At 40.3% G+C, this 72,089-nt stretch overlaps 1 protein-coding gene across 1 annotated transcript; it reads right to left on the bottom strand.

Moving 5' to 3' along the window:
* Nucleotides 1-60,213: 60,213 nt before the first annotated feature.
* Nucleotides 60,214-71,824, bottom strand: Uchl1 (ubiquitin C-terminal hydrolase L1). Its single transcript, XM_004849812.4, has 9 exons — nucleotides 71,639-71,824; nucleotides 71,533-71,544; nucleotides 70,988-71,116; nucleotides 68,255-68,405; nucleotides 65,462-65,547; nucleotides 65,341-65,388; nucleotides 64,564-64,630; nucleotides 63,678-63,736; nucleotides 60,214-60,613 (listed from the first exon to the last, which is right to left on the bottom strand). Exons 1-9 carry the CDS (start codon nucleotides 71,669-71,671, stop codon nucleotides 60,527-60,529), a joined length of 672 nt encoding a protein of 223 aa, XP_004849869.1. The 5' UTR covers nucleotides 71,672-71,824; the 3' UTR covers nucleotides 60,214-60,526.
* Between the last annotated feature and the right edge of the window lie 265 nt (nucleotides 71,825-72,089).

Genomic DNA, 72,089 nt, shown 5'->3' with positions numbered 1-72,089 from the left:
ATCATCATCCAACACAAGGGAAATTGTGATAGAGACTCTAAATCAGAAGAGAGAGTAGTTAAAATATCTTTTACACGTTTTACAAAAATATATGGCCATGTGAACATTCTGAATGGTCCTCCCAGGGACTTAGAAAAGGTCAATCTGCGTAAGGGACAGGAAGTTTAAATTTCCTTCTTAATCTGCCTCAGACAAAAGAAAGGCATGGTAAGATTAACTTTCTTCTATAATTTTGTTTGGATGGTGAGGATGGAACTCGGGGCCTTGCACATGTTAGGCAGACAGCTCTACCCCTGAGCTACACCCCTAGCTGTCTTCTAGCATTAATTTAGAAGGCAGAAGTACTCTTGGGAATGGCTTATTCCTCACATGTTAATGAGTGCCTGGAAGTTCAGACAAAATACAAACTCATAGTATGTTTTATTCCAAAAAGACAACTATATTGACAGAATAAAATCAAATTTATTTAAACATCTATTTTTATAGCAAGCGAAAACTAAAACAATTTTCTGCATGTTCTTGCTTACCTAGGAAAAAATACAGTTTTTGTGATGAAAACTGCTAAAGCTCATTAATGATTTTCAGGCTGCAGAAATTAGAAATGCTTACAGTTTCTCCTATCTGATACATACATAGAGACACTTGAACTTATGTAAGCATGTAACAAAGCATCATCATTTTTTCTTTTATCAACTAAAGTTAAAGCCCTTTAGGAAGGAAAAACTAAATACATATGGGAAAAAGGCTGGAATAATGCAGCCATTTCTAAAATTGTGCAGACTGAGAGCCTGTTTCCTATTCAGTTCAAGTGCCAGGCAGTATGGCTGCTTCCTCTGTTCCCATGGAAACCTCAGCCTTGCTGAAGTTCAAGTTAATTTCTTACTGCCGAGGCAGGCACTGGAAAAAAATTTCTTACTGCCATCTGCCTGTTGAGCTAGGGGCCTTTCTCCAGCTAAATCATTCAGAGGCCTGTGAGGAGAAAGAAGTTAACTTAGAAACTCCCTGTACTGTTTCCTCAAGAGGCCAAGATTGGAAACAGATCCAGCTGCATCTCAATAGGAATTAGTTGTCGGATGAAAGGAGTTAAAATATACTGTGTGAGCTCTTTCAAAAATGAACTATTTAATGCAAATGGACTACAGAAGATATTAAAAGTAGTTTGCCTACATGGCTCAAAATTTGCATAATGCTTTGTCATCCTTTAAACCCTGAAAATGTCCAAACTTTTACGTGCTTCTTGAAAATGTTAATGATATCTCTAATCAAAGGTTATCAACTAGTGACCCACATGATTCAACTCTAGGCTGCAAACATGGGTGTTTGGCCTGCACAGTATTTTAAAACAATGCTTGAATTAGTTGCCAACTTCTAGAAATTAGGAAACTTCATGGAAAGAAACAAAAGACAGCTTGATTTCCACCTTCTCTAGAAAACTTAGAAGAGGAGGCTGGCTCTGCCTACCTGTGTTGTAAAAGCCAGAGCCCAGTAGCAGCTGCTCCCTGGGAAAGAGGTGTATGTCTTTCCCATTTGCCACAATCCCTGCCACCTCTTATATTTACATATATTTCCTGCTCCATTCATTGATGGTAGTTACTTGGTTCCTGCAAGTCATTTGCATTCATAATTCCTGCCTTAAATTCATGTCATACACACTTCCTAAGAAGGAATGCATAAAATCTAAAACTAAATTGTGCGGTATCTCAAAGAACATAGTCTTCTCTCAATTTGGTGGGTGAGGTACCTCCAGATACCTGAGGTGCCCCTCATGTAAAATGACACAACACTTGCATGTAACACACAGATATCTGCCCATATACTATACTGTAAAGCATCTCTACATTGCTCCTACCTAATACAATGTAGTGCTAAAATAGTTGTTGTATTATTTAGAGAACAAGGAAAAAAAGAAAAAAGTCTGTACATGTTTTGTATGGATGCATTTTTATTCAAATATTTCCCATTTGAGATTTGTTGAGATTTGTTGTTGCAGAACCTACAGACATGGAAGGCTGACTGTACAGTGTTTTTACCAGCCTAATACAGAGTAGCAGAGCAAATGTTAATCTCATTTGTTTTTTCTTAGCATCAATTACTTGATTTAAGTAATTTGTAATGCTTTGCATTAAGGATAAGTAAAGTAGGAGAATATGGGCGTGCTAGCATTTCTACTCTCCACCTCATAATATTAATAATAGTCACCTGTACTTGTTTGCTTCCCATGTAGAGAGCACTGTACTTTACAGAAACTATCAAGTGACTATGATGCTCCTCAGTTATAGGTCAGAAAACTGAGCCTTAGGAAGATCAGTAAACAACTCAAAGTCATCTGGCTAGTACATAACAAACTCCATCTTCGCTCAGTTCTGTCTGACTCAAAATCCTGTGCATTGAACTATCTGCATCTTTATAAATGTATTTACCAAGAGCTTGAAATGTCTATTCTTATATTTTAAACTATATCTTAGAATACTTTTAGAATGGAAAAAAAGTCTATAGCATAGAACTTTCAAGGTGTAAAAAATTCTAATGAGGCTGAGTTTGGTGGCACAGGCCTATAATCCAAACACTTTAGGAGGCTGAGACAGGAGGATAAAAAAAATTCAAGCCCAGCCTGGGCAACGTAGTAAAATCCTACCTCAAAATAATAAATAAAGAGGGCTGGTGATGTAACTCGCTGTCAAGTCCCTGGGTTCAAACCTCAGGACTGAATTAATTAATTAATAATCTAAAAATAAGAAGAACAATTATTTCAGCGATTATTTTCACCTGTGTTGACCATGAACCAATAAATATGCATGAAATTACAATATAACACAATACATATTAACATGTAAGGGAATAGAATTGTGCTAATACATAGAATTGGACTGGAGTTAATCAGAAGAAAAAGTTAAAAAAAAACCAAAAGAGCTGGGGTTGTAGTTCAGTGGTAGGTGTCTTCAGTATGTCAGACCCCGGGGGATCAAGCCCACAGAAGAAGGAGCAAGAAAAGAGAGCGCAAAGACTTCTTTTTGAGTCAAGGTCTTATTATGTAGTCCAGGCTGGCCTTGAACTCCAGTGTTCCTGCCTCAGCCTGCAGAATGCTGGGATTCCAGGTGCGCACCACAATGCCCAGCAACACAAAGTCAGTTAAAAGTACAAGTAAGTACAGTGCTTTAGGACAATATAAGTCAGTGTGAACAAAGAACAGGAACAGACATTTCATGAGAGGATTAATACAACTGACCCAAAATGTGGTGGGCTAATACTCTGACTACCAGCAGATGTTTCTGTTTCTCATTATCTGAAGAGTTCCACACTGACTACTTTAAGGAAGAGGTGCTGTGCCTGGTCAAGTGGAACAGTTGACAGAGTAAACCTACTAAATGATTTTGAGGCCACTCTGGCATCAATTTTTTAAAAAAGATCAATGGATGTGCTTTGAAGATTAATATGTGGGGCTGAGGATGTAGTTCAGTGGTAGAGTGCTTACCTAGCATGCCCAAGTCCTAGGCTCGATCCCCAGCACTGAAAAACAAAAAGGTCAATGGGTAATAAGCACTCACTTCAGTATTGCTTATAATAATGAATAGTTTCAGTAACATATGTGTCCAACAATAAGGGATTTATTAAATAAATTGTAGCACGTTATTAAAATTGTATGTTATTAAAATATATAGTCATTAAAGATGTTCTATGTTACTGGGCACAGTGGCGTATGTTTGCAATCCCATACTCTGGGAGGCAGAGGTGGAGGATCATGAGTAGGAACCACAACTGAGCAACTTAGCAACTTACCAAGATCCAGTCTCAAAACATAAAATTAAAAGATGTCTGGGGATATATCTCAGTGTGAAGGCTCTGGGTTCAATCCTCAGTACCCCCAAAATGAATGTTCCATGTTTATTAATTTTCCAGTGATTATAATATATAATCAAATAGGAAGAAAGCTATACTGGCATAGAAAAATTCAGTGAGGATTTACACCAATGTGTTAACAGTGACAATCTTTGATTAACATGACTATGAGTAATAAAATTCTGTTTCCATTTGACTTCTTTGTGTCTTCTAATAATTTTACAATGGACATAAATTACTTGTGTTATTATTTTTTCTCCATTTTATTAAGAAAACAGAGTGAAAAAATGTTAAATAAAAACCAGGATGGCTGAAACCTATGACGACAATGGATAAATAACAAAGGACTGGAAGTGGAGACGCACAGAGCTAAGATTATAAACTCAAAGACTGACATTTATCTTGTCTAAATCACTTCAGCATTTTTCCAACATTCCAGGAAATAATATAACTGTAAAAATGACTGAGCCATTTTTCTCAGCAGGCATCAAGGGATCTTGAAAATTGATATGAGAGCCAATATCTTAATATATTCTCATGTAAATGGCTTCAGTAGAGAATTTGTTTTCCCTTGCCTGTGTTGCCTAGGCAACAAAATGCAGAGTAACATTTCTTTAGGGTGATTATTATCTGCTCTGTATCGAATATGCTACAATTATTATCTATACCCCTTTTATTCAGTCAGCCCAGTTGAGGGCCCCGTGTACACCCAAAAACAAAGTAGTGGTTTTCAAAGCACAGCACACTTCCATTTCTGGTGCCTGCTACAAGGAAAGGATAGTTGTGATGCTTGAAACCTCCTCCACATGGTTCCTTCCCATTCTGATCCATAGTGTTCCACTGCCAAATGCACACACACACACACACACACACACAGTACCTTCTCACACCCGTTTTAGTAGTTTAACATCCTATTTGTTTCCTAAATTTACTATAACAAATTACTACTGAGGACTTAAAATTTTTTTCTATCAAAATCGAGGTGTCAGGAGAGCTACACTTCTCTGATGGGCTAGGGGAGAACCCTCCCTTGTCTCTTTCAGCCTCTAAGTGCTCCCAGCCTTCCTTGGCCTCTGGATCATCAGTCCAGTCTGTGCCTCCATCTTCACATGGCCATTTCTGTATCTCTCCCCTTGCTATTACTGGGACACCTGTCATTGGCTTAGGGTCCAACTCAAAGTGCAAAATGACCTCATCATAGAACTTGGACATACATTTTTTGCAGATACAATAAAATCCACTACAATGTTACACTTACATATGATTTTTTAGGTAAGTTAATTATAATCGTAGTGAATATTATTGGTAACTTGTTCAGGGAATGTGTTAAGCATTTTATAATTATTGTCTCAATGAAGATATAAAATATCTTTCCTCTACCCCATTTATTTCTACCTCCCCTCAAGTACCCAAATATCCAGTTTCCACTATTTGAGAAAAAGAGTAGCATTTCAAAATTTCTGCCAATGAATAAAGCAATAGCTTCCACAAGTGAGGAAGAATTGCAGCTCATAGATAATCTCTAGTATGACCTGTTTGGCCACTTTTTGAAACTGTACACCTAGACTTAACAGTTAGTTGTAATACCAATGTGGTCTCAAAACTCAATACCTGATACCAGACTCTTTTAAAGAAATCCAATCTCTGCTTCTCAACTTATATCAAAGGCCTGGGTGAAACTAGACTATTGTAATCCATACTGACACTTTCCAACTTTTTACTATGAAAAATTTCAAACACACAGCAGAATTGAAAGAATTTAACAAGACCTATGTACCAGCTGTCTAAATTCTACTTTAATATTCTACTATTCTAGCTTTATTCTATAATGGTGCATCCATCTGTCCTATCTATCCATGAATCCATCATATATGTGTTCTCTCTCTCTCTAAGTACATCAGCATACACATCATCAAAGCAGACTAGAACACAGGTCAATGTCTGAAGACAAGAAAGAGGCAGGAGATTAGCTGAGCATACCTACTTCCTTCTTTGACTTAACAGTCAAATTTGGCTCCCAGTCTACCATAGGAGGAAGTAAGAAGTTGTGAGAGCCTAGAACTGTGGCAAGAGAGATCCATCTCCACAAGGAAACAAAAAGAGTAGAAGATGAGTTGCTTTACAAAGGACATCCTGAATGATGTAATGGAGGAACATGTTCAGCAGCATCCAGTAATAGATACACTTTCCTGCCATAGTTTCCCCTACAGCCAAGCAACAATTAGACTTGAGTAACTCTAGTGCCTTTTCTTTATTCTGAGAGGGGATCTTGCTATGTTGTCCTCAACTCTAAGTGATCCCCCTGCTTCAGCCTCTCAAGAACCTGTGACTATAAGCCAATGTCACTGAACTTAGCTATTGTCTTCACTTTTCATGGTTCTCCTAAGACTATCCATTTGTTTCTCTTTGCTTTTCTTTTGTTGGTTGCCTCATTCTCTCACATTCCAAAAGGACAGTCAACATGGTTTCTGATGCTGGGCCTGGATTCCAATAGCTTTCTGATAAAAAAAAAAAAGAAGAAGAATCATTTCCAGTCTATGGCTTAAAAATTCCAGGAAAGGACTAAAATTGGTTGATCTTGCATAATATCTATTTAGGACCAATCACTGAAACCTAAGGAACCAACATAGGTCATGTGTCGATCACTGTTCTCAAAGATAAAAGCTACTCTTAGGTTTAAATATGAAATGTTTCCACAGTGACTCATGTAAAAAGGGTGCTAATCAACAGTGTATTAATCCATTGAAGAGTTCATAGCGAAATGGGCTATTAGGAGTAGGAATTATGACACTAGGAATATGCCTTTGAAGAGTATATCCTGTCCCCTGTCCCTACATCTTTCCCTCTGGCTCTTCCTTGCTTTCTCTGCTTTCTTGCTGCCCTGAGGTGAGCTGCTTATCTCTGCTATGTTTGTCTGGGAGCCAGCCAACCATGGACTGAAACTTCTGAAACTGTGAGCCAAAATAAATCTTTTCTCCTTTAAATTGTGTATGTAAGGTAGGTGTTTGATCACAGCAATAGAAAGCTGACTGGCATGGCTATCATAGTGAGAAGTTAGAGGAGCTAAGTGTCACTAGGACCATAAAGTAAATGTAGAGTTCTAACTTATTTTTATATATGTGCCTTTTCATTCAAGGCGCACTCCACCCATAAGCTTTGATAAAAGGTGAAACTCCTATTGATGTCATTATAAGAAAAATATCTCTAGCAAACGGTTTTTATATTGTGACACTTTAGGGGCAATGATTTTTATTTAGGAATTTGTTTAGATTGATTAGTAAAAGACTAATATGCTCTTGTATTGAGGAATGATAATAGACTACTAACAGTTTTTACTAGGGTTGATCATGAATTTTTTGTTTTTAAATTTTTGTTGAGTAAAATAAAAAATTGCAAGAGTGAATTGTAAGCACTGAAGGAACTTGGTATGAAGAGGAGAGTGAACTCTTTAACCTCTGCCTGACCTTCTGTAGAGTGTTTATTTAAACATTCCTCCGATGTTGATATGATTCACCCAAGAATGTAACCCAGGTTATGTACAATTAGATACAATTTATTTACAGATCTGCAGAACTTTGGCTGCTTCTATAACAAATGTTAAGAAAATAAACTAAATGTGCAAGGCTTTAATCAAACAGTGTCAACGTATAAAATTAAAAGCAAAATTGAGACAATTCCAACACTTAACAACACCTTGGTTTTTCCAACTCGTAGTCAGATAAAGAGATATTATCACAGATAACCCAGAGAACACAAATCTAGCATCTCCTATATCAAAGTCTCACCCCTTTCTCCAACTTTAACATCATGAATCAATCCATCCCATCAAAATCAAAATCATACTCACCAAAAACCCATTTTCTTTGCAAAAAAAATATGATCTTATTTTGTAATTGTGTTAGCAGAACTAAAATTCTAGGATTCATTATCTTTCACAGCACAAGGGTTTTAAAATCTCAAATACCCTGACTTTTTAAAAATGCCAGGACTCAATCTTATGAGCAATTGAAACTTGGGTTAAAAAGTACTTTATAATGTACTGAAAAGAGAAAATGAACTGTCAAACAGCTCCCTGTATGATCTATTCAGATAGTCAGTTTAGCTTATTTCAGACATACCAGTTAAATTGTGCTGCCAGGGTCCTTCATAGCACTGTGATTTGACCCTCCCCTTGGGCCCTTCCAAGGCACACTTTGCTTCTGCTTTGCACACAGACTTTCTACCATGGGAAATCTTGCTTACCCATCCTAAAAGTCTGGGTGGGGTTTCCCCACAACCAAGTTATGTTAGTTGGATCCCCTGGGAGAGAAGATAGTGGAGCTGGACAGTTGAAACATAACAGGAAAGCAGTTCCTCTAGGTTCCTGTACCAGGAAATAGGTCCTAGTGCCAAGCATATAACTCCGGTGCCAAGACCCCAATCATATGGAGTTTGACATTCTGTGTTTAATTCCACAGCTACTGAAGGAATAATGCTTTGCAAAACAAAAACAAAACAAAACAAAAAACGAAAAAGAAACCATGATGTCTAAAATGCATCCTGTTCGGCATAGAGCCTTGAGCAAACACAGAAGCCTTTGTCCCTGCTCATATCATATGGTGGACAAAGACTTCCAGTCATAATTTTCATCTCAATTTAGACACACACACACACACACACAAAAACCCTGAAAAAATAGAAAAATAAATGCAAGCCTAATGTCTAATGAATGTTGGAATCACTGAGCCAGAACGGAAGGCCAGCTATTCAGCCCACTATTCGGATTTTGAGAGGAGACACTATTGGCTGTTGTAGGGAAGAATGTGGTTGCCTTTCAGGATGTGAAGCGCAAATGGTAGAAATGGGACCCAGCTATCTTTGATTGGCCTTCATGATGGCCTGTAGGCCCTCCTAACCCTGTGTCCTATACCAATTCCACCTTAACCCAGCCAGCTGAGGAGTTAATTCCTAAATTTCCTACCTCTCTTACTTCCTGCTCAGTTCTCCCTAGATACACATACTTCAACACGTGTATTTCAGCCTAGCTTCACCATTTTAATGCACCGATGACGGGCCCTTCTAGATCCTAACCCAAATGTTTCCTTTCTTGGTTTGTTAACACATTTGTCCCTCTGTCAGTTCTTTGTCATAAATAGGATTTTGGGGGCCATGTACAGTGATACCTCGGTTGTCCAACTCAGTTCATTCCAAATTTGTGTTTGAACCCAGAAAGGTTTGAAAACTGAACATATTTTTTTCATAAGAATGAATGTAAAACCAAATAATTGGTTCTGAGGCCCCCAAATTACACTTACAAATTCATTTTTCCAGGACTTTAAAAAATTTTGCAACGATTTCTTTCTTTAACTCTATTGTGGTTCTCAGTTTTCCTCTCACCTTTACTGCTGGTTTCACTAACTTTCTTTGGAGCCATGATTATGATATTTTATGCACATAAAACACAATGAAAGCACAGTGGTGAATGCTTTAATGCACTAACACAAGCACTAAAGGTTGTCTAGGTGAGCGTGGTCCTTAGACTAAGTGTCCCCTCTTTGTGTTAGCAGGAGATTCAATGACCAGTGACTCACTCTTGGCCCCTACAGGGTTTTTTAAAGTCAGGTTTTCCATTGACTATTGAGCAAAGTTACAAACACCAAGCAGATTTTTCTCGAACTTCACTGTTCAAGTAGTGGAAAGTTCAAGCTGGGAACCATCCGACAACTGAGGAGGGACTGTGCTATATTTGTATCAGGTTTAACCAGACAGCCACTCAGGGGAATGGCTTAACCTTCCAGACATATTCTCTGATAAGTAAAATAGTCCTTATATTATTAACATCCCCCACATTTCTAATGTATCACTTTCCTTATATTTCAGTTGACTGCTTGGTTTAAGCCTATAAGCCTGTAGTTTTAACGTTGGCTGCACATTGAAATGAGATGGGAAGTTTCAAAGACCGAGACATATCTATGTCTGCATCTCAGCCCAGAGTCTGGTTTACTAATGCTTGGGACCCTTATGGGATTGGTTTCAGGATCCCCTCCCCTGAGGATACCAAAATCTGTGGATACCCAAGTCCCTTATACAAAATGACATGGTGTTGGGGCTGGGGATTTAGCTCAGTGGTTCGGCCGCTGGCCTCGCAAGCACAAGGACCCAAGTTTGATCCCCGGTACCAAAAAAAAAAAGAGAAAACAAAATGACATGGTATTTACATGGAACCTATACACATCCGTATACTTTCAATTATCTCTGAATTCCTTATATTGCCTAGTAAAATGTACAGTATATGCCAAACAAACAGTTGTTGTACTGCATTGTTGGGAATAATAACAAGCAAAACCTTTACACATGTTTAGTACAGACTGAATTTTTAGGCAAATATTTTTAACCTCTTGGTTTTTTAACACAGATGTGGAGTCCATGGATATGAAGGGTCAACTGAAAGGGTGGAACAAGGATACTTCAAAGGTTCTAAAGTTGAAAACTCCTAGATTTAGCACATACATTTCAGTTCAAGCACTCCGCATATGTCTCTACTGACTAAAAAGTTGAAATCTTTTTAGTATTACTTCCTACAGAATCCTTCTATCCTCTTGATTATTTTAACTGCTGCCCTCAACTCATTGAAGTTTGTGATGTTAATTTGGACAGGTGAAATAAATAATTGATACCATTTGTAGATCACAACAGCTAGAAGTCAAACGGATGGAAACAATCACATTGTGAGCTTAACAAAGGAAAAGACATGCCGTATTTGTCTTTGAATTTCCACAGTATCTTACCATGGTACTTTGATCAAAGTAGGCACCTAACACATATTTAGGAGAGAAAGTAGAGTAACCTATCTGTAGGGTCTGCTTGCAATTTTTAAAATATCTGTAATATACATGATATGCATGTAGTTGGAAAATAGTTTGGGGGAGGGGAGAAAGCAGTATTTTTCAATTGATTCACTTTTTTTAAAAAGCGCCTTTATTGAGTTATAAATCACATGCCACACAATCCACCCATTTAAAGTATAGAACTCAATGGTTTCAGTGTATTTACAAAGTTGTGTAACTATCACTATAATCAATTTTAGAACATTCATCATCTGAAAAGGAAATCCTGTAACCATTAGTAGTTACTCCCCTTCCCCTCGCCCCATCCCCTCAAGACATAGGCAAACACTAATCTACTTTATGTCTCTAGGGATTTGCCTATTCAGGACATTCATAAAAATGAAAGCATGCAATTTGTGGTCTTATGTGTCAGGCTCCTTTCATTTCCCATAATACTTTCAAGTTTAATCCAATATTGTATTATGTGTCATCACTTCATTTATTTTACTGCCAAATAATATTTCGTTGTATAGATATAAAGCATTTTATTTATCCATTCATCAGTTGAGGGATGTTTGGATTGTCTTCACTCTTGGCTCTTATAAATAACACTGCTTGAACATTTGTTTTGGTGTGAATATGTATTTTCACTCCTCTTGGATTTACATGCATGGCAGAATCGCCAGGTCAAAGGGTAAGTCTATTTTAACCTTTTGAAGGGGGAACTGCCAGAATCTTGTTTTCCAGATTGGCTGAACCATTTTACATTGGCACAATCTCCCTGGCCTCCATTCAAGCATCTAGGTCTTTCTTTTCCATTGCCTCAAGGGCAGGATGGGACTGGCTGAAAGAAGAAACAAAGGAGAGTTCCTGACTTCTGTGTCTAAAAGCCTATCCCTTCGGGGGACCAGTGAGAAGGCACAAAAGTGACAAAGGGGTTAGGGAAAGGACTTCCTTCACTCTCCTCCACCCAGTCCTCAATACAAAGAAAACGTTTCCCCAGGAATGAGAAGAGAACCGGAGACAGAGGGCTGGGATGAGAAGACAGCCTTCTTGGGTTGGGCTGGGGGGGGGGGGGGCGTGTTGGCTGAGCCACATGCTTTAGGAAATGATACAAGGAGCTTAGTCCCCACCCTTGTTTTATGGTCCTGGGGGTTGAACTCAGGGCCTTCACACAGTCCTTTTTTATTTTTCTATTTTGAGATAAATCTCACAAAGTTGCTAAGTTACTCAGGCTGGGCTCGAATTTGCAATTCTCCTGCTTCAGCTTCCCAGGTATCTGAGGTTACAGGTGTGCACCACTAAGTCCAGCTTTTGTTTAGTTTTGGTTTTTGAAACAGAGTCTTACTATGTAGCCCAATCTGACCTCAAAGTATTATGGAGTTCTGGGGTGCAGGGGACTCCTTCTAGAGAAGCTTTCTAGGTTCTTCTTGACCAGAACAAATTGGAGAAAACAAGTACAAAAGGTAGCCAGGTTTTACATTTATTAAAGGTACGAAAAGAAATGTGCTCTGCAGAGTCAGGCCAATTAAAAGCAAGAAAAAAGTGTACTCTGCAGAGGGAGAACAAACACCTGTGAAAGAGCGAGCACAGTGGCCTAAACAATATAAAAACTACTTGCATAGTATGTACATTTTGTTAGGAATTGTAAGTAATCTAAAGATGATTTAAAGTAAACTGGAGTATATTCATAGGCTAAATAAATACACTATTTTATAAGCACACTATTTTCTAGATCTAAGCCATAAGAACAAGGCTATATAGTATTCCTTTGAAGGTACACAGAATAATTATTCATCAAGTCTCCTACTGATGGACTTTTAAATTTCTTTTTATTTACCATCATATAACATTGTAAGCTTTCTTTTGTTTATCTCTTGGTACACTTATGCAATAGCTCCCTAGAGTATACATGGTCAAAGACAATTGTTGGTTCATAGGACACCCAACTGCTTGATCTTACTAAGTACTGTTGTTACTGGCCACTTAGATTCATACTCTCAGGTTACCACTGACCAAATCAAAGGAGGCCATTTATTTTGGTAAAAAAGTCAGGTTCTTCCTCAAATGATCAACTCTATACTGTAGTATCAGCCACCAACTCTGAGCCTCTCTAAAAATTAACATAGCAATTTCGTTCAAAAGAGTGTGTTCTTTATCTGGTAGGATAGGTAATCTTTGAGGTTCCTCATTAATTTTTCCTAGTTTTGACCCCTTTCTGGGGAGGTGATAGGATTGCTATTTCCTACTTTTTTGAAAGTAAGTATAGCCATGTGGCACTTTGTCCAGTGAGTTTTCAGTGTAAGTGATGTGTGTTACTTCCAGGAAGAAGCTTGAAGAACCATTTTGGTATGGTCATATCCAGTTCCAGCTGCAGGGGGATTGTGGCAATGCGGTTCACCCCCCAGGTCTCTGAGTGACAAAGGGGAGCAGAGTCTCCATTCAGTGGGTGGGTGTATCATAAAGGAGAAATAATGCCTTGTTACAGTAAGGGCTTGAGATTTGGAGATTGTTTATAACCACAGCAGAGTTAAGTTTAGCCTGACAGGTACAATGAACAAAAATCAGTGTAGCATTTGGATTAAAGAAAAATGCGGGTGGTGATGGGATGAGCTTTTTGTTTGTTTGGTTTGGTTTGGTCTTTGAGACAGGGTCTCACTATGTAATCCAAGCTGGTCTTGAATTCACTATGTAGCCCAGGCTGGCCTCAAACTCTTGATACTCCTGCCTCAGCCTCACAACCACCGGTATTACAGGTGCGTACCATTATGCCGGCTAAAACAACCATTAGTCTTGACACAGTGTCAAGCAAAAAATACACAGAATAAAAATGACATAGTACAACAGATGTAGATTCTTAACATTCCCCCTTCTGTTACTTCCTCCATCACCCAGCAGAATATTGCTCTATTTTTCTCACATAAGATCAGAGGGAAAACAATTTTCAAGCTCTGTTGACCCTTGCAAAGAAGTGCTCCCGTCTCTTCCGGAGAGGGTGTTATACCCAGTGACAACTAGCTAAATCAAGGACTGGCATGACAGCTATTAAATCTATATGTCAGGTAGCTCTGATTTTCATCCTGTCAGGAATATAGTATGAGTGTATTTCCTTGCCCCCCTGGGGTTATTTAACTAGTTATATGCAATGAGTGATAACCAACTAATTGCCAGTGTGAGATCCTCCAGAGTTCTTTCTCCTCCAATCTTTTTTTTTTTTTTTTGGTACCGGGGATTGAACTCGGGTCCTTGCACTTGCACAGCAGGCAGCAAAACGACTGAGCTAAATCCCCAGCCCTACTCCAATCTTTTGATCCCTAGTGTTAGAGATAGTAATTGCTCCATCAACAGAAATTCCTAAATGTAAGAAGTCAATGGCTCTTGCCCAACTCAAAATGGACATGTAGCATTAAGTGAACCAAACAAATAAATAAAAGTCATTATTGTTTCAAGCCACTGAGATTGTGGGGTTGTTTGTTATAGCAGTCACTGATGCAGAGGGAAAGCCTGAGGTAGTTATTGCTTTCTTTAATGTGATCAAAACCCTCAGCTGAAGGTGGAACGCTTCCCTTCATGATCTGGCTAACTCAGCAAGAACTAAATAAAATGTGAACAAACCGAAACAGAGCTCAGACCCCACAGAGGCTTTACTAGTGGAGATGTGGCTCTATCCTCTGATGAAAAAACCTAAGTGCTCCCCCTTCTCCAGCGCCAACTCTGGCTTTCAGGTGCCCTCTGTGGCTTCATCTCCTGGGCAGCTCTGAAACCCGAACCACAGGGCTCAAGAAAAGACATTATTTTTCCTCCTGTTTTTAGTTCAGAGACTGAGCTCCTTTGGCCAGGGATGAGCTAGGTAGTGGAACACTTGCCTAGCAGCCTCGAGACTCTGGGTTTGAACCCCAGTTCCAGAGGGAGAGAGATGGAGGAGTACATGAATCCTCAAAAGTGAATTAGCAAGTGACTTTTTAAGGACTATTAGTAAATTAAGCACTTCTAATCTTTTTCATGTATTTACCACTGATTCATTATTCCATACTTTCATATTTTCTTATATGTTTGATCTTGTGAAAAAATGAAAAAGGGAAACCTCCTAATGCAGCCAGGTGATCTCTCACAGGTGATTCACTGTTATAACTCTGACCTCCTAAGCCTCACAGACATTTTCTTTAGTTGCCCTGTGCATTGCTTTATTTCTGGTGCTTGTAAAAACACCTGGGGAAATACTCATCTCATGAACTGAGGATTTGCTCTCTGTACTCAGAACTTTTACTTCAGCCTATGTGTGGTTTGATTTCTGAGACAAACACATCTTTTAAACACTTGATGATACCTCTGAAACTCTTGCTTTATTGTCAAGAATATTTAAACTTGCTTTATTCAGTGGACTGATACTTGAGGTCAGAAAATTTGCTTCACATTTATTTTCATGTGATTAGGGAGAAGTTAAGAAGACAAAGAACGTTAATTCACTAGAGAAGCCCATTTACAGCAGACAGAATTCTTTGAGGTTGATGTTCAAATCTTTTTTTTTAACTATATTTGTGATGTTTAAATCTTTTTTTTTTAATTCTTTTATTGGTACATTATAGGTATACAACACAATTACATTTCTCATTGGGAATTGTACCTTTACATAATGCATCTTGGTTCTTATTTTTTCCCCATTCCTAGCCCTCCCTTCACCCTTCTACCCTTCCCTATTTACAAAGGCTTTATTTCCATTTTTTCGATTTCTCATCATTTTTCCTTTCCCTTCTTTCCTTTCCCCTGCCCCTCCCACTGCCCCTACCCCTTTGGACCTTTTCTTCCTATTTGACATTATCGATTATTCATTCTAATCATTGGTACATTTTAGGTATACAATATAATGACATCCATCATTGGAAATTTGCACCTTTACACAATCTCTCTTGGTTCTTATTTTTCACCTTGCCCAGCCCTCCCTTCAACCCCTCCATTCCTCCCTATTTACAAAGATTTTGTTCCTATTTTTCCATTTTCTCATATTAATCCCATTCCCTTCTATCCTTTCCCCTAGCCCTCCCACTTCCTTCCCCTTTGCCCCTTTTCTTCCTATTTGTGATGTTTAAATCTTGACAGTAGATTTTTGAGACTTAGACAGTTATTTCAAGAGAAAAGGGAGGCAGATCCAGGTGAGACTATAAACATTCTCACTTGTTACAAGAATCTAGGCTACTGAAAACTATTTGAAGTCTAGGAGGGTCTTTGTTCTCTCTTCCCTGCTTTAGTTAGCTTGGTTACTCCATTCAACCTCCTAGTCTCTGGCTAAGTGATGCTACTAAATATTATCCCTGCCCCCAATGACCATGTGGAGCTCCTCATTTTCATCTCAGCTATCATAGTTATCACTATTTCTGTAATTATTCATTTAATGGTATCATTCAAAAAATTATAAGCTTTAGAACAGCAGTGATATTGTTTGCCACTATCCAGCACCCAATTTATCCTTTCAACAAATACTTAACCAGTGTCTGTTAGGACGCATGCTGAAGAAAACAGACAAAGATTCTTGCCTGGTAAAATTTAAATTCAAGAATAAGAACCCAGCCTGAGAATGTAGCTCAGTGGTGGGGCACTTGCCTAGAACATACAAAGCCCTGGGTTCAATTCCCAGTACTGGAAAAAAATAACAGGAACTCAAACAATACATGACAAGCATACTAAATTATATGGTTCAACCATAAAAAGGATGAAAGTCTGCCATTTGCAAGAGCAGGGATGGAACTGAAGGGCATTATATAAGTAAAAATGGCACAGAAAGACAAACACACATGTACAGAGGCTATGGGGTTGATCTCAAACAAAAAGAGAATAGGGGCTGGGGATTTAGCTCAGTGGTTCTGCTGCCTGCCTCACAAGCACAAGGTCCTGAGTTCAATCCCCAATACCAAAGGGGAGAGAGAGAGAGAGAGAGAGAGAGAGAGAGAGAGAGAGAGAGAGAGAGAGAGAGAGAATAGAATTACATTTATCAGAGTTTTAATTGAGGGAGAAGGGGACCAGAGAGAGGATGGACAGTTCATATAAGGGGGACGTTGGGGAAGAGGAATTACTTCTAATGTCCTGTTACACACTAAGATAACTATAGTTGACAACAATTAATTGAAAGTTTCAGGATGTCTGGTAGAGCTTTTGAATGTTCCCAACACAAAGAAATAATGTTTGAGATGACATTGCCAGTTGCCCTGATCTGGTCATTGTGTCCTGTTTACAGGCACTGACATGTCATATCGTGGCATATCAATGTGTAGAATTACTATGTGTCAATTAAAAATAAAAATATTAAGATATGTTATGCACATGTACCAACTCACCACAATGAATGTTATCATTATGTACTGCAAACAAGTACTAATAAAAAATTTTTAAGAACAGTCCATGTTAGCCTCATTGAGAAGGTGAGATTTAAGGAAAGACCTGAAGAAGGTGAGGAAGTCAGCCAAGCACATGCTAGGTCAGAATGTTCCAGGCTGAAGGAGCAGCAGGAGTGGGCTTCTCACGGCAGAGGGTGCCTGTTTATTCTCAGAACAGCGATGGCATCCATACACCTGGAGTGGTAGAAGGGGGTAGTGAAGTTCTTAGAGGCTCAGTACATATTTGTCCAGTGAAAGAATGAAAAAATAAATACTGGTTTTTAACATTTGTTTTTAAGAACTTTCACATGCCTTGAATATTTTTCCATAGGTGAGAAAACAGTCTCTAGATTCATCCAGTCCACAAACTATAATCTCATACATAATAGAGGACAACTCTCCAAAGCATTGCATTGTTTTGGTTCATTTTTGTGTTTGTGGTACTGTGGATTGGTTGAACTGAAGGCCTGCACACTGAGCTACATCCCCGGCCCTTTTCATTTTTTGAGACAGGGTCTTGCTAAGTCACTAAATTGCCTAGGCTGGGCTTGAATTTGCAGTCCTCCTGCCTTGGCCTCCCAGAGTGCTGGGATTATAGGCCTGTGGCACCACACCTGACAGATTGTGTTCTTTCATTGCCAGTGAGGAACCATCCCCTGCCTGTGTCAAGAGATGGCCGAGTGTCCTCTTAACCATAAGTCACTGAACTTCCCAGGGTAGATTCACAAAAAGAAGTCTGAAGTGAAGAAGATAAAGTTGATTCTTTCACTCTGTCACAAGCCCATGGTGTTGACAGACCACTCCACCTCCAAGGCTGACGTGATGGGAACCAAAGAGCAGGCAGAGGAGGAACAAGAAGGCTCTCAAAGAGTCTGAGGAGTACTCTATCTCACTCTGCACATTGAGCAGATGGAAATGGAAAGAAACACAGACTCTTTATAGACAGACACCCCTCCCACTGAAACTCTCTGGAGAGGCTCTGCTGTCCACACACTGATGACCTACATCATTGCATTACCAACTCTCTCAGAACCTCCTGAGAAGTCACCAAATGCAGATTCTAGGAGCTCACCTCTGGAGAGCCTAATCAGTGAACCCAGGAAGACTCAAGAATTAGTAGACAGTACCTCCACCTTGTATACCCTAAGTCCTGAGTTTGATTGCCAGTACCAAAAAAAACCAAGAATTAGTAGACAGCTTCCCAGGAGAGTCTAATGAGTGGTCAGGTTTGGGAACCACTGATCTAACTGTCCTGATAATTTGTTTGTGTTTGACCAGAAAACATTGTCTTCTGCTAACAGCAAAGGGTTTCTGTGGGTGGTATTTCAGGTGTTGGTGATCCAGTTATGTGGAGCTCTTAGGGTCAGGGAGATATGAATTTCTGAAACCACAGCCCAGACCCTTCTTCCTGGGTGTCTCTTCACACCTACCAACAAGTTCTTCCAATGGGGCCACCAGTTTGAAAGCAGTTGAAATTTTTAAATCTATTAAGGAATTATAACAGGAGAAATAGAAAGTTTGAGAACCTTGGAATTTTCAAATATTCTAGAAAGAAACAGAGAGAAAGATGGGTTTGGGAACCAGTCAACGAGATGGCACCTAGTGATCTCTGCCTGCTGGTATTTACTCCTTTGAGTAGTTCCCTTTCACTGTACTAAGGGTGGCCTGTGTGGTCAATAGTATGCAGCAAAAGTATTCCTCCCACAAGTAGATTATTTTATCTTGGCTTTCATCTTGGGCTCTATTTCCTCCCCCAGCTCACTTGCTTTGGAGGAAGTTAGCTGCCATGTTGTGAGGACATCCAGGCAGCCCACAGAGAGTGCTACATGAGGAGAAATTAAAGACTCATCCAACACCTAGCAAGAAACTGAAACCTGCTAACAATACAAATAAACTTGAATGTGGGTCCACCAGCCCCAGTAAAGCCTTCACTTTATTGCAGCCCCAGCCCACAGTTTGACTGCAATCTGATGAGAGAACCACCCAGCACTACAGAGCAAATCTGCTCCCTAATTCCTGATCCATGGAAACTGTGAAATAATAAATATTTGTGGGTTTAAGCTGCTGAGTTTTAGGATAATCACTAAGTAGGAGTAGATAATATGATGGTGAATTCAACACCTGATCAGAATTATTCAGACAATTCTAAAGTAAACTTTTTTTTCTAACTAAATCATATACCATATAGTAAACTTTCCTCTGAGTGTAGTATATTTATAGAAAAATATACAAATCATAAATGAATAGGCCGAGGACCAGAACCACCCAAGCACAGAGGAAGTGAACCTTCTCGGCCACCGTACCATAGACCCTAGAACCAAGGTGAGCCATGCTGGCACCAGCAGCACAACTCCCTCACCCCCCGTTGAAATGAGAAGACATGTAAACAAGTCTCAGAACCAGACTTCTAGATCACCTAAAGCAACCACAAAGGGAAAGGAGATGGGACAATCTGATACTCAACTACCTGGACTCCCTGAACAAACAATGAAAGAGGATCTGGAAAAAATGAAATCAGAAATAATTTCTCAGATAACAGCAGAGATTGTGCCCATAGTGCAAGATATGATTAATAAATCTGGAGAGGACACAGATTAAAAAAAAATAGAGGAGCTGAGGAACATGATGGAATCTCAACATAGGAAACAAATGGAATCCATAAAACAAATGCAAACAGATTTCCAGGAGATAAAAAACTTCATTGAAAGTCTATGCAGCAGAATGAGCCAATGTAAGGACAGAATTTCAGATATAGAAGATAAGATTGCAATTAGTGACCAGGAAAAGAAAAATTCTTCAAAATTGTAAGGGACCATGAGAAATCAATCCAGCAACTGTTAGATGATGCAAAGAAGAATAACATAAGACTGATTGGAGTCAAAGGAGAAGGAGGAGAGAGTGCAGATGACATAAAAAATCTCTTCACAGAAGTAATGGCAGAAAACTTCCCAAGCAGGGGAAAAGAACTTGACATACAGATAAGGGAGGCATATAAGACTCCAAATAGTCTTGATCAAAAAAAAGTACACATATGCATATAGATTAAGATTCCAGAAACCCAACAGAAGAACAAAAATCTGCAAGCAGTTAGAGAAAAGAAACAAACCACATACAAAGGAAAGCCCATCAGACTCACAGCAGACTTCTCAACACAAACCCTCAAGGCAAGAAGAGCTTGGAGTGACATATTTCAAGCCCTAAAGGAAAGCAACCTCCAACCAAGATTGATGTACCTTGGAAAATTATCTTTCAACATTGATGGAGAAATAAGATACTTTCATAACAAAGAGCACCTTAGGAACTTCATGAATACCAAACCAGCACTCCAAAAAATTTTATACAAAATGCTAGGAAAAGACAATGAGGATCACATCCCCAGGAAGCCCAGCAGAATGAACCCATCAGGCATGACAAAAAATTAAGTGCAAAGGGGAAGAATCCAACAAAAAGAAAGAGTCATGACAAAGATAAGTCAATATATATCAATGTTATAACCATCAATGTTGATGGTTTCAATTCCCCAATCAAAAGAAATAGAATGGGTTAAGAAGCAAGATCCAACAATATGCTGCATACAAGAAACATACTTAATTCAAAAAGAAACTCACAGACTGAAAGTTAAAGGGTGGAAAACAATACTTCATGCAACAGGAACCCTAAAAAAAGAAGGAATAGCTATCCTCTTTGACGATCAAGTGGATTTCAAACCAACACTGATTAAGAGAGACAAAGAAGGATGCTATACCCTTATAAAGGGAACAATCCAAGAGGAAGAGATGACAATCATAAACATATATGTACCAAACACTAATGTGCCCAACTATATAAAACAAATATTAACAGGCATGAAAAATCAAATAAGCACTAATACAATAGTAGTGGGGGACCTCAGTACTCCACTGTCACAAATAGATAGATCCACTAGACAAAAAAATAAGGAACAAAATACTAGAACTTAATCAAACTCTTGAACAAATGAACTGAACAGATGTTTACAGAGTGTTCCAACCCACAAAATCAGAATACGCATTCTTTTCAGCTGCACACAGGTCGTTCTCCAAAATAGACCACATACTCGCTCAAAGAACATGTTTAAGTAAGTGCAAGGGAATTGAAGTTATCCCCTGTATATTATCAGATCATAGTGCCTTGAAATTGGTGATGAAAAGGAACCATAAGAATTTCATAAACACATGGAAATTGAACACCTCACTTCTGAATCACAAATGGGTCACAGAGGAAATTAAAGAAGAAATCAGAGTTCCTACAATTCAATGACAATGACAATACAACATATCGGAATCTATGGGACATAATGAAAGCACTCTTCCGAGGGAAATTCATAGCAGTGAATACTCATGTTAGGAAAAGAGAGTGAGCCCAATTAAACAACCTGATGCTGAAACTCAAGCTTCTAGAAAAAGGAGAGCAGGACAAACCCAAAGCTCATACAAGGCAAGAAATTATAAAGATCAGAGCAGAAATCAATGCAATGGAGACTAAGAGAGAGACACACAAAAAAATCAATGAAGCCAAGAGTTAGTTACTCAAAAGAATGAACAAAATTGACAAACCCTTAGCTAACCTTATCCAAAAAAAGGAGATAAAAGATCCAAATCCATGCAATTAGGAATAAAAAGCATGAAATTACATCGGACCCACCAGAAATCCAGAGGATCATCAACACCTACTATGAGAACCTATACACTCAAAAGATGGAAAACACAGAAGAAATGAACAGATTCTTAGATCATATGAATTACTAAAGTTGGATGAAGAAGATCTAAAATTTCTAAACAACCCAATATCAATCTATAAAATTGAAAACATAATTAAAAATTTACCAACTAAGAAAAGCCCGAGTCCTGATGGCTTCAATGCTGAGTTCTACAAGACATTTAGAGAGGAACTACTCCCACTACTGTTTAAACTCTTCAATGAAACTGAAAGGGAAGTAACACTCCTGAATTCATTCCTGGAAGCAAGCATCACTTTGATCCCAAAGCAGAGAAAGATCCAACCAAAAAAGAGAACCGTGGGCCAATCTCACTAATGAACAGAGATGCAAAAATCCTTAATAAAATACTGGCAAAGAAAATGCAGAAGATCATCAAGACGATCGAACACCTTGACCAAGTGGGATTCATGCCAGGGATGCAGGGATGGTTCAACATACACAAATCAATAAATGTAATACGCTATATCAACAGAGCTAAGGACAAAAATCATATGATCATCTCAATAGATGCAGAAAAAGCATTTGACAAAATCCAACACACATTTATGATAAAAACCCTACAAAAAATTGGAATAGACACCCTCTACCTCGATCTGATAAAAGCCATCTATGAAAAATCAACAGCCAATATCATACTAAATGGTCAAAAACTGAAATCCTTCACACTAAAATCAGGAACAAGACAAGGATGTCCACTATCACCACTCCTGTTCAATATAGCTTTGGAAACATTAGCCACAGCAATTAGACAAGAGAAAGAAATAAAAGGAATAAACCTAGGAAATGAAGTCAAATTGCCATTATTTACAGATGACATGATACTCTATATAGAAGACCCCAAGAACACCACCAAAAGTCTTCCAGACTTAATAACAAAATTCAGTAAAGTAGCTGGTTATAAGGCCAACACACAAAACTCAGTAGCTTTCTTCTACACGAGCAACAGACTCACTGAGAGGGAAATACAATTCCTTTCACAATAGCATCCAAAAAACTGAAATACCTAGGAATCAGCCTAACAAAAGAAATCAAAGACCTGTTCTCTGAAAACTATAGGACTCTGAAAAGAGAGATTGAAGATGATATCAGAAAATGGAAAGACATCCCCTGCTCCTGGGTAGGAAGGATCAACATAGTGAAAATGGCCATACTTCCAAAACTGCTATATAGATTCAATGCAATCCCAATTGAAATCCCAGCAGCATACTTCACAGACCCTGAGAAAACAATCCAAAAATTCATTTGGAACAAGAAGAGACCCAGAATTGCAAAGGCAATTCTAGGTAACAGAGACATGGCAGGGGGTATCACAACCCCCAACTTGAAACTATACTACAAAGCTACTGTGATACAAACATGGGACTGGCAAAGAATCAGACCTGAGGACCAGTGGAACAGATTAAAAGATGCAGAAACAACGCCAGACACACTCAGCCATCTCATCTTTGACAAAGGAGCCAAACACCCTCACTGGAGGAAAGACAGTGTCTTTAATGAATGGTGCTGGAAAAATTGGGTTTCAACTTGCCAAAGATTAAAACTAGACCTATATCTCTCACCATGCACTAAACTAAAATCAAAATGGATAAAGATCTAAATATTAAAACAGAAGCGCTGAACCGGCTGGAACAGAGATTAGGTAGAACTCTTGAAGAAATTGGTGTAGGAAAGGATTTTATGAACAAAACCTCAGTTGCCCATGAACTAGCACAAACAAGCAACAAATGGGATCTCTTCTTACTAAAAAGCATCTGCAGAGCAAGAGAAATCACCAACAGTGTGAAGAGACAACCCACAATGCGGGCAAAAATTTTCACCTGATGTTCCTCAGACAAAGGTCTACTATCTAGAATCTATAAAGAACTTTAAAACATCAGACCTCCCACATTTAAAGACCCAATTCCCAAATGGGCGTCTGAAATGAACAGACATTTCTCAGACAAAGAAGTAGAAATAGCAAATAAATATATGAAAAAATGTTCAACATCACTGGTCATTTGAGAGATGCAAATGAAAACAACACTGAGATTCCACCTCACCCCAGGAAGAATGGCTGCTATCATGAAATCAACCAATAACAAATGCTGGCAGGGATGTGGCGAGAGGAACACTGCTCCACTGCTGGTGGGAGTGTAGACTGGTGCAACCACTGTGGAAATCAGTATGGAGATACCTCAAAGAACTAGGACTGGAAGTCCCATTTGACCCCACTATTCCCCTGCTGGGGATCTTCCACCAAGAATTAAAAGAATCATACCACAGTGATATATGTGTACCCATGTTTATAGCAGCACAATTTGTAATAGCTGAAACTTGGAAGCAGCCCAATTGCCCATCAGGTGGAGACTGGATTTTTTTAAATGTGGGGCTTTTTTAAATTGAGTACTACTCAGCCATAAAAAGTGAGAAATTAGAGACATTTCTAGCTAAGTGGATGCACACTGAGGCAATACTCTTAAGTGAAATAAATAGGACACACATGTGTAAATACCAAATAGTTTCTCTAGTATGAGAGACTGAAAGTGGAAATAAGGACTAAATGTATAATAGGTCATGTGAAATAGGAAGAAAAGAGGCCAAGGGGAAGGGGAAGTGGGAGGGGTAGGGGAAAGGAAAGAAGGGAATGGAATTAATAGGAGAAAATGAAAAAATGGAAACAAAATCTGTTGTATTAGGGAGGAATGGGGGGCTTGAAGGGAGGCCAGGGGAGGGGAAAAAATAAGAACCAAGAGAGATTATGTAAAGGTGCACATTTCCAATGATGAATGTCATTATATTGTATACCTAAAATGTACCAATAAAATAAAATTAATTTTTAAAAAATAAATAAATGCATCCCTTTATACAGCACTCAGATCAGGAAATAAAATATTGCCATAAACCCAGAAGCACCTTTATGTCCCTTTCCACCTCCTGGTTAAAGGTAATCACCATGGCCATAAAATAGTTTTGTTGGACCAAGGATTTAGCTCAGTGTTTCCGCCGCCTGCCCCACAAGCACAAGCACCCGAGTTAGATCCCTGGTACCAAAAAAATAAATAAGTAAATAAAATAGTTTTGTCTGCTCTTGACCTTTATATAAATAGATCCACACATTATCCTTTTATGCCTGGCTTCTAGACCTCATCATGTTGGTAAGATTCATCCATATTGCTTTGTGTACAGACGGTATCTGTGGCATTGTCTTCTTGATGTGTGGGAGTTAGTTATGTATTCTGGATACCTTTGTCAAATATATGAAATACATACTTCTCCCTTTCATTCTCTTTATGGGATTTTTTAATGAAGGAAGTGCTTAGTTTAAATGTATTCCAATTTATCACATATTCTTTTGTCTTTTGTGCTTTATGGGTCCTGTTCAAAAAATGATTGCCTACACCAAGGTCATGAAGATATTCTTGTTTTCTTTTAGAGGCTCTGTTTTTATAGTTTATATATGGAATTGATTTTTATGTATTGTGTTGCATAGAAGTTATAATTTACTTTTCCTGTGTGATTCAGTGTCATTTATGGAGAACATTCTTCTTGCACCTTATTGTCCCTTTGTCATAAACCTAGTGACTGTATGTGGTTGGTTTCTGGACTGTCCATTCTGTTCTGGTCTCTGCCTATCTCTGCATCATGACATCTGACCTCTGGAGGCATAACAGTGAGTCTTGACATGTAGTATGTTCTTCAGGGGTGCTTTTGGCTCTCTTGGTCCTTTTCCATATTAATTGCAGTCATCAATTTCCAAACATAGAAAAATATGCTAGAATTTGGGGGGATTACCTCACATCTATAGATCATGGGGGAATTTTAAAAATACTTCGTCTATTGATCCAAAAGTATGATGATGCATTTCTCCATTCAGCTAAGTCTTGATTCATCTGTTTCGGCACTCAATTGTAGTTTCAGTGAAACTTATGCTCATATAGAGTGGCTAGAATTTTTTTTTCTTTTGAAAGAACTTTAGATATACCAAAAAGTACACTCTCATATGCTTTGCCCAATGTGAGCATCTTATAAACTCAGTATTTATCAAAACTAAAAAAATTAACATTGGTAAACATTAGTAATTTAAAGCACAGAGTTCGTTCAGATTTTACCAGCTTTTCTTAATTCCAGGACATAATTTGGGTCCCTACATAGCCTTTAGTGGCATCTTTAAGAAAGCATACTCCTACCTATGATCAGCATCTTCTCATCTCCCTGCATTCGCAGTGGCCCCGGCCCCATCACCCCAGGAGTTTTTGCTCTTCTTCCACAAGTCTCCTCTTGGTTGGAGGGATAGAGATGAGAAATCACCACTGAGGATACTCAACAGTGTTGGAGGGGGTGGCTCCTGTGTGCCTCACTTTCCCCCTCAGGGTCTCTGTCCAAAAGTCCTTCCTTGGGTTGGAGTGGGGATTCAGATCCCAGCAACACAGAAGCAAAGACAAATGTCCTTCAAAGAGGTCTCCTGTGGCTACTCCATGTAAGTAACTCCCTGTCACTTTCTAATGCCTTTGCCCCATTTTATTTTCCTTCATAGATGACAGAACTTCACCTGACATAACATGTGTCACCTATCTGCATTATTTATTTTCTGTCCCTCCACTGGGATGTGATATCCCCCACCCTCTCTCCTAGGAAAGTTCTCTGTCTTGCTCACTGTTACCTTCTCAGCATTTAGGACTCTGTTTGACACCCCACTGGGGCTCAGCCATTTGTTTTTATTACTGAATGAATATGCAGCTTTAATCGTATAGAGGACCTTCAAAGAGGTTTCCATGTTAGGGTGGTAGCATCCCAGAGAAGGGGAATGTAAAAAAAACAGCATAAGGAGTCAGAACTCTGAACTTTGACTCTTGTCTGCCAGCTTTTACATTCTAGGAAAATTACTCTGCACTTAAATATTCTCACCTATAATACAGGAATACCTACCTTGCAAGGTTCCCTAAGAATTAAGGGGATATATATATATTCATATATATGCATTCATATATATATTCATTCATATATATATATATATATATATGAATGATGATATATTGGGTAAGCACTCAAAAGATGACTGGCAGCTCAGACTGTGTGGCTATGTCATGGAAAGCCTCGGAGAAGCAGTTTGAAGTTACCTCACTAAAACAAGGAAGTCATGGATCTTACACTTGCACAGGGCTTTAATGCTTTTGCCGGGGTGCCTCAAACTTGTAGCCATATCCCTTGAAGAGAGGGTAGTGATAAAAAGAGAAAGAAAAATATCAAAAGACTCAGTGGAAACCAGACAGCATGTATAGGGTGCTTTGGAATTGAATGGCAATGGGACAAAATGAAGTGAATGCTGGACTGGAAGTCTCAGGGTGACTTTGTGACGGGGCTGGGAAAGGGTCTGTGTGCATACTTCCTTCCAGGCTGACCTTCCTTCATTCCAGCCTACACTTTCTCTGGCTTACTTGCAGTCTTTCTAATTAAGAGGCTACACCCCTGATTAAATGTCCACTTTATATCCACTGCATATGTTTGGCAAACAGAAAGCAGATGCCTGAGTGTCATGAACCAGGTGCTTCATTGCAAAAAAGAAAAAAGGTACTTTCCATGTTTGAATTTTAGTTGAGTTTCTCTTTTAGCTGCAAGTGACAGGACCTAGCTCCAACTGGCTTTAGGGGATGAGGGGAAGTCATTCTTTGGCCCTTGCAGTTGCGTAGTCCAGGAATAACAGGCAGTACTAGATTCAGGAGCTCATACAATGACATCAGAGTCCAGTCTGTCTCTTAATTCTGTTTTCCCTGCCAACTTCCTTCTGCCTGGAGCCTCCCCTCGCTGACAAACAATGGCTGCTACAGCTCCTGATGTTACACACTTCCTGCTTCACAGCAAAGGTATACAAGGCTTAAAGAACTAAAGCAAAATCTGGGGCTGAGTCTGATTGTCTCTGATTGGCCTGACCTAAGATGTAGCACTGTGGACCAAGTACTGGCTGCACTGTGTTCTGATGAGTTTATATCTGATTATCTACTGTGCCAGGTCTTCAGACTCCCAGTCCATGTTCTTTGTCCACAAGACAAATTCTACTTTATAAGACTGAGATCATTATATCTGGGGGCTGAGTCTGCCTTTTTGGCTTCCTTACAGTAAAGGGCATGTTTTTTGCAGATAAATCTATTCAGGCCCATAGAAAGAATCATCTAAACATTCTTAAATGAGTCCACTTAAGTTGTACAGAAAAGATTTTAAGAAGAAGCCTAGTCTATAGGGGAGAAGACCAAAAGTAGGGAGGAAAACAGGAACTGGAAACAGAGAAAAGGATGCAATTAAGAAAGCATGGAGAAGCAAAGCCCATCAGGAATTCTACACCTCCTGTTTGAATATTTTCTCTCCTTACTCGCTAGTTTGGGTTCCTTAGCAATAGAGCTGCAAATTGCTCTCAGGAGAGGCAAGAGAAGCAGCACAGGGTAGGAGAACATGCAAGCAAGGACACAGACTCACCTGGTGCCAGTCTGATGCCACAGGAAAGCTCTGGAGCACAAATTGTACCACTGAGTCAACCTCACCGGGAAGCAAGGAGCCATTCTTTCGTACTCTGTTCCAATCAGCCATGGGGTGGGGTATATGCCCTCCGCTGCAGACAATTTGGTCAAGGGCAATTTTCCAGAGGAAGAAACAGTTCTGAGTTGTCAGCCAACACCCCCAGCATCTGGGGAAGGAGGGCTGGGGTTGGGGAGGAAGCACCAGCAGAACCTGCTGTGCCTGCAGCTGGTTCTGCAACAGCACTTTGCCTGGACCTCTCCTCTGGCCTTTAATACAGCACCCCATTGTATGAGATCCTTGTATTTCCTAAATATCTGCTCCTTTCTACTCACACAACTTCTAACAGCCCAGCTTCTGAGTGTCTGTTACCCACACTCTGAAAATAATCCCCTAATTGTGTGGTCCCCAAGAAAGCAGCTTCCTTGTGTTATATTTTTTTTGAGGTCTCTGCCTCCCACATGGCTTTGACTAGTAAAATATAGAAGTGACGGGCTGGGGGATTTAGCTCAGTAGCACCATGCCTGCCTCACAAGCACAAGGTCATGAGTTCAATCCCTGGTACCAAAAAAAAAAAAAAATATATATATATATATATATATATGACATAGTGTAGAAGGACAAAGCTCCAGAAGATTTGCAGTGCCAGCCTTCACCTGCTGGGAAATGCTCACAGTACCATGTATGAAAACAGCCTGGACACGGATCTGGAATGGTGGTGGGGAGAGAAGACTTGAAGCACACGGACAAGGGGCCCTGCACCCCTGGGATCCCATCTGGATGCTGCCAAATGAGTGAGCCCAAGCAACACCAAGAGAAGAGCCACACAATTAAGTCACAACATTGTGAGCAATAATGGGCCACCGTAGTTTGTTTCTTTGTTTGCAGTGGAGTAGCTAGAGTTCGTGTGGCTCAGGGCGGTCCTTCACCTTGCCACCCTCCAACATATCTGAATATGTTAACCCATTTAAATAGAAAATTAAAATGACATATGGAGAAAAATGTAGATAATTTCCTATAATTATTTATTTATTAAGTAAAAAATACAGCAATGTGCAATGTTACTTAAAGTAGAAAATTAAAATAACTACACAGAAATTTCGTAACATCTTACAGCTAGAAAATAGGTTTATAGGAACCAGCACCAGGGTATAAGTGCTGTCTCTACTCCAGGCTGTCTCCTTGCTCTATGCAGCAGCTGAACGCAGCAGCATCTCTAGCCGCAGGATGGTTACACACTGACTGTGCTGAGTGGTTTCCATGTGCGTCTCCACCACTGCAGCCACTCAGTACAATCCGTGTGTAAGCAGTCATGCAGTAGCAACACTGCTGCTGTCAGATACACATAGGAAACTTTAGCTTAACATCAATATAGTTCCAAAGAACCACAAATTATTATCATAATTTATTATGATCTATAACAAATTATAATAATTGATGTGAGTAAAGGAAATACTAATAGTCATATTAGTAATATTTTTTAAAGAATTCTTTTAAAAACCTTACAAATGTTACAAAGAGTGGGTTCAGTAAAAAATAAGATAACATTTTAAGAGTTTAATAAACTGCAGATGTAACATTGGTATTTTGATGTACTAGAATCTTTGCTGTGTTAAAATGGGGTAAATTGTTACAGTATAATTATCTTTTTGGCCGATACGGGGCAGACCCTCACACACACACTTCCCCAGCTATGGTACTGTTTGTTTGATTTTGTTTTTTTCATTATGTATGTAACTCAGGCTGACTTTGAACTCACTGTGTAGTTCAGAATGGCCTCAAACTCACAATCATGCTGCCTTGGCCTCTCAAATGCTGGGATTACAGGTGCACACCATCATGCCCAGTGGATCATCATTATTATAAGTCAGTAAGTTTGGGGTCATTTGTTAAACAATGACTGATAATTAAAATACTCACTTCTTGATTTTTTCCCCTCAAACCAATCCTCCACGTGCTTTCTGAAGCCTGAATCTGACAATCCCTCTCCTTGCTTGCCAAAACCCTGATAAACCCTTACTCTGCTCCTAAGACTGCCATGTGACATATGAAATTCTGTACACCTAGCCCGTCTTCACCCATGAAACCTCCATCTGCACACCATGAGCATCTCTCCTCTCTCTCTGGACATACGACATTGTCACAGGCCATCTGCCAAGCCACCACCCTGCACATGACCAACCCAATTCCAAAGTCAGGCCCTCCTTCTGGCCTCTTGAGCTCCTTCAGGTAGATTCTAATCAGCTTCCTCCCATTATGACCCTCAGCGTGTTTGGCTTGTGTGCATAGAATGTTTCCTGTGCACCCCGTGTATTCATGTTTGAACCCAGAACTGACTTTGACATACTTCATGCCCTCAAATGATGGCTGGCTGGCTGGAATATCACCAACTACGAGCTTCTTGAGAGCAAGCATTCAGGCTTATTCACCACTATGTGCTTGGTTTGCATGACAGGTACTCCATCAGTATTTAGTATGACTGAATGATAGTAAACAGGAACTTTAAGAAATGGAACAAAAGAATAGAAAAGAATAACTTAGAAATTTCCACAAGAAGCCAGGTATGGTGGCATGTGTCTGCAATCCCAGCTGCTAAGCAGGAATTGCAGGGTGAACTTTGCAAGACACTGTGTCAAAATAGAATTTTTACCAGAGAACTGGGGATATAGCTTAGTGGTAGAGTGTTTGCCTAGCATGTGTGAGGCCCTGGGTTCAATCCTCTGTATGTACTGGGGAAAAAACATTTGTGAGAGAAGGCAGCTCCTATACAAGGCAATCTTCAAAAAGTCAATGCCAATGAGAATTCTGAGGGCAGAAGGAGATTCTTACGTTCTAAATTCTCTTGTTTTAGTTGGTTCTCAATTTATCCCTCTAATTCTCTTTATACAACAAGTGCCTAGACCCAGCATGGCCGCCTATACCCAGACCCCTCCGCATAGAGCCTGGGCACAGACTTCTGCCCTATGGATTGTGTTGGGGTGAGGCAGTGCCCAGATGGAGTCCAGGCCAGCAGGAACTAACCCTTCCCACTGTTTCCATGTGTTGTCTTATCTGCTGTGATAAATGGAGGAGTACACACCTACCATTGTCCTTGGTCCTGGGGCAAGAGCATGATTGATTTTCCCAGGGTGACTGGGCTTGGTTTTATTCCACAAATTGCAAAGCTAAAACAAAATATGTATGTGTACCAACTCCCACCATGAATGTATTCACTATGTATGGAAACCATGCGCTGATAAAAATAAAAAAATAAAATGTTAATCTCACCCCACACACACAAAAAGAAAGAAAATGATTGCATTGAATGCATTGGAGGAGGTATAGGTGTTTGGCATTTTGAGAGATATTTTCTGGTAAGAATCAATAATATTTCAGGCATAATAATAAAAAAGAAAGATCCAAACAATTTCCATTTTCAATTATTTAAATGGAGAGTGGAGTTCCAAATTATACTGTAATTTACAAACTGTGACATTAGGGAGAAGAAAGATTGGATAAACCAGTACATGTAAATAAGTCCTTAGACTAGTTCTCAAATTGAAATACCTCGGCATCACTTGAAAGGCTTGTTAAAGCACAGATTGCCGGGCCCAGCTCACTTCTCCTGGCCACTCTAGCCGGTTCCCAGGTGATGTGCAGCTGCTGTACATGTGAAGCACACAATTCCAACACCACTGCCCTAGACCAGGAATTTCTGTGGAGGAAGAAGCAAGGCCTTTTAGCTCTTACCTTTTAGCTCTTATCTTTTAGCTCTTAGCTCAGTGCCTAGCACATAGGAGGTGCTCAACACATGCTTTTTTTTATTTGGATGACATAAAAGTTAATTATCATTTTTAGAAAAGTTATTTTAAAAGCATTCAATTGAGTGTCCATGGTGGTGTCTTTTTGTATTAAGGAGAATAAACCCAAATCTTCATTGAACTTAGTCTCCCGCCTCCTTTTTTGAGACAGGGTCTTGCTATGTAGTTCAGGGGGCCCTTGAACTTCCAGTGATCCTCTTGCATCAGCCTTTGCCTCACAGGCCTATGCCACCACACCCATATGCAGTTCTCCCATTTTTATCTCCTCCAGCAAATTCTAAATGAAGAGAGTAACTCAAGTAACACTTTGCAGCAACCAAACAGAACATAGGGATACAAATCATTTAGGTATATTCTAGAAAAAGAATCTTCCCTAGAAATGACCATAAGTTACTCTTGATATTATATTTGCTTTCAAGTGATGGACTTCTCAGAACAACTTAGATGGAAATCAGAATTTATTGGCTGAGGGTGCCCAGAGAGAGGTGAACAAAACCAAGCAGGGATGTTTGAGCCACACTTTCCAAACCAGCTGCTGTTCGCTTTGATTTCTCTTCTCAGCCTCCCTCCATTTTGGCTCTACTACTTGTCCCTGTGGACTGGCTTTCTTTGAAGGAAGAGACTTCTATTAGGAGCACCTCACATAGTGGCCATGTATCCAGCAGAGTGGGTGTTAGATATATAAAGAGGTAGATATCAACCACCAAAGGTCTGAGCTGATGAAAACCTTATACAAGTGCTGGTGAGCTATAGAGCTCATTTAGTAAACATTTTTCTAATTCTTTTCTATGAAATTGATGGATGGAACCAAAGAGACACACAAATACAAGCAGGTCAGCACTGCAAGGCAACTGACACCTACAGCCAGCAGAGAGGACAAGCCTAGAATTTGGGATGTACTTGAGAGATCTGCAGTTACTAATGGGATACTCAGTTGGATACTTTAAGTCACACACTCCAACATGGGGTTGTGAATGTAAAGCAGACATTCCTAAATACACATTCAGCCATCCATAGTCACGGGTTGCCTATTCTTAGATTTAACCAGCCCAAGACCAAATGTATTCAGAAAAAAAAAATGTGTCTAGCTGGGTACAGTGATGCATTCCTATAATCCCAGCTTCTCAGGAGGCTTAGGCAGGAGGATTGCAAATGAAGTGTTACGGTTTATATCTAGATGTCCCCCCAAAGCCTTGTGTGCTCATAGCTGGGGCTTTGGGGAGGTGATTGGAACATAGGAACATAATACTACTTATCAGTGGATCCGTCCACTGATGAGTTTGTAACTAAATGTGATTTGGGAGGTGAAGCCTGGTTGGAGGGAGTGGGTCACTGGGGTCATGGCCTGGAAGGGTGTGTCTCCCTTCCTCCTCCCTTGATCTCTCTTTCTGCTTCCTGTCTGCCATTCCATGAACTGTTTCTCCTCTGTGATGCCCCTCTGCCATGCCTGTCTTGGAGCCAACCAACTATGGACTGCAACCTCTACAAACTGTGAGCCAAAATAAACCTCTCCTCTTTTAATTGTGGGTGTCGGGTATTTTGTCCCAGCAACAACAAGGTAACTAAGTCACAGGCCAGCCTGGGCAACCTAGTGAGACCCTGTCTCAGAATATAAAAAAGGATTAGGATGTAGCTTAGGAGCAGAGCTCTGGAATGGCATGTGTGAGGCCCTGCATTCAATCCCCAGTATCAAATATATATCAAAATGTTGCACCATTTCATACAAATCTTGAGTATCCACAGATTTTGGTATCCACAGAGGTCCTGAAGCCAAACACCTGCAACACCAAGGGAAGACTGTATATCAGACCTTAGCCACCAGCAAGTGACCTTTTCAAGGACATGACCATGGCTTTCCTAGGTCTTTGGAAAAGAAGACTTGTCCATTCCATCTCCACATCAACACAAAGTCAGGAACAAAAACCTTCCTCTGCTTTGGCTAACTTAAAACCTTTTGTGTTAAAAAATCCTAGCACATAAGGTGGAGTTTCCAAACCAAATGCAATCAGCACTGCCCATTTTCTTTTAGACACACAGGAACCAGTCGAGTCCTTCTTACCCCCACTTGATTCAGGATATGTTTTGCATTTCAGGTACCCCAGTGTCACTTTTAATTTACATGAAAGCTGAAGAACAGACACTCTGTGAGAAAAAAATTGAACTGCAGCAAACATTTACTGTGAAGCTGTAAAACTGGCTCATAAAGTACACATCACCAAAGTTCAAGCTTACTTTGAAAATAAGTGGTTTTCAGGATGCTGCCTCAGATGTGACGTTTAGGAGCAGGTGGTGACACAGTGGTTTGCCTCTGCCCCAACTATGTCACTAATGGTGATTCTGACAGACACTACCATTTTCACCTGTGATTGGCAATTATTCCACAGAATATTCTGGTATTTCCTATGATGTTTTAGGTAGAGACTTAACATTTAATTTTCTATGTGTTTTACCTTAATGCTTTTATTATCATTGAAGGTGGAAAATTCAGCAGGTAGAAGAGTTCAAAATGAGCTGCAGTTGATAGGAAGTAAAGCTGTGACTAAATAAAATTTGAAAAAATAGACAACTGACATTTTGAGTGCATTAACATTTCCTTCAAGCACAACAATTTTTTAAAAAAATGTTGACTATGACATAGGAAGATGTTAGTAACTAGTAACAGAAATGGAATTATAAATTATTCACTTGGGAATTGTTAGACCACTGGAATGCCATTAGTAAGTGCAAATATAGACACATCAAAATACATGATTATTACCTATGCACCTGTTTATTTTCCTCCTATACATTTAGACTTACACAATTTTATTCTTTCTAAAGATACAGAGTCTATCTCACTTATTCATTTTACCAACAATTACAATCACCCTGGCAGATACTGGGATAATTGCTGGAGATGAAATGGTAAGTGAAGTCAAGTTTGTATTTTCAATTTCTCCATCTAGAGACAGATATGTAAATATGTGTTGTGTTGTGTTGTTTATGGCATTGATGATTGAATTCAGGACCTTTGCACTGAACTAGATGCTCAGTCCTTTTTTTTTATTTTTTATTTTGAGACAGGATCTTACTTGGTCATTAAATTATGATCTTCCTACCTCAGCCTCCCAAAGTGCTGGGAATATAGATGTGCATCACACCTGGCTTTTTTTTTTCCTTCGAGGTGGATCTTGCTATGTTGTTCAGGCTGGCTTCAAACTCCTGAGATTGAGTGATCCTCCTGGCTCAGCCTCCCAAGTGCTGAGACTACAGGGTCACACCATAGCCCATGGTTTAAATGAATAATTTAAAGAGAGATGATAAACACCTATATTTTGTCTCCTTCACATCTGAAATAATTGCAGGCCTGACCACAGCTGCTAAGATTCTAGTGGCCAGATTAGGCAAGGCCAGGTGAACAGGTAAGGGTCACTGCTTTGGCTGGATGCCACTCTGACAGGTCCTCACCAAGGACCACACATCATGCCATGCCTGTGTCTCTGCCCCCAGACACCTCAACATAAGAAAAGTCTGTGGTTACTGGCAAGGCAAAGGAAACAAGGCTACGGGAACTGTGGAAGACTGTTTAAGACTCATAATTCAGCCAGGCAGAATAAATAGCCTTCTATATATGTAAAGGTGACTGAAATTAATGAATTTGTGAATCTTAATTGCTCATCACACTCATAATTTTTCCTGTTAAATGCAAGATGCTAGAAAGTTCAACTTTTTGTGGGTTTTCAGCCCCCAGGGGAACTATTGATTTACTAGAGATCTCAAACTCAGAGGTGGCCCCTTAACAAAGGAATGACGACAAAAACATCTCTTAGCTTTTCTAAAACCTCAGCTTCCCTCCTCCCAACTAAACTTACCAACTAAGAAAAGCCCAGGTCCTGATGGCTTCACAATTGAATTCTACAAGACATTTAGAGAGGAACTACTGCCACTACTGTTTAAACTCTTCAATGAAATTGAAAGGGAATATCTTTATTCAGTTTTAGTATTAGCACAATGTTGATTTCCTAAAATGAGGGGAGAAGTGTTCCTTCTTTCTTCTGCTTTAAATGTTTGATATAATTTATCAGTTAAAATGTATATGAGCCTGTTGTTGTCATATAGGTAGGTTTTCAAGCTAGGAATATACTTTCTTTAATAGGCTCTATTCAAATTTTATATTTCCTCCAGAGTCAGTTTCATTAATTTGTTTTCCAAGATACTTCTTAGAAGTTGTCAAATTTATTTCAAAACAGATTTTGGTAATATGCTTTCTATATCTTTTTAAATTCTGTAAAATTTTGTGGTAATGTCCTCTAAATTTTGACATTGTAATTTTAAAAATGTATAATTGATATTGTGTAATAGGAAGAAAAGGTCTAAAGGAGTAGGGGAAGTGGGAGGGGAAGGGGAAAGGAAAAGAAAAAATATGAGAAAAGAAAAAAAAATGGAAACAAGGTCTTTGCAAATAGGGAAGGGTGGAGGGGGTGAAGGGAGGGCAGGGGAAGGGGAAAAAATAAGAACCAAGATATGTCATGTAAAGGTACAAGATCCCAATGAAGAATGTAACTGTATTTTATACCTAAAATGTACCAATAAACTTAATGAAAAAAAAAGAAATTTAAAGGGAAGCAATACTCCCAATTCATTCCTAGAACCAAGCATCACCTTGACCACCAAAGCAGAGAAAATGCCAACCCAAAAAGAGAACTAGAGGCCAATCTCACTAATGAATAGAGATGCAAAAATTCTTAATAAAATACTGGCAAATAGAATGCAGAAGATCATCAAGAAGATCATACACCCTGACCAAGTAGGATTCATCCCAGGGATACAGGGATAGTTCAACATACACAAATCAATAAATGTAATACACTATATCAACAGAGCCAAGGACAAAAATCATATGATCATCTCAATAGATGCAGAAAAAGCATTTGACAAAATCTAACACACATTTAGGATAAAAGCTCTACAAAAAATTGGAATAGATGGTCTCTACCTCAATATGATAAAAGCCATCTATGAAAAATCAACAGCCAATATCATACTAAATGGTCAAAAACTGAAATCCTTCACACTAAAATCAGGAACAAGACAAGGATGTCCACTATCACCACTCCTGTTCAATATAGCTTTGGAAACAGCCACAGCAATTAGACAAGAGAAAGAAATAAAAGGAACAAACCTAGGAAATGAAGTCAAATTGTCATTATTTACAGATGACATGATACTCTATATAGAAGACCCCAAGAATGCCACCAAAACTCTTCTAGACTTAATAACAAAATTCAGTAAAGTAGCTGGATACAAGGTCAACACACAAAAATCAATAACTTTCCTCTACACAAACAACAGACTCACTGAGAGAGAAATAGGGCAAACAATTCCTTTCACAATAGCATCCAAAAAACTGAAATAGCTAGGAATCATCCTAACAAAAGAAATCAAAGACCTCTTCTCTGAAAACTATAGGACTCTGAAAAGAGAGATTGAAGATGATATCAGAAAATGGAAAGACATCCCCTGCTCCTGGGTAGGAAGGATCAACGTAGTGAAAATGGTCATACTTCCAAAACTGCAATATAGATTCAATGCAATCCCAGTTGAAATCTCAGCAGCATACTTCACGGACCCTGAGAAAACAATCCAAAAATTCATTTGGAACAAGAAGAGACCCAGAATTGCAAAAGCAATTCTAGGTAACAGAGATATGGCAGGGGGTATCACAACCCCCAACTTGAAACTATACTACAAAGCTACTGTGATAAAAACAGCATGGTACTGGCAAAGAAACAGACCTGAGGACCAGTGGAACAGATTAAAAGATGCAGAAACAACACCAGACACACTCAGTCACCTCATCTTCGACAAAGGAGCCAAACACCCTCACTGGAGGAAAGATAGCCTCTTTAATAAATGGTGCTGGAAAAATTGGGCTTCAACTTGCCAAAGATTAAAACTAGACCTATATCTCTCACCAGGCACTAAACTAAAATCAAAATGGATGAAGATCTAAATATTAAAACAGAAGCGCTGAACCGGCTGGAACAGAGATTAGGTAGAACTCTTGAAGAAATTGGTGTAGGAAAAGATTTTATGAACAAAACCTCAGTTGCCCATGAACTAGCACAAACAATCAACAAGTGGGATCTCTTTTTATTAAAAAGCTTCTGCACAGCAAGCGAAACCATGAGTAGTATGAAGAGACAACCCACAATTTGGGAAAAAATTTTCACCTGCTGTTACTCAGACAAAGGTCTACTATCTAGAATCTATAAAGAACTTTAAAAAATCAGACCTCCCACATTTAAAGACCCAGTCCTCAAATGGGCATCTGAAATGAACAGACATTTCTCACACAAAGAAGTAGAAATAGCAAATAAATATATGAAAAAATGTTCAACATCACTGGTCATTCGAGAGATGCAAATGAAAACAACACTGAGATTCCACTTCACTCCAGAAAGAATGGCTGCTATCATGAAATCAACCAATAACAAATGCTGGCAGGGCTGTGTGGAAAGAGCAACACTGCTCCACTGCTGATGGGAGTGTAGACTGGTGCAAGCACTGTGGAAATCAGTATGGAGATACCTCAAAGAACTAGGACTGGAAGTCCCATTTGACCCAGCTCGTCCCCTGCTGGGTATCTTCCCCCAAGAATTAAAAGAACCATACCACAGTGATATACATGCACCCGTGTTCATAGGAGCATGGTTTGTAATAGCTGAAAGGTAGAAGCAGCCCAAGTGCCCATCAACTGGAGACTGGATAAAGAAAATGTGTTTTTTTTCTAAAATGGAGCACTACTCACCCATAAAAAATGAGAAATTAGAGATATTTATAGCTAAATGGATGCACATTGAGGTGATACCCTTAAGTGAAATAAATCCAACACACATGTGTAAATACCAAACAGTTTTTTCTAGTGTGAGAAACTGAAAGTCTAAATAAGGACTAAAAGGTATAATAGAGAATGTGAAATAGGAAGAAAAGGGGCCAAGGGAAAGGGGAAGTAGGAGGGGTAGGGGAAAGGAAAGAAGGGAATGGAATTAATATTAGAAAATGAAAAAATGGAAACAAAGTCTTTGTAAATAGGGAGGGATGGAGGGGTTGAAGGGAGGGCAGGGGAAGGGGGAAAAAAATAAGAACCAAGAGAGATTATGCAAAGGTGCAAATTTCCAATGATGAATGTCATTATATTGTATACCTAAAATGTACCAATAAAATTAATTTTTTTAAAAAAAGAATCCATAGTAAATATCTGCTCCCTGCCTCCTTCACATATACCTAGACTAATTCTCTCTATCTTCCTACCTCCAAAATGGGCAGATATTGAAGTGTTTAAATGGCATATCTGCACAAGGAGAACTAATCAGCCATAAAGAAGGATAAATTTGAGTCATCTCTAGGGAAATGGGTGGATCTTGGGACCGCAATACTAAATGAAATAAATCAGACACAGTGTTAAGTATTGCATGGTTTTTCTAATATGACAGAGCCCAGATATATAATTTAAAGAGCAAAATAAAAGAGAGATGGTAGGAAACAGAGAAGCAGACTCCAGAGCTGGGAAGGGAAGGGAGAAGCAGGGCGAGAGGATTGAAGGAAGAGGGAGCTCAGATGATCCATACTTGAGCTGTTTATGTACCAATTCCCCAAGATGAATACAATTATTATGTATTGCAAACATACAGTAATAAAAAATTTAAAGTGTTGGAGTAGTGATTTCTGTTAAATGCCATTTCTTCTTTCATTGTGTGTGTGTGTGTGTGTGTGTGTGTGTGTGTGTGTGTGTGGTATACACTACGGTCATGGTCATTGCATGTGATCTTTTTGTTAGAAATGTAGTTTACAAGCAGTGCTAGGACATTTGGAAAAAGAAAAATGAAACTTCTGTGTCAAAAATTAAATTCACTTCAGAAAAGTTTATTTAGGTATTATTTGACCATTACGTTTTCTTTGAAAACTGCCATAATTTATATATTTGTATGCCTGCTCTAGAAGTCTTTATTTGTTTATCTACTATTTTTAATTTTACCATGATAAAATGCACATTTCATTTTGGGGAAAGTTATTGTTGAAAACACATATTCTTTTGCCCTGATGAAGGGAATCAGCATTTCTGACTCAGAGGTCTAGCAATCTATTTGTTGAAGGTAGAAAACAGGCAGATAGGCTTTGTGGTAATGGGAAGGGGTCAGGGTATGGTGCAGGAGAAGTACAAAGGATCAAGGTCTGGTATGTATAGTGCCAGTTCCCCAGGATGTATCACAAACATACACTAATAAAAGGGGGGGAAAGACCAGCACCTTATTCTTGTTATATGTGAATGGTAACAAGGGTTCATTGAGTCACATCCTTGACTTGCCCTTAGGGTCATCTGGGAACTTGTGTGTGTGTGGTACAGAACACAAATATGAAATTTATCATTAGAGACATTTAGTACATTCACAGTATTATGCAAACATCAATCACCACTATGCAGTTCCAGAACATTTCCATCACTCATTTGGGGACTTTTAAAACATCTAGATTCCTAGGCTGTAGCCCAACCAAATCAGTGAGCATCCCTGGGGTGAGTATGCTTGGAAACATTCCAGGTGATTACAGTGTAGTCAACTTTGGAGCCACATGGATTCCTGTGCTCCAGAAAGCCCCTGCTAATGAGCCCTGCCACAGTCTCCCACACTGCCACTCTGCATTCTGTGAACATATCTTCACTGCTCTCTTTTTGGCCACGGCCTAATTTTATTCTTATGTCCCACCACCCCTTAAGTTCTTGCATCCTTCTCACAAATGGTGTTCAAGTTTGCTGTTGGTATTGGGCACTTTTCAAAGGGCTAGTGATAGGCAGGATCCCAACTGTTCTAATTTAGTGAATGAATGGGGGAAACCAAATGAATGAGTTTATTTGGAGTAAATTTACCAATGGTAATTTTCAGAAGCAATATTTTAATTTATTCAATAAAAACATGAAGCACAAATTATGAGGCAGGCATTGTGCTAGCACAGTTTCTACTCTACCAGTGGAAATCAAGAGGGAAGATGGATACACAAAGAGACGGTTTATACTCTCTGTGTTCTGTCATGGTGGAATGAGAATGCGAACATATAGAGGCATCTAATCTAGCATCCACACTTTCTCCACAAAGAGCCAGGTGGTAGGTTTTTAGCCTTCATGGCCATAGAGTCTTTGTGACATTTCATCAACTCTGACATTGCTATGGCAGTACAAAGCAGCCATAGCAGTACACCTACAAATGGTGTGGTAGTGTGCTAGTAAAACTGCATGCATGAAAACAAGCAGTCAGCTCCATTTGTCCTGAGAGGGTAGATGTTTGTCATGTGATCTAATACGTACTGAAAAAGCGGGAGGTGTGAAAAAGAGGCTGAAGCTTCTGGGTCTTGAGAAGAAGCAGGGTGGTGTCTTAGTCTGTTTCATGTTGCTATGGCAAAATACCACAGACTGGGTACTTTATAAAGAAAAGGTATTTATTTATCACAGTTCTGGATGCTGGGAAGTTCAAGCTCAAAGTGTTTGCTGGCTTTCTTAATGCAATGCAAATAACAGAGGGGATTACATGGTAGAAATGCAAGAGAAGCGGAGAGGAAGAAGGAAGAAGAGAGGAAGAGGAGGGTAACGAAGTTGTGGTTTATATCTAGATCCTCAGTCCCCAAAAAAGCCTCATCACTCACGGTGAGGCTTTGGGGAGGTGCTGGATCACAGGTGTGTGAAACTGGATCAGTCTACTGATGGGTTTATAGCTGCATGTGATGCTGGGAGGTGAAGCCTGGTGGGAAGAGGTGGGTGGCTGTGGGTGTGGCCTGGAAATATATATATGTGTGTGTGTGTGTGTGTGTGTGTGTGTGTGTGTGTGTGTATCCCTCCTCCTCCCTTGACCTTGGTGCTACTTCCTGCTGCCACTCCATGAGCTCTTTCTCCTCTTCGAGTACCCTCTGCCATGATGCCCTGCCTTGGAGCTAGCTGACTAGGGACTAAAACCTCTAAAAACTGGTTAAATCTTTCCTTCTGTAAGTTGTGGGTGTTGAGTATTGTGTCCCAACAATAAGAAAGTAACTAAGACAGAAGTAAAAGAGGAGGTAGATAAGGAAAACCCCAAGAATAAGCAAGAAATTGACTCCAATTCCTTCAAATTAGCATTAATCCATTCATGAGGGTGGAGTCCTCTTGAGGGAGAGAGTCCTGCTCTAGGCTACATCTCCCAACAACACTGCACTGGGGATTACATTTTCAACACATGCTTCCTGGGAAACACACATTCAAATCACAGCGGAACCCATGGGGAAGTCACCTTGGGGGACTCTCACACCTGAGTAGGGCCACTGCCCCACACAGCAGCCGAGCCAGTAACCAGTCATGAGACCTTCAGCTGTCCCTTCCATTCCCCCTCTGCTGTCACCCACAGTGGTGGAGGATGAGTCCACAGGCCACACTAGAGGGACACCATCACACCAACACCAGGATTTTCTCTGTGCATCTAAAGGCTTTTAGTAGTCATAAGAATAGACCCCAGAATGTCAGTAAAGTGTGACAGGAAAAGTGTTGAAATGCTTAGGCCTTTCCTTTTATGGCCTTTTCACCAGGAAAGTGTCTCCAAGGAATATTTCTGCTTTCCCAAAACAATATTCCTCCTTCCAAGTCACATTTAAAATCTCTTAGGCTGGTGGTCATAATAAGAAAATTCAACCCTTCCCCTCAGGAAAGGAGATTCAGCTCTTGGTCTCTTCCAGAGTTTTGTAAACTTGAGCAGTACCAAATTCCAGCACAATGGAAGACTAAGGCAGGAAGATTGCAAGATGTTTGAGCCCAGCCTGTGCAACAAAGTGAGGCCCTGCTTAAAAATAAATAAATAGGCTGCAGACAGGCAGGTCTGTGCACGCCCTACTGAGGTCCTGAGTCTCGCAGAAGACACCAAATCAAGCCACTGCAGACAAGGAGCCACCTGATTCCACACTACAAAGATGCAGAGAACACCAGACCACCAGACCAAGGTACTGAGTCCCACTGTTCCTGGCCCAGAGGTAGGGGCTTCTGAGCCACCATCCCACTGCTCCTGGTCCAGAGGAAGGGGCTTCCCAGTCACCATCCCTCCCGCTGCTCCCAGCCCAGAGGAAAGGGCTTTTGGGCCACCTTCTGTCACGCTGCTCCTGGCCCAGAGGAGGGGCTTCTGAGCCACCATCCCACTGCTCCTGGTCCAGAGGAAGGGGTTTCCCAGACACCATCCCTCCGGCCACTCCCAGGCCACAGGAAAGGGCTTTTGGGTCACCATCCCTACCACTGCTCCCGGCCCCTGTCCCACCACACCCAGCTCAGGAGGTAATCCATGCAGGCACTAACAGCCCTCTGCCAAAGTCGAAATGAGAAAACATGTAAATAAGTCTCAAAACCAGACTTCCAGATCACCTACAGCAACCCCAAAGGGAAATGAGATGGAACACTCTGATACTTAACCACTTGGACCCACTGAACTGGCAACAAAAGGGGATCTGGAAAAAATGAAATCAGAAATAATTTCTCAGATAACAGGAAAAATTGTGCCCCTAGTGCAAGACATGATTAATAAATCTAGAGAGGAGCTCAGGAACATGATGGAATCCCAACATAAGAAACAAATGGAATCCATAAAACAGATGCAAATAGATTTCCAGGACATGAAAAACTCCATTGAAAGTCTACACAGCAGAATGAGCCAATGTGAGGACAGAATTTCAGATATAGAAGATAAGATTGCAATTAGTGACCAGGAAAAGAAAAATTGCTTCAACATTATAAGGGAACATGAGAAATCAATCCAGCAGCTGCTAGATGATGCAAAAAAGAATAACATAAGACTGATTGGAGTCAATGAAGAAACAGGAGAGAGTGTAGATGACATAAAAAACCTCTTCACAGAAATAATGGCAGAAAACTTCCCAAGCAGGGGAAAAGAGCTTGTCATACAGACAAGTGAGGCATATAGGACTCCAAATAGCCTTGATCTAAAAAAATCTACACATAAGCATATAATTGTTAAGATTCCAGAAACACAACAGAAAAACAAAATTCTCCAAGCAGTCAGAGAAAAGAAACAACTCATATACAAAGGAAAGCCCATCAGAATCACAGCAGACTTCTCAACACAAACCATCAAGGCAAGAAGAGCTTGGAGTGACATATTCCAAGCCCTAAAAGAAAATAGCCTCCAACCTAGACTGATGTACCCTGCAAAACTATCTTTCAAAATAGATGGAGAAATAAGATGCTTTCATGACAAAGAGCACCTTAGGAACTTCGTGAATACCAAACCAGCACTCGAAAGTATTTTACATAATAGCCTAGGAACAGACATTGAGGATCACAACCCCAGGAAGCAAAGCAGAATGAACCCATCTGGCATGACAAGAAATTAAATGTAAAGGGGGAGAACACAACAAAAAGAAAAAGTCATGGCAATGACAAGTCAATACGTTTCACTTATAACCATCAACGTTAATGGTCTCAATTCACCAATCAAAAGAAATAGACTGGCAGAATGGGTCAAGAAGCAAAATCCAACAATATGCTGCATACAAGAAACACACTTAATTCAAAAGGAAACTCATAGACAGAAAGTTAAAGGGTAGAAAACAATACTGCATGTGACAGGAACCCGAAAAAAAGCAGGAGTAGCTATCCTCTTGGCAGATCAAGTAGATTTCAAACCAACACTGATTAAGAGAGACGAAGAAGGACACTACATCCTTGTAAAGGGAAGGATCCAAGAGGAAGAGATGACAATCATAAATATCTATGCACCAAACACTAGTGCACCCAACTATATAAAACAAATACTAATGGACATGAAAAGTCATATATGCACTAATACAATTGTAGTGGGGGACCTCAACACCCCACTGTCACAAATAGATAGATCAACTAGACTAAAAATAAGTAATGAAATACTAGAACTCAATCAAACTCTTGAACAAATGAACTGAACAGATGTTTGCAGAGTCTTCCACCCCACAAAATCAGAATACACATTCTTCTCAGCTGCACATGGGTCATTCTCCAAAATACACCACATACTCACACATAGAACATGTTTAAGTAAGTGCAAAGGAATTGAAATTATCCCCTATATATTATCAGACCATAGTGCAATGAAATTGGAGATCCATAGCAAAAGAAACTCAAAAAATTTCATAAACACATGGAAATTGAACCACACACTTCTGAATAACCAATGGGTCACAGAGGAAATTAAAGAAGAAATCAGACAGTTCCTTCAATTAAATGACAATGACAATACAACATATCAGAGTCTATGGAACACAATGAAAGGAGTCTTATGAGGGAAATTCATAGCAATTAATAAGCATGTTAGGAAAACAGAATGAGCCCAATTAAACAATCTGATGCTGAACCTCAAGCTTCTAGAAAAAGAAGAGCAGGACAACCCCAAAGCTCATACAAGGGAGGAAATTATAAAGATCAGAACAGAAATCAATGCAATGGAGACTAAGAGAATGATACCAAAAATCAATGAAGCCAAGAGTTGGTTCTTCAAAAGAATCAACAAAATTGAGAAACCTTTAGCCAACCTTGTAAGAAAAAGGAAAGAAAAGGCCTAAATCCATGCAATTAGGAATGAAAAGGATGAAATGACAACAGACCCAGCAGAAATCCAGAGGATCATCAATACCTACTTCCAGAACCTATATGCCAATAAGATGGACAACACAGAAGAAATGGACAGATTCCTAGATACATATGAATTACCAAAGTTGAACGAAGAAGACCTAAAAATTCTGAACAACCCAATATCAACCAATGAAATGGAAAATGTAGTTAAAAACTTATCAACTAAGAAAAGCCTGGGCCCTGATGGCTTCACTGCTGAATTCTACAAGACATTTAGAGAGGAACTGCTGCCACTACTGTTTAAACTCTTCAATGAAATGGAAAGGGAAGCAATACTCCCAAATTCCTTCCTGGAAGCAAGCATCATCTTGATCCCCAAAGCAGAGAAAGACCCAACTGAAAAGGAGAACTATAGGCCAATCTCACTAATGAACATAGATGCAAAAATCCTTAATAAGATACTGGCAAACAGAATGCAGAAGATCATCAAGAAGATCATCCACCCTGATCAAGTGGGATTCATCTCAGGGATGCAGGGATTGTTCAATATACGAAAATCAATTAATGTAATACACTATATCAATAGAGCCAAGGACAAAAACCATATGATTATCTCCATAGATGCAGAAAAAGCATTTGACAAAACCCAACATGCATTTATGATAAAAACCCTACAAAAAATTGGAATAGATGGTCTCTACCTCAAACTGATAGAAGCCATCTATGAAAAACCAACAGCTAATATCATACTAAATGATCAAAAACTGAAATCCTTCACACTAAAATCAGGAACAAGACAAGGATGTCCACTATCACCACTCTTGTTCAACATAGTTCTGGAAACTTTAGCCATAGCAATTAGACAAGAGAAAGAAATAAAAGGAATAAAGATAGGAAATGAAGAAGTCCAATTGTTATTATTTGCAGATGACATGATACTCTATATAGAAGACCCCAAGAACTCTATCAAAAGCCTTCTAGACTTAATAACCAAATTCAGTCAAGTAGCTGGTTACAAGGTCAACACACAAAAATCAATAGCTTTCCTCTACACCAATGACAGACTCACTGAGAGAGAAATAGGGCAAATAGTTCCTTTCGCAATAGCATCCAAAAAACTGAAATACCTAGGAATCGACCTAATGAAAGATATCAAAGACCTCTTCTCTGAAAACTATGGCACTCTGAAAAGAGAGAATGAAGATGATATCAGAAAATGGACAGACATCCCCTGCTCCCAGTTAGGAAGGATTAATAGAGTGAAAATGGCCATACTTCCAAAACTGCTATATAGATTTAATGCAATTCCAATTGAGATCCCAGCAGCATACTTCATGGACCTTGAGAAAACAATCCAAAAATTCATTTGGAGCAAGAAGAGACCCAGAATAGTGAAAGCAATTCTAGGTAACAGAGACATGGCAGGGGGTATCACAATCCCCAACTTGAAACTCTACTACAAAGCTACTGTGATAAAAACAGCATGGTACTGGCAAAGAAACAGACTTGAGGACCAGTGGAACAGATTAGAAGATGCAGAAACAAAGCCAGACACACTCAGCCATCTCATCTTCGACAAAGGAGCCAAACAGCCTCACTGGAGGAAAGATAGCCTCTTTAATAAATGGTGCTGGAAAAATTGGGCTTCAACTTGCCAAAGATTAAAACTAGACCTATATCTCTCACCATGCACTAAACTAAAATCAAAATGGATTAAAGATCTAAATATTAAAATAGAAACTCTGAACCAGTTGGAACAGAGGTTAGGTAGAACCCTTGAAGACATTGGTGTAGGAAAAGATTTTATGAACAAAACCTCAGTTGCTCGTGAACTAGCACAAATAATCAACAAGTGGGATCTCTTCTTATTAAAAGGCTTCTGCACAGCAAGAGAAACCACCAGCAGTGTGAAGAGACAACCCACAATATGGGAAAAAATCTTCACCTGATCTTCCTCAGACAAAGGTCTACTATCTCGAATGTATAAAGAACTTCAAAAGATCAGACCTCCCAAATTTAAAGACCCAATCCAAAAATGGGCATCTGAAATGAACAGACATTTTTCAGACAAAGAAGTAGAAATAGCAAATAAATACATGAAAAAATGTTCAACATCACTGGTCATTCAAGAGATGCAAATGAAAACAACACTGAGATTCCACTTCACTCCAGAAAGATTGGCTGCTATCATGAAATCAACCAATAACAAATGCTGGCGGGGCTGTGGGGAAAGAGGAACCCTGCTCCACTGCTGGTGGGAGTGTAGACTGGTGCAAGCACTGTGGAAATCAGTATGGAGATACCTCAAAGAACTAGGACTGGAAGTCCCATTTGACCCCACTATTCCACTGCTGGGGATCTTCCCCAAAGAATTAAAAGAATCATACCACAGTGATATATGTGCACCCATGTTCATAGCAGCACAGTTTGTAATAGCTAAAACTTGGAAACAGCCCAAATGCCCATTAACTGAAGATTGGATAAAGAAAATGTGGTTTTTTTTATTAAGTGGAGTACTACTCAGCCATAAAAAATGAGAAATTAAAGACATTTATAGCTAAGTGGATGCACATTGAGGCAATACTCTTAAGTGAAATAAATAGGACACACATGTATAAATACCGAATAGTTTCTCTGGTGTGAGAAACTGAAAGTGTAAATATGGACTAAATGTATAATAGGTAATGTGAAAAAGGAAGAAAAGGGGCAAAGGGGAAGGAAGTGGGAGGGCTAGGGGAAAGGATAGAAGGGAAAGGGATTAATATGAGAAAATGGAAAAATAGGAACAAAATCCTTGTAAATAGGGAGGCCTGGAGGGGTTGAAGGGAGGGCTGGGTAAGGGTGAAAAATAAGAACCAAGAGAGACTATGTAAAGGTGCAAATTTCCAATGATGAATGTCATTATATTGTATACCTAAAATGTCCCAATGATTAGAATGAATAATCGATAATGCAAAATAGGAAGAAAAGGTCCAAAGGGGTAGGGGTAGTGGGAGGGGCAGGGGAAAGGAAAGAAGGGAAAGGAAAAATGATGAGAAATGGAAAAAATGGAAATAAATTCTTTGTAAATAGGGAAGGGTAGAGGGGGTGAAGGGAGGGCTAGGAATAGGGAAAAAATAAGAACCAAGATGCATTATGTAAAGGTACGATTCCCAATGAGAAATGTAATTGTGTTGTGTGCCTACAATGTACCAATAAAAGAATTTAATTTTTTTAAAAAAGAATAAAAATAGAAATTCCATTTGACCCAATTATTCCCCTTGTAGATGCCTTCCTGGAAGAGTTAATATAAGAATATAAATTTAAAAATATAAATAAAGGCAAAATAAAAGATATATAATAAGAAATAGGGAAGGGCCAGGGATTTCGCTTGGTGGTGCCATGCCTGCATCACAAGCACAAGGTCCTAGTTCGATCCCTGGTACAAATAATGAAGCGGAAGAAAGAAGGAGGAGGAGGAGGAGGAGGAGGAGGAGGAGGAGACAGCAAATCTTTTGCAAATTGGAAGAGGATCAAGAGTTGGAAGGAGCAGGGAGGGATGGGAGAGGTTGGGGACAGAAAATGAATTAAGATGTTATGTACATGTGCAACTCCCCAGAATAAATGTAATAATTATACATTGCAAACATGTACTAATAAAAATTTAAATACTATAAAATACTAATACTAAAATATTATTACTTCTATTAACATGTATTTGTCCCTTCCACATTTAAAAGACAAAATTAAAAAATATTCCTCTTTGTGTATGTGTGGTACCAGTGCTTGAACCCAGGGCTTTCACCCTGAGTTATATTCCCAGCCCTTCTTTTATATTTTATTTTGAGACAGAGTCTTATCTAAGTTGCTAAATTGCCCAAGCTGAGCTTGAATTTACAATCTTCCTGCCCCGGCCTCCCAGAATGCTGGGATTACAGGTGTGTACCACCATGTCCAGGTTCAAAAATATTTCTTAAATGCCCACAAACTCCAGGCACAAACTTCCATGCTGTGTTTGTCACTAAATGTATAGAACATTCTACTTTCTGTTGTCTAGCAAGGAATCAGCAGATGAAGGCTCACATCACTGGCCCTGTCCTTTGTGGATCACTATAGACTCTGCCATTAGCATACTAAGGAGATCGCCCTCCTTCCTGCCTGGCCTGAGCCGGACTTGTACTGCCAGGGAGGCCACTGGGCTGTAAGTACTGGTGGAAAGCTCGATGCTGCCAGCTCTCATTAGATGACTCAGATCCCAAGTTATCCCTGATGGGAAAGGCAAATGGCAGGTAGCCGCCTCTCTTCTGATACAGAGGTTACACAGAAAATAACTGGGCTCGTTCCTCTGCCAAAGCCCACCCACGACTTTGTGCCTGAGAGGGAGGATCCCAGTCCATGAGCATGGGTTGCCGCTCACCTGTGTACACAGTGTCCCTCATTACTCTCCTCTGTGCCGGCCCCATCCTCAATCACCTGTGCTTTCCGGTCCACTGGCCCCCTGTGACGCTCGGCCTGCCCCTTGGCTGCCTGTCCCCAGGTACACAGGTGGAGACCCGCCCAACCCCCAGCCAGGCAGCCAGTCTTCCTGTCACCTCTGAGCCTTTGCTTGCCCGTCTCCCTGTAGGGGGCAGGGATTGGGCTCTGCCATTTCTGTGCCCCAGGGACCAGTATCAGCAGTCCAGGTGTGCTTTGTTGGAGAGTAGAAAATAAGAACCAGAAGGGTGGCACCCTATCAGAGCACCAGCTACACTGGGCTCCCACCTGATGGGATAAAGAGAGGGAGAAAGGGAGTGGGAGAAAGAAAGAGAGACAGACAGACAGAGAGAACAGGAAAAAGCAGCAGGAGAGGGGAAGGTAGATGGTGGAATAAGCAACCCAACTTCCTGTCATTCAGACCCAAACGTTATTAACCTCCTGGGTATTCTTGCTCCCTCTGTCTTGTTCCCCCATAGTCTGTTGTACTGTCCACTCAGTAGTTACAGCATAAAGCAAAGATCCTATCATGTGATCCCTTTGCTTTACATCTTACAGTGGCTTTCCATAAGCAATATCCCACAAAATAAAGCCAGTTTCTGGAATGACCTTCAAGATCCTATGTGACCCACCTCCATGCCATAATCTCACTACTCTCACTGATGACAGGTTGAGAGTCCCGTACCAAAATGCTTAGCATCAGAAATGTTTCAGATTTTCAGGATTTTTTTTAAATTTTGGAGTGTTTGCATATATATAACGAGATATCTTAGGGGCAGAACTCAAGTCAAAACACAAAATTCACGTATGGCTCATATGCACTTAAATTGTGTATAGGACAAAGTGGCACCCTGTCAACACCAAAAATCTAGATTTTAGAGCATTTCAGGTTTGGGATTTTCAGATTGGGGATACTCAACCACTGCTACTCTCCCCTTGACTCGTTCCCACCCAGCAGCATTGATTTTGCCGAGATGTCATTTTCTCAGTGGGGTACATCTTGCCCACCCCTGCAGTACCCTTACATATTCTTTCCCTCCCTCCTTCCCTTGTGCTGCTCTTTTGGGGGAAGGCTGGGGCTTGAACCCGCATCCTTGAACATGCTAGGCAAAGGCTCTACCACTGAGCTATATCCCCAGCACTATTTTTATCAGCATCTTCCATCACACCAGATAGCACACTTACAAGGTATGATTGAGAAGTAAGATGAATGTTTAAAATTTAAAAATTATTACAGTGAAGGACACATTACCTTTAACCCCCCCTCAAAATACTCTCTTGCACTTTGAACACATTTATCAAATGATGCTTGATACTTTCTAGAGCAGTGCTGGAAGTCTTCTTTCGTGAGGGTCTTTAGTTGGACTGTTGTGGTTGCCTTGATGTCCTGCATGGATTCAAAATGTTTACCTTTTATGGACTTTGGGAAAGAGCCAGAAGTCACACAGTGCCAGACCTGGTAAGTAAGGAGGATGAGAGCACCACTGTAATGTTTTATTAGCCTGCCCTTCCGTTGACTGGCACTTTGCAGCAACATTCACTGCATGTTTTTATCACACTTTGTAGAGATTCTCACACAAAAAAAGGACTTCCAGAACTGCTTAAGAAAATGGGATGAGTGTGTTCCAAGGAAGGAAGGGTATTCTGAGAGGAATTAATGGCAATGTGTCTTTTACTATAATGAATTTTTAAAATTTAAACATTCACCATCATCCAGTATATATTGTTTGTAGATTTATTGTCCACTTCTTGCTTGACCTACAACACAGCCTCTTCCATGGAGCTCTTTGTTCAACCATTCCCTCACGAGTAGACAGATTATTTCCATTGTTCACTATGATAACATTGTGAAGAACAACTCACTACGTGAATTCTCATATAGATCATATAGATCTTATAGATTTATTCCTTAAAACAGTTACCATGGAATAACAAGTCTTATTTCATTGACATTGGTATTTTGAGGGTTTGTGGGACATAAACTCTGAAATATGAGGGACTAGTGAGCTTCGAGTCTATTTAATTATTTTATTTCAAAAATAAAGAAGCAGAAAGAAAAGAAAGAAAGAAAGAAAGAAGGAAAGAAAGAAAGAGGAAATGGAATTGTCACCCAACTAATTAATGTCAATGTTGGGACCAAATCCATTTCTCTTAATGGGAGCATCAAACCAGTTAATATAAAACTGCTTAAAAATAAAAATTAACATTGTTTAACTGAAGCATTGAGGAAAATGTTCTCTGAAGCTCTAACAATGTAATATGCAATTATTTCCACTATCTCCCAATATTAAGATGGGTTTGAAAGCAAGATTTTAGTAGATGTAGAACTGATTATATAAATTCATTTACGTTTGGGGTAAAATCTAACTCCACATCAGCAGAGAAAACATTCATTAATAATGAACTTGTGATTTTGTCACTGCATATTTCTGTGTTTATGATAAAATAAATAGAACCTAGCCAAAATTATCAATGGACTAACTAGAAATTCCTAATTCCCAGGGCAGCTTTGCCCTGTATCTGACAAAGTCATCCAATCCAAAATATTGGGTGAAAACGAAAGCTCAGTACTTGCCTAGCAGGGGTAGAGCCCTTGGTTCAATCTCCTCAAAAAAAAAAGGAAAAGAAGAAGAATGAAAGCCTATGAGGTGCCCTCGTACCTCTCCAGTTTGCCTCAGAAAAGGCACAGTCACCAAAATGCTGCTGGTAATTCTAGTTGAGTCCGCTGAGCGACACATTTGCTATTAGTTTTCCTATGCTGCCACCTACTGGAGAAAATGAATATAGCGCCGAATAAATCATTTGCCTTCCAAGTGTGCTTGGATGTGAACAGCGAATTCAAATATAAGCCACTCAATTTGGATTTAAACATCAAATACTGGACATTTAAAGGTTGCTTACTTTAACTACTAGAGATACCTTAATTTTGGTCAACATAAATGAATCTATGAATCTCTGTTTTCAAAACGCCTCTTCTGTCCTTAGAAAGTTGTCCTTTAAATTTAAAGTACCTGATTCCCTTTTTAAAAATCAACCTCTCACTGTGCGATGCCCTTCCTTACCTTGGGACTTTTCCAGTAAGCAAGAAAGCCATCACCAGAGGTGACCTCTCAACCTTGGACCAGACCATGAGCCAAAGTAAGCCCCTTTTAAAATATAACCTTTTTTAATTAAAAGAAAAAAAGAGTAGCAATAAGAGGGTAATTACATTGATACTCTTCATGCCAGAATGTGCCCCTCGCACAGCAAAAAACAAGGCATTGGTGGACTGGGAGCTATGGCTTGGGATAACAACTTTTAGGGAGAGATTGTTTTTCTTTTTGCTCATCTGCTTGTTTGTTTTAGAAGTGGGGCATTAAGCTAGAAATAAGGTGTGGTTTGGCACTGGGCAGAGGAGGGCACGTTGTATTTTGGGATTAACATTTCCTGCCAACTTCAGGCACTGGTGGTACATGCACGACTATCTTATCTGGTGCTTTATACCACTGGTGCTACAAATGAATCTAAAAACTTTTGTCAGTCTGTTTACTAATAAAATTAATAAAAAGTTTCCTGATGGAGCAGTCATGCATGTACCACTGGGGGTTCAAAACACCTAGCAGCAAGACATGAATTATGGCCCTGTCATGAACGTGTTAAAAGATGGAGAAAAAGGAAAGAGGAACACAAAAATAGGTGTTAATAAAAAATTAAAACAATAATGTTTACTATGCTCCAGGAACATCCCCAAGAACTTCACAAGCATCTCAAGGGCTTCTCACAACAAGCCTGTGAGACAAGCACTGTCCTCGCTCTACGGATGAGGAGATGGAAGCTCAGGGAATGAAAGCGGCCAGAGAACCCAGAGGCTACGGAGCAGAGCTGAAGGCACAAGGTGAGCTCTCAGCCAGAGGGGGAGGATGCCTGAAGGTGACATGAAAAAGGAGACATAGTAAAACAAATCACAGTAGAGAAGAATCCCAGAAAATGTGACAACTAAATGGAATGTGATGTCTCAGATGGGATCCTGCAATAGAAAAAGAACATTAAGTGAAAACGAAAGAAATGGGAATGAAATATAAACTTGAGTGAATAATATTGATTACTTGTTAATTCTGACAAATGTATCATACTAATGTATATCAGATAATTTTTAAGAGCCTGTCTGTTAGAAAACAACACTATGGAAACTGATTCCTAAGAGTCAGGCAATAATTAACATATAAACTGATTTGGGGTCTGTTTAAAGCTATGGATTGTGAATGAGACCAGGGAAACCATCAAGTGGTATACATTGCCCAAACCTAGAGGTTTAGTGCATTATCCCTACTATCTCCTCTGCTGATACTTCTTTCTGTTTTGTTCATAAGGACTCAAATGCACACACAGAATCTTCAACCAGACCTCCCTTAGTCCCTACCTCCATCCTCCAAGTCACCTCCTCTTCAGAAAAGTTCTGGCCATGTTGCTCAGGGTGGCCTGGAATCCAGCCTCCCAGGGAGGTGGGACCATGGGCATGTGCCACTGTACCCAGCTCGCAGTCCGCTTTAACAGTGTGTGTCACATTGAGATCATTACTCCAGGCATGCTCAAGGCTATGTACTAGCAAGCTCTGTGTGCGTCACTCTGGAGCAGGACTCGTGGTCCTGCAGGCCCTGCCATTCCCATCCTATAGCACTATTAAATGTTGAAGCCAGGTTTGACCCCATGCAGTCCAACCACGTGAGGAGTTCACCAGGACCAAACCACAGTGTTCCTTAGTGCATGCCAACCTGTGTAGAAATCAAACAGATGAACAAATTAATGAATTAAAAAGATCATTGCAGCATTCAAGGAGGACAAAAAAAGTAACTCTGCCAAATTCACTTGTACGTCATTATTTAGCATGGCAGAGTATGCAGGAAATTGAACATGTTCCTAATGTTGAGGCTTAAGAGAATATGAAAATGATTAGTTTAAGTTCTAAAGTAGCCCTATCTTGGAGCCCATTGAAAAACTTATTAGAATACAGAAGACTAAACTAATAAGTTGTACTCAATTCAGTTATTAGCTGAAAGTAAGCTAGACTTAACCAGCAATAGCTCATGGAAGAATTCTCAGTTCTAGAGGAAAGGATGCTTAGTTTTTTTAAAATTACAAAAATAATGTAGTGATTTTAGAAAGCTTAGAAAATTAGAATATAAAGTTAAATTGCCCATAAGCTCAACACCCACAGAGAGGCACAGCCATGTTTTTGAAAATAAAAACACCAATATACAGTGATACCTCAGCTGTCGAACAGCTTAAAACTTGAACTTTATACTACTCAAACAGTAAAGTTCAGAAAAAATCTACTCAGGGTTTGTAACTTTGCTTGATAGTCAGACCAAAAATCTAACTTGAAAAAAACCCTGTATGGGCCAAGAGTCATTCTCGCCATGGACGCAGAGATGTGACGCGTCAGTCTGAAGCCCACTTTCACCCAGACAACATATAGTGGTTGTGTATGTTAAAGCTTTCGTCACTATGCTTTTTTTTTTTTTTTGCACTTTGTGTAAAATATTGTAACCATGGCTCCAAAGAAAGTTAGTGATGCCAGCAGTAAAGCTAAGAGGAAAACTGAGAACCACAATAGAGTTAAAAGAAATCGTTGCAAAATTTGTTCAAGTCTGGAAAAATGAATTTGTAAATGTAATTTTTGGGCCTCAGAACCAATTATTTGGTTTTCCATTATTTCTTATGAGAAAAATACATTCAGTTATCAAACTTTTTGGTGTTCGAACATGTATTTGGAATGAATTGAGCTTGACAACCAAGGTATCACTCTAAGTTATCATTGCAAATTTTACAAAGACACAGAGGCTAGAATGTTGGAAGAGGCCATGAAAGCGTGGGTCCATAAGCTTAAACTTTCTTCACTTTAGACTCAGAAATAATTATTTTTGTGGCCTTTTAACTCCAGTCTACTTGGGTGTGAACATCAGGAACATAACTTATTAACCAAGGAACTGAAAACTTGCAAACTTTACTGTACCTTAGTTTTCTATCTGCAAATTGGGTATTATACAGCATCATATGCTGACCAAGGAGAATGTGTAACACACTTAGAATATAATTAGCACTCTGCCATTGTAGTCCTACCTTTACATTGTACAAAAATCTCACTAGTTTCCCAAGTGAACACTTTTCTCTGTTCATGTTTAAGTCACTCCAGTTACTACAGTGAGTAGGTGTATAACCTCAAGACTCAGTTAGATACTTTGGTTATTAGTTTATAAAAGGGAGGTGCTTAGCATCAGATGACTTTGCCTGTTGAACTCTAGAAGGTCATCTTTATCCCCAAAGACTAGTACATTCTAGGGAATAATGAATTAAAGGAAAAGCTGTTTGCACGTAGATGTTTCACAAATCCCTGGAGAAATAATTTTCTGAGCCACACAATCCCAGGAGCCCCGCCCTTCACATGGAATCCAAAGTGGACAGTATTATGTCACTCTGGATGGAAACTTCTAGAGGCCAAGCCCTTCTGACAGCTTTGGTATGTCTATTTTAACATAAAGAGGAGATGATGGAGGATAAGTCCTTTGCCCAAAGATACTGAGGCAGAAACAGAGATCACAAAAAATTTTGATAAACCCTAAGGCCTATTATTTGACTCCCAACCCAGAACAGCTGCTGTTAGGTAGTCAGTCCATAGTCTAAGTTCTGATTTCCTTAGTGATTAATGATAAGAACTAGGGAGTATAACCCAACCACTGTGTTTCTTCAGAAAAACTGAAATTTCTCTGCACCTCTAGGGTTACAATCACCCACACTTTCCCTACTGAGCCTTCCATGGTGTGGCATGCAAAGGTATATGAGTTTGAGATCATTTGAATGGACATGCTTTTCATAAAGTATGAAGTCTTACATTTAATCATATAATTTGAACTTCTGAGCCCAGAAGAAATCTTTTTGCCCAGCACCTAGAAGCAGGAAGCCTTCTCTTTTCCTAAGTCAGTCAACCTTTAAGTGACTGTGTAGAAACAATGCCTTCAAATTTAGAATTTAAAATTCATCCCTCTAGCATCGACTCTAAGAATTTAGTATTACATGAATCACTGTGTAGTTTTTATATTAATAGGATAATGGATGTGAGCATTTTCTTCTCAGGAATCCAGATATCTTTTGCTTAACAGTTGTAACCAGAAGTAAAGAAAATGTGCTGTAAATACATAGCAAAGTATTACTCAGCCTTAAAAAAGAATAATATCCTGTCATCTGCAACAACATGGATGGAACTGGAGATCATTATGTTATGTGAAATAAACCAGGAACACATTGGCTGCAACAAGGACTCCGGCACTCACACCTCATTGCCTGTGTCTCAGATAACAGGCATGAGTCACAGTACGTAATATTAGCCCTGCTGGGTGTCACTTTTGCTTTGGTGTGATCCTTCTCTATCCCCCTATTCCTCCCTTTGGGGATGGGAATATTTACCCAGTATCGCCTCATATGGGGAATATATAACAAGCTCTTTGAATTTTTTATGGCTAAAAGTTTGCCTTGAGTCTCAAAGAAGACTATGGACTTTGGAGCAATGCTGAAACTTGCAGCAACAAGATTAGTATATTTTTGGTTGTATGAGGGATAGTTGAATCATGGTAGGCAGAATAGTGACCTTGTGTTTATTTGGGGATTAAGAATGATTGAAGGGGACATGTTTGAGTGTCAAGTGGACAAGAGGTGGAAAGTGACAGTGTAAGAGGATTGTCAACTTGATCAGCTCAAGAGCCACCTAGGAGATCAGTAAGTGTGTCTGGGTGAGTTGTGGAGGTGAGACCATGCATATGCTGTCTAGTCCTTTGGTCTCTTCCTCACTGGTGCTATTCCCCTGCTGTCTAGCTGCAACTAAGAGGTGAGCAGCTTTGCTCTACCACCCTCTTCTGCCACAGTGTTCCTGCCTTGGAGCCAGCCAGCTGTGAACTAAAACCTCTGAAACCATGAGCAAAAATAAACCCTTTCTCCTTTGAGTTGTGTGTGTGTGTGGTATTTGGTCCCAGTACAGGAAAGCTGACCAATACACACATTAAAGGGATATAAAAGAAAGCAAAGAAAGAATGAGTGGCGTTGATAGCCAATTCTAAAAAGCTCTGATAATGATAATTTATTATTCTTTAAAAACTATATCACTCTTTTGCAAGAGATTAACAGCATAGAAATGATAAACATTTTTTAAATATTTTAGTAAAATTTTTGTGGGATATAAACCCATAGCTGAATATGTACTTTTTTTTTCTGATTAAAATAGTTCATATGCAAATATCTTTCAGAGTGAATGAAGTCAAACCTTACATTTCACTGTTTTGAAATTTCTTCAAAATATTTACTTCTATGTATCTTTTATCTGAGTTGTTTGGGGTTTTTTTGTTGTTTTTGTTTTTGAGACAGGGTCTTGCTATGTAGTCCAGGCCGGCCTCAAATTCATGGTGATCCTCCTCCCTCAGCCTCCCAAGTGCTAGAATTACAAGCATAGGCCACCATGCCCAGCACTACATTATCTTTTTATTTGAAGAAATTATGTGAAAATGAAAATCGTTTTTCTGTAAAAATAAAATAATGCTTAAATAATTATATATACATAAATATCAATATATATAAAACAAACCAGGCACAGAAAGACAAGCATTGTATGTTCTTGCACATATTGCAGAAACTAGAAAAAAAATTGATTTCATAGACATCAAGAGCAGAATAATGGTACCTAGAGGCTAGGAGGAAAGGGAAGATGGAACAAAGAAAGGTTGAATAATGAGTATTCAAACACAATTGGAAGAAATATGATCTAGTGTTCTACAGCACCATTAAGTAACTGCAGTTTACAATATCATACTAATTACTGTATAATACAATTATTATATTTCATAAAGAACTAGAAAAGAATTCAAAGATTCTCAACACAAAGAAATAATAGAGATGGAAATGCTAACTGTGCTGAGTTGGTTATTACACACTGAATACATGTGTCAAATTATCACTGTTCCCATAAATATGCTCTTTATGTTAGTAAAAATTTTAAAGTATTATTACCATAGAATTATCAGATCTAAAAACCGGGGCAGCTGAGACCCATGGATTATATATGGATTCCTGGCACCAGACAGGATAGAGCTCTTCTGTGAGAACAGAAAAGGGACATGGGATTTTTTTCTCTGCTGTCCTGAATGCATGTAACTAAAAAAGAACTGTTACATTCAAGCATCAATTGTTAAGAACAAATGTCCTCATAATCTTTAATGGCAGCTTGTAAGTTACATATTAGAGTACCCTATTGGTTATAAAGTTTAATAAGAATGCTAAAGATATTGAATTTCTAGAAAGGTGTTCCCGAGAAACCAAAAACCAACCCTGTGCTAATGGGAGTGCATCAAAGAAACACAGGAGCAGACTGAAATAGTTCCCAATGACCAAAGCTGAAAGAATTTGGGCCCCCAAAAAGTATTTGATTGTCTATACTGATAAAAATGACTGAAAAGGAAACAACTCTCCCTTGCAAAAGAATTCCAAATAAATGACATGCTCTTGCCCAGGAGGTACAGCCCAAGTGCCCACCCCTTCAATCTGAGCTCTGCATGACTTCCTTCCAACCAGGAGACAAATATTAGACAAACCCCAATCAAGGGGCATCTTACAATCTAAGTCAAAAATGAGTAAAGATGGAGAAACTGACATAGCCAGAAAGAGCCTAATGCTAGAGGATACTATATGTAAGGGGGTATCCTGGATAGGATCCTGGGACTGAAAAAGGACAATTATGGAAATACAAATAAGCTAGGGATTGTAGTTAATATCAGTGTCGGCTCATTAATTATAATATACTAACAAAATATTAATAAGGAAAACTGGGTGATGGGTTTACAGCAATTTTAGAATAGTACCTTCAATTTTTTTATAAACCTAAAATTATTAATATTTAGAACTTTTAAAAATTAGTTTCTATAGGTATGCATAAAAATATAAATGCACAGAACAAAGTGTGGAGATCCAATAGCCAGTAATTTTATGATAATTCTCTTGTATTTCATGAGTTGCTTATATGGATGATATATACTCATATACTACTGTCAAGCTAATTTATTTTGGGAGAAGATAAAAGAGAAAAAGAACCAGTTTAGGCTTGTCGTTTATCAGCAGAAAAGTTTTATTTCTTTTAAAGACAAACATCCAAGGGCTTAACTTACAGACACAAACCAAAGTAGCCATGAAAGCGTTAGATACTGAGATATAAGACACATATATGGTGGGAAAAATGCTTCTGGTCCAAAGCTCACACCAGCTCGGCTTGCAGCAGCTGAGCTCTGCTAGTGCTTGGGTGTGGTAGAGGGAAGAGTGTGTGTGTCTGCAGATCCAAAGGAGACAGCTATGTCTACACACATGGAAGCATTGTGGACTGCTTGGGCAGGTGTGGGGAGAAGAGCCAGCCCCTTCCTCGGAGCCTAGGTTGCCTTGCAGAGTGCCACAGCAGAGAAGCGGACTTCTCCTTGTTCGCGCTCGGTGAACTCTCTGCAGACCTTGGCGGCGTCCTAGAAAGGAGGGACACCATTAACACCCAAAGAAAAACAGCTCAAAGTGGGAGTTTCAAAGGGAAAGCACTTCTATGGCCTATGCATGCTCAGAGTTTTCCCTGATCAACTTTAAATCCCTCATGAACCTTGAAATCCAGGAGGCTCAAGGCAAGAGACAAAAATCCGGCCACTGGGAAAGAACTTATCTGCCACAGATAAGCTCTGACTATCACTTCGGCCAAGTGGCTCGGGGCTTCTCTTGCCTTGTACCTGGCTTAGCAAGAAAATGAAACTACTGATACTCTTTACCTTAGGTGTAAACAAGACACAAAACTGATCTCTCTTCCACAGGAGCATAAGAGAAAAGTTCTCCTAACTCAGAAACTCCTCGAGCAGAGACAAATTTCTTTCAAGTATATTTTTATAAAATAGCCTTCAAGTTTACCCAGTATATTCCAGGCACAGGTAAGAGACGGATTCTTAAGAGAGTTATGGAGTGGCACATGTAACTACTTCTAGGACCGGGATTAGAAGAACTGGTGACAGAAAACTGATCTCAATGTATTTACTAAATGTAGGCGTCAATGCTTTGGAATCATTGACATCAATCACTGTGCTTAATTTGTAAAAAGTCCAGTGGGAAGTTTACACCACGAGCTGTATTAAATCTAAGAACTTTCAAGACGAAAGAGAATACTGTGTGGTATAGAATAGTTAAGGGAATTTCAGTTCCTAAATCATTGATTCAGTAGTGAGTTTACCCCTTATATAAAGCACCAACTATCTTGGAGTTTTAGTTCTGCTTTGGACCTACATTTAAAAGCTGAAAGAGATTCAGATTGACATCTATATTCTAGAGTTTTAAATATATTAATATTCCAGACGCCCTCTTCCCCAGACTGACTTTTCTATGGCATGCACAGTCTTGATGGCAATATTACAGCGCACCTTTAGAGAAAAAGCCGCCTCCTACACAGACAACGCTGCCCTCTCTGCAGACAATGGGCAGTGACCTAATTCTTTCAAGTTTAGGGTACTTGGGGGTTAAGTTTATGTATTTTCTCACCAATTTAACAATAATTCAGTATGCAGTTTAGACAATTTAAAATGTCTTTAGCCCCTGTGCTCGCTTCAGCAGCACATATACTAAAATGTCTTTAGCCCCATATAAACCCAGTTTTACTTAGTATAAGAAGTTTTGTTAAAATGATGGTTTAGAAAGGGCCGGGGATTTAGCTCAGTGGTTTTGCCACCTGCTGCGCAAGCGCAAGGACCCAAGTTCAATCCCCAGTACCAAAAAAAAATAATGATGGTTTAGATTTAATTTTAAATGGGATTCCAATTAGAGAAATTAGTTTTTATTTCTCTCTCCAAACAAGGTTTACCTTTCCCACACATCATGTGAATTTGGTATTCTATGTGGGCACATTTTTATGGTACTAGTACAGGGTTAGATAGGAGCTAACATGTACCTTAAAGCTTACTTAAAAAGACCAGTCTTTAACCATAACTGGGTCAACAATCAGAAGTTCTGCCTCTGTTCTCACTCTCTCCTGTAAGTAAAATCTGCCCCTCATATAAATCCCACCATCAGCTTCTTGGGGTCCACTTCTCATGTCACATTACTATTCCCATGTTCCTCTCATATACCCAGAACTGGCTTTAATTGGTCTCATACATACAACTAGAGGAAATAACTGTCTTTGCAAAGGGGCATAATTTGGTCCACTACAGCCTGAGGATAACAAGTCTGTGATGTTCCAAAGACAGATCCATTATAAAGCAAGGTCACACTGTATAATGGCTAAGAGCACAAACTCTAGCCTCAGTCAGAACCATGGTTCTGCCATTTATTTAGTTTTTGTTATCTGGGGGCTTGTTTGTTTTTTGAGACAGGGTCTTGCTATATAGCCCAGGCTGGCCTTGAACTTGCATTCATCCTGACTCAGTTTCCCAGGTGCTAGGATTACAGGGATGGGCCACCACAGCTGCTGGTTCTGCCATTTAATTCACTAACTTTGGACATTACTTAATCTCTCTGCCCCTGTTTTCTCATCTGTAAGATGAGGACAGTAAGTCTACTGCACTACATGATTAAAGGGATCCAACAAAAGACAGAATTCACTTGGGACAGCATCTAGCCCAGGACTCAGCAAATTGCAGCCTGTGATCCAGCTTGCAGCCAGTTTTGCTAACACAGCCACTGTGGAACACAGCTACACGAATTCTCGTAGACACTGCCAACAGGCTGCTCGGGAGCAGTCCCAGCAGAATTGAATAACTGCAACAACGCCGCGGGCCACACAAAGCCTGAAATATTTTCTATCTGGCTCCTGACAGGAGAACTTTATGCACCCTCAATGTGCACATTCCAGGCATTCAAAGAAGATTAGCTGTGATTACTACAGACTAGTTTTATCATAATAGTACAGAATTCTGTATTTTACCATAAACAATTTCCCTTTACAACAGCAAATCGATTCTGTCCTAGAGACTCATTTTTAGACTGAAAAGGGCTAGAACAGAATTCCACCTCTTGTCAGGGATCAAGGGGTTTCTGCAGTTACCGGCACCAGGATAGTCACACAGTGATCCTGAATCTTAAAGCTCTTGTCAGAGATGTTTCTCTAACACTGGACAATCTGGGGAGAAAGAAACTAAATTCACCTAACACTCAAATCTGTAGTATACTACCTACAAGACTGACCGAATCCAACAGTCGTAGAAGATTAAGGCAGGCTCGGGGTGCTGTTACCAGAGTCTTACATGATGATGTAATGTGACAGGAGGACAATGGATGCCTTAATCCCCCAAGGAAGCAAACAATGGCTTTGAGGCTAATTCTGACTATGGACTAAAGACAACACACTAAACAGATTAGTCAGGGCTTCTTTGAAGGATCCTGTTTAAAACCACTAGCTATAAAACGAGGTAGGCAGAATTACTAAAATATCTTTAAGCTGTAAGGGATTGCTATCAACCCAGACAATGGAGGCTGACAATACTTAACAGTGTCAGCATTTCAGACAATGTGGGCTCAAGAGGCCAGGGGTGGCTTTGAAGGAAGCATTCCCAAGATTACCTGCAGCAGAGAGTCCTCTGAACTGGTGCCATGGTTCACTGGAAAAGGCATTCGTCCATCTGGAACAAAGAAGCCAGGTATGTCAACTTCCCCTGCCCATTTTTTGGCTATGGCATCTGCCCATCCCAGAGGGAGACTTTAGATTCTTCTGAATGCCACTCCCACAAAGAGAAGTCTGGTTAGGAGGCAGCAGGCCACAGTGAGGTTCAAGTGCTCCTAAATATCAAATCTACAACTGAGGAGATCACAAAATCCCAGTCCACTACACTGTTTAGAGAAGACTGTGCTCCCATCTTTTGGGAAGAATCACAGAGTAAAAGTCAGATGCAATTTCTGGGGTACCAGAAAGGGAGAGGAAAGAAGGGCTCTTTGATTCCTGACTGCCAAGTCTCCTCTGCCCTAGTGAGTCCACAGGCAGTGGTGAGACAACACAGTTCCAAGTCTTTCTCCATTATGGATATTCTTTCTCATTGCCATAAGCCAGCAAATAAAAATCACTCCAAATTCTTTTTACACAAACAAGGTCATATTCAGGCACTGATCCTTTCGTTCTAAAAGCATTCCTTGTCTGAAAAGGATGACACCAGGGGATGGTGAAAGGGAAGAGGGAAGAGAAAAGTCTGAGCATTGATCCTTGACTTGGTGCTGATCTGATGGGTCCTCCTCACTGGGTTGGGACTAAAGACATTCATTTGGTATTGTCAACTGCCTGAGGGGGGCACTCTGGGTATGACGAAGGGTTCAGTGTCCCCTGAGCGTGCCCTGTTTTGCCTTCTTAAACAATGATGTACCAAGTGCCATAGTCATGCATCAATCCCATAAGAGAAACTAAGTCTGAAAGAATGCATGCAACTGTACTGGATTCCAAAAATGAAGCAATACGTACCCAGTTCATAGAGGTGGCCATCCACGTTGTTAAACAGAATAAAATGAAAATTCACTTTGTCATCTACCTGAAGAGTCAATTTAAAAAAAAACAACAAAAAAACGAATATTAGAGAAGATGGTCTTGTTAAAAATAAATTCACAATTCAAGTGGAATGCCTATTTTTAAAAAATTATTATAGCTGATATTTCCTACATACAAAGCTGGAATCTATGCCCATTAGGGTAGAAATTCTGGAACTGTCAGCTCTGAGTGTGTGACTATTAAGTGCTTTTTACTGAGGAGGAAATGCAGCCTTAGGGAGGCTAAGCATCTCACTCACAGCCAGGTCTAGGATGTGGCAAGGCCAACTGTGGTTAAAAGGCACCGGCCTCTGGCTTGAGTTTAGCAGACGACATGGAGGCTCTATTCACATTTAGGGTATATTTAAACCTGCCAGAACTGGCCGGTCTGGCTAGTACATCTTACTCTCCCAACAGCCCTTGACAAGAGCTCAATGACCAGGAGAGAAGTTACCTACCATCACAGCTCATTTTGGTCTAAGGATAATACTACTGATTTGAATTACACAAAACTATTTCAACTGCCAATTTGATTTCTGAAGAGTCCTTTTGGGGAACAGATCTCGTCAAAGCACTGAGTAGATTCTGCCATTCAGTGGCTCAAGTGGATAACATTTGCCATTCACTATGTTCCAATAAAGGCTCCTTGCAAATGTCCTACCAAGAGCATGGGTGGCACCTAAGCCACCAGGCTAGGACTTGGGTGTGCCCTTACCCGACACTGGCCTTCCTGGGCCACGGCATCGTGGGCTGCCTGGATGGCCTACAGAAGAGAGAAAGGAATTAGCCAAAACTCTATGAAATCAGCTCAAAGTGCTGCTCGCCAAGTTCTCTACCTCATTCTTTTCAAAGCACTTTGCTCTGTCTTCAGGGGACATCTTCTCTGTTTCAGAAAGAAACTGTTTCAGGACCGATCCATCCTCTTTAAAAAGAAAATGCACATATTAGCATAGGAACAATGCAGATGGGCACATATTTGCTGTCACCTTAAGGCTTTGCACAGCTGGTCATGCTGAAGAATCTGCATCTTTCATATGGCCTCCAGGGAAGCGGATGAGCAATCCCTTTTCCTCTAGCCTTTTCCCAACCACTCTGTGCTACTGCATGCCAGCTAGACAGGCTCTCCATTATCCACGATGCCTCACTCCTTCTTACCTCAGACCCTCCTACCTCGGCCCCTTCCCCTCCCACCTCCATGGCTCTTAAATTCCTCGTCACTTTCTAACAGTGCTCACCCCTTTGGAACATGTATTTGTTGAGATTTTAGTGCCATAAAGGCAGGGGCTGCCTTGTCTACTGCTGTGTCCATAGCACTTAATGCATCTATTCCATCCATGATGCTATCGATGGTAACATTCTAATTACTGTTCTCCAACCAAGATTATTTCAGAGTAGAAAACTCAACCTTAGCAATTCAGTTATCCAGACAGACATTAATGTAAAGATCTTAGGTAGAAATGTGAAGACCCACACGGTCAGGCTTAGAGACAACTGACTGGCAGACTGTAGGTATAAACAGTACATTATTCCTCAGTGTGGAAAAGTCTAAAAGACATCACACAGCTACAGCAACAACAATTATTTCAAAAGACCTCAGTCTGAACTTTCAGCTCTAAATTTAACAAAATGGTTAAGTGGGGACCACTTCAAAATCTGGAGGGGCTGAGGATGTAGCTCAGTGGTGACATCCTAGGTTCAGTACCCATCACATGAAAACAAAAATCTGGAAGGGATAGGACTCTGAGTCAAATTGAGTCTGACATCAGCATTACCATGGTCACAAAATTACAGTATCATCTGATCTCAGAAACACTGGACTTTAGATAAAGTGAGACTTTACAGAGGAAATGGAAAGGATCAGGCTACAACTTTTTAATATAATTCAACCAAGTCAATATGTGAAAAAGCAAATTCCAGAAGGTCAGGACATTAATGGCCAGACAAGTTATCTTCATTTCAAAAGTACACATGGAGTCTTGGCTGTACTTCCCTTATTCAAAATAAATAAGTGTAAAATGTATATATATTTTGCAGTGCTGGAGATGTATCCATGCTAGGGAAGCACTCTACCATGAAGCTAAATCCCCCACTCCAACACCATCCCCATTTTGTTAAACAGGGTCTACGAATGTTTCCCATGCTGACACTGACCTCCCAGACTCAAGTGCTGCTCCTGCCTCAGCCTCCTGAGTATCTGGGACTACACAAATGAGCCACCATGCCCAGCTCTATCTTTGACCCCGCTACAGGTAATAGTGTGAATCCTTATTTGAAGTTATTCAACTCTCAGCCTCCCCCAGCCACTGGCTACATCGGGAGTTAGAAATCTACTGCCACCTATACTTACAGTGTTACTGGAACGCAGCCACCTTCATTAGTTTATAACTTATCCATGGCTGTTTTGAGCTTCAAAGATAAAGATTATGTGGCCCTCCAAGACTAAAAGATTTATTCTCTGGCCTTTTAAGAAAGTTTGCTGACTGTTGGCCTAAATGACACATAAAGGCCATGTTACTTTAACATATTTATTCCTGTTCATTATGCCTCTGCCAATTTTAAGGGCTCAAACTTGTCTCTCCTCCCTAGAGCATTCACTACGGGAGCACCAAAGCCCTTGACCAGACCTTGTTCAGCTGCATTGTAAAGCTTCAGCCTGCTGCTCTGCCTCCCCACAGGAACTTCCCACTATCTGTCCTAAGCAGATCTGTTCCTCCCCTGGGCTATAAGACACAGAGCCACTGAAGACAGGTGCTAGCTGGGCATGGTGACGCATGCTTGTAATCCCAACTACCCAGAAAGCCGAGGCAGGAAGGTCGAAAGTTTGAGGCCAGCCTAGAAATTTAGCAAAACCTTGTCTCAAAAATAAAAGGGGAGAGGGGCTTTGCTAGAGATGCAGCTTAGTAGTAGAGAGCCCCAGGGTTTTATTCCCAGGATTTGATGCCAAAAAAGAAAAGGTAAGTCTCAAATATTTTCTGGCTTAATGACACCTCCAATTTTCCAGAACTGATGAGAACTGAATAGAAGCCTGTGAGAATCACTGCACAAATTGGCCCCCAAGTGTTCTTTTCTCCTTTCCCTCAGCTCCGAGAAGCTGAGGGAACAGAAGGGCAGGTATGGAGAGGCAGCTCAGTATTTGGCCCTCTACTCTGGCTGGAAACACCTCAACCATACTTCTTGGAAATAAGTTTTCTCCCCTCAAAAGAAAGAAAACAGTAAGAATTCACTCATAGTTTGTATCTGGATAAGCAGTAGCATGACTGAGCAGGTTTCAAATTTTTGGTTTTATTTTGTTTGTTTATTTTTGGTACCAGGGATCGAACTCAGGTCCTTGCGCTTGTGAGGCAGGTGACGGAACCACTGAGCTAAATCCCTGGCCCTGTTTTGTTTTGAAGCAAGGCCTCATTATATAGCTCAGGCTGGCCTCAATTTCGTAACCATCCTGCCTCAGCCTCCCCAGTGCTGGGATTACAAGCGTGTGCCACCCTACCCAACTCAAAAAAAAAAAAATAATAAGGCAATGACTTTGCTGAACAGACCTAAGTTTCTGAGAAGTGTTAGTTCACTGTGCTTTCTGAACTCCATGCTTTAAGTTTCCATAGAGGGGAACCAACCTCAAAAGCCACACATACCAAATTCCAGTTTGTCTCGGTTATTGGCCACTGCGTGGATCAGTCCGATGGTACCACAGGAGTTTCCAATGGTCTGCTTCATGAAATACACTTTGGGACTCACTTCTTGTCCTTTCAGTTCTTCAATCTGTTTTTTCCTGAAGTTCTCATGCTGTAAATGTAAAAAAAGAAATCTGACATCTTCAAATGAGAATGCAGAGGTCAGATGGCAGCACAGCGAGTCCCACCGCCTAACTGGAAACCCACATGGATGTGTGACTGACTGCAGCCTTGGATCAGTCGAGACACTGGCCATCACCCAGACAGCGGCCTGTCTGCCTACCACCCACGATGGCCAGAAGGGCTCTGACAGTCCCTCAGACTCCACCCTGATGCTGCAGTGCAGTCCCTGCCTTGGATACTGCCCAAGGTTGTGTCTAGACACCACTGCAACCTTCCGGTGGGACGGACAGCACCATGAAGTCAGAAAAGAGATCCATTCTTTATCTTCTTCCTTGAACACTACTGACTATATTTCAGACATTCTAACCAGGCTTTGATCAATTTAATGCCCAATAATATCACCAGCTATATTTCACTATTCTTTAATGCTCTATTCTGTCCAAGTAGACATCTCTTCAAATATGAAAACAAAACAAGCTTGAACTGCTAAAAGGGCCAAGTGAAAGAAATAAAACTATTTCCTCTCCCCCCGTTTTTAGGAAGACAATTGGCCTGGGTGTTGGGAGATTTTTACAAAAACTTCTCACCCTACAAGAAGATGTGATATTAGTTCGACCTTCCCAGATACAGTTTAATCTGAGGACATATCAGACATCTGGGGAGAGGATCCTCTGCTAGTTTCTTGTCCAATGATTCTGTGAGCCTGACTTTCACTAATGAGCTTAAAGACCTGGGAAGTTATGGCTTTGGTTAAAAGCAGATGCTAATGCTACAGAAATGCCAACTTCCTATAACAAAATTCAGACAGAACATCCAAAGCTTATTTCCAATTCTACTAGCCTTGCGTTACTTCACATAGAAATGAAGTCTGAGCTTGCTCTGTGGCACTAGCAGAAGAATAAGATCTCTTGTCCCAAGGATCAACTTAAGCAGGAAGTTCTTGTTTCCTGTCTAATAGATCCTTGAATTGTTACTGACTGTTGAGTTTTCACTTTTCTAGATAAAATTTCACAATTCTTTCCTTTAGGATTGTTTGAGCTCTTAGAGACATTTCTGTAAATATTTTGTCAATGCTTAAAATTAATGGTTTCAGAAGAGATTCATTTAGGATTTCATATGTCCTCAGTCAAAATTAGATGCTTTCTAAAGCAGCATTTCCTTGTTCATAAAGTCAATCTATCCACTTTCTTTAAATTTGCTTCAGCGTTTTGCCATGTAGGCATTCTGTCTAGCAGAATAAGTGCTCAATAAATTGGACAGGTTGAACTGAAGCCAAAGACAAAACATAAGCCATTCACACTAGAATGTTCTCTGAAAAGATTCATGTGAGCCAGCAAAAGGAGATCAGTGAGCTTTTAGAAGCAAACTTGCTACACCACTGCCTCCCAAAGGCAGAGCTGCTCAAAACCTCCAAGTCGTCATGGTTCCCCTAAATGAAAAAGCTTGCCAAGGTGCTAAGAGGGAAGCCAGGAGACTGTCTGGTGTTATGGACACTAATTGACTTGCAGTGATTTGCAACTTCAAGTAAAGGCTTTGGAAATGAACACATCAGTGGAATTTCTAAATAGCTCTTAAGTTTTTAACCTACAATATCTAACCCATCTAGTAGGAGGAAGGCCTGTAACTTCCCATTCAGCTTGGTTTAGGCTGAGGATGCTTCTAGAACACCTAGAGTAGGATGCTGCTCAGTTAACCTCACTGTGTTTGCCAGGATACTCCAAATGCTAATGCCCCAAGTTTTGCTAAAGCCAGTTCCAACCACTTCCAAGTCACAGCAGTGGAAGACAGACAATGCCATGCTAACAGGACTCCACACACAGCAAGGCAACAGATAACCCAGCCACGTGGTTTATATCTGATGCTCAGTCTTGAGTTACACGTGTCTTTGTCCAGTTAGTTGTCAGAGTAAGAACACCTGAAGAAAATGAGAAGGCATCTCCAAGACTGAGCTAATAACAAGCTATTTCATTTACGGACATGATCAGAGAGGCAAGAAGATAGTGATAGGAGCATCTTGCATGAAACCAGCACAAATGATTCAGCTTTAAAGGGCATATTCAGTACTGTGCATGTTGTGGGGGACAGAAGGGTGGGGAGAATCCTTTAAGTCCACCAGGACCCCAGGCAGTGGGGGTGAATTAAAGATCCTTTCAGGTCCTCATGACTTAGGCACAAGAACAGTTGTTTTCTAGGTAGGTGAACATTTCAGACCCAGACAATGAGCTGACAGTTTATAGATCTAAAGAAAAAACCACCAGCCACTCCTCAAAGCAGAAAGCTCCAGAAAGCTTCAAGTCAAGGGAACTCACAAGTAGGGTGGATCATTTCCTTGACTGATTGGAATGATAGAATTAAGGTAACTGGGCTCTTCAATTCTAAATTAAAGGCAACTGTGGACGGATAGGCGAAGAGGAGCCCAATGGGCAGGTAACCACTAAAGTGAAGGCAGGTTCCTCCCTGTTAGGTGCGGCCCTCACTCCCCCTTAGGAGGGGGGACCAGGCCAGGCGGAGAGGAAGTTTGGAAGCACTGTGCATGCTCAGAGACCCCTTCATCCAACCCCCACTCCCTACCTGGGCGGTGAGGGGAAACAGCAGCAGCAGCGCGCAGGCCGGCGCTGGCACCGAGCCCAGAGCCTCGTCCTCCAGCCCTAGCACGTCGGCGAAGCGCCACTGGCCGGCCACCCCTAGCCGCGACAGCACCTGCGGAGAAGAGACAAGGCCGCCAGACACAAGCGGACAGGCAGTCACCAAGTCACCGGGACCTGCCAGGGGGCGGGCCCTGCACTCCCGCCCTCCACACCCCCACCCGAGCCCCCCAGGCGTCCCGCCCCACCCCCACCCCCACGGCCGGCGCGATGACACAGCACAAAGCGCGGCCCACACGTGCACCCGCGAAGCCCGTTCCCGTTCAGCCCGGCGCGCGCCACGCCCTCGGGTATCTTCCCGGCGCTTCCTCCTCCATCGCCCCCTGACAAGGGGCGAGTTAGGCCCCAGAGGCTGGGGCAGAGACAGCGCCTCCCAGCTCGGCCACCTCTGGAGCGCACAGGACGCGGCTTGGTGGGCGCATGCTACACTCCCAGGGGAGGGCGACAGAGGCCACGCGAGACGCCACTCACTTTGTTCAGTATCTGAAAGGCAAATGCAAAAGATAAACAAAAACTACTCAGCGATACCGCGACCTCAGCCCTGCGCTCCTCGGGCAACGGCGCACCTGGTGCTCACCTCGGGGTTGATTTCCATGGGCTTGAGCTGCATCTTCGCGAAGCGTAGAAGAAGCCACAGCCCGGGGAAGAAAAACAGCGAGCGGAGCCGCCCAGGCTGCAGCTATAAAGCGCCGGCCTGATGCACTGTGGATGCCTGCACAGGGGGAGCAGGGGCAAAACCAAGCGAGGGGGAACCGGCCAATCGCAGGGCAATGGGCACGAACACCCCCATGTGCGGCGAAGAGTGGTACGGCCGGACCCCCAAACCTTGCAGTCTCACTCGCCGGTGAGATAATCTGGTGGTTGTGGAGATGGGTTTTGTTGGTGGGTGTTCCTTGGGTGCATGGAGCAGTCTCTTTGATGGAGTCTTTATTTTTAGCGAAATTTCTGGAAACCCATGCTCTCTACCATCTCAATCACTCAAAAGCTCGGGGTCTCTGAAGCATTAAGAAAAAGCACAAATTCAACAG

Source organism: Heterocephalus glaber, unplaced genomic scaffold (assembly GCF_053883595.1).
Source record: "Heterocephalus glaber isolate CG9 unplaced genomic scaffold, H.glaber_assembly_v1.0 deba00001509, whole genome shotgun sequence".
NCBI classification, from domain to species: domain Eukaryota; kingdom Metazoa; phylum Chordata; class Mammalia; order Rodentia; family Bathyergidae; genus Heterocephalus; species Heterocephalus glaber.
The sequence above is the reverse complement of the archived record's forward strand: the minus strand, read 5'-3'. Positions and strand labels throughout refer to the sequence as shown.

Coding starts and splice junctions, on each gene's coding strand:
- Uchl1 (XM_004849812.4), bottom strand. CDS start 71,671: ATGCAGCTCAAGCCCATGGAAATCAACCCCGAG. Junction 65,548..68,254: donor CCGAGACAAACTGGAATTTG/GTATGTGTGGCT, acceptor TTCTTTTTAAAG/AGGATGGATCGGTCCTGAAA. Junction 64,631..65,340: donor CCCAGGAAGGCCAGTGTCGG/GTAAGGGCACAC, acceptor TTGACTCTTCAG/GTAGATGACAAAGTGAATTT.